At 47.6% G+C, this 70374-nt stretch overlaps 3 protein-coding genes across 3 annotated transcripts in view; 1 reads left to right on the top strand and 2 right to left on the bottom strand.

The window, feature by feature from the left end:
• Nucleotides 1–1206, top strand: part of Tex101 (testis expressed 101) — a 2151-nt gene extending 945 nt beyond the window's left edge. Inside the window, exons 4-5 of the mRNA XM_076837509.2 lie at nt 703–816; nt 977–1206. Of these exons, the coding sequence (XP_076693624.2) occupies nt 703–816; nt 977–1206 (344 nt within the window). The remainder of the gene's footprint in view (nt 1–702; nt 817–976) is intronic.
• A 39162-nt stretch (nt 1207–40368) lies between these two features.
• Lypd3 (LY6/PLAUR domain containing 3) lies at nt 40369–43813 on the bottom strand. The gene is made up of 5 exons (XM_076839455.2): nt 43729–43813; nt 43094–43225; nt 42169–42339; nt 41690–41851; nt 40369–40874 (listed from the first exon to the last, which is right to left on the bottom strand). The coding sequence occupies exons 1-5, from the start codon at nt 43811–43813 to the stop codon at nt 40369–40371; spliced, it is 1056 nt and encodes a 351-aa protein (XP_076695570.1).
• A 6022-nt stretch (nt 43814–49835) lies between these two features.
• Nucleotides 49836–70172, bottom strand: Phldb3 (pleckstrin homology like domain family B member 3). The gene is made up of 15 exons (XM_076838718.2): nt 69814–70172; nt 68751–68933; nt 68430–68564; nt 65176–65304; nt 64857–65018; nt 63877–63987; nt 63658–63741; nt 62273–62386; nt 56502–56601; nt 56266–56356; nt 56093–56180; nt 55319–55375; nt 52382–52601; nt 51636–51721; nt 49836–50264 (listed from the first exon to the last, which is right to left on the bottom strand). Exons 1-15 carry the CDS (start codon nt 70045–70047, stop codon nt 50130–50132), a joined length of 1929 nt encoding a protein of 642 aa, XP_076694833.2. The 5' UTR covers nt 70048–70172; the 3' UTR covers nt 49836–50129.
• Between the last annotated feature and the right edge of the window lie 202 nt (nt 70173–70374).

The following is a 70374-nucleotide window of genomic DNA, read 5'->3' as shown; positions in this document are numbered from 1 at the left end:
CCTCAAAGCTTATAATAATCTGACCCTGTCTATCTTCTCACTTCATTTCCCTCTTTCATTTATTGTGTTCTATTTGGGGCTAATATTCAGTCCTCAACAATGGAGGTGGTACTGGCCATTAAAAAGAAAAAAAAAAAAAACAGTTCAGCTATACTTGTGCCTACCTACTGAGTATTATCCCTGAAGTTTCTCAGTTTTTCAAATCCACCAAGCTGGTTCACATCTTTTGAACTTTGTCCTTGCTGTCTTTTTTGTTACCCCCACCAAAACTCCATTTTTACATAGCTAACGTCTGTTCATTCTTCCTCTTAAATCAAGTTTCAGCTCTTTGAAAATATTTACCTAATTTTTTTAGGTAGTTAGGTCTTCCTCCATTCCTTTGCCATTATACCTTGAACATAATACCTACTGAGTTGCAGTTAATTACATGTCTCTCTCCCTATAAACAATGATGCTAGAATTGTATCCTTCTCATCTATCTTTAAACCTAAGCACAAAATTTGGAAGTAATGTGGATGGGGTTCTGACACAAAATCAGCTGGGGAAGGATGGGGAGGCTTTAGTAATGGGCTTGATTAGAGTGGCATAGTCAGGAAAGGCTTTGGGAAAGGAAGGCAGCAAGGAGAGAATCCTTCAGAGGTGGGTGAGATATGTCCCTTAACTGTCCTTCTCTTCCCCCTCTAGAGACCACCAGTACGACAGCAACCCTCCATTGCCCAACCTGTATAGCTTTGGGGACCTGTTTAAATGCTCCTTCTCTGCCTTGCCCCAATGGTACAAATCGATGCTATCGAGGAAAAGTTGAGCTCAGTGGAGGTAAAGTGAAATGAACATCTGATGGTGTCAGAAGCTGGAAAACCAGACATCTGAGTAGATCCTGAGAGGGGCTGGCACTCAGAATTTCAAAGATGAGGGAGGATTGGCTTCTCCTCTGCTTTCCTAAAATATTCCTGTCTCCCCATCCTTTGTTCCATAGGAAGCATGGAATCATCTGTGGAGGTCAAAGGCTGTACAAGCATAATTGGTTGCAGGCTGATGGCCAGAATCTCATCAATCGGACCCATGGCAGTGAAGGAAGTGTGTCCTCATCAGTCTGTCTATCAATCCCGAAAGACTGAAAGTGGAGCCACTTGGCTTCTCGTTTCAGTTTGGTGTTTAGCGTTATTGCTCCCAACACTGCTGCAATCACTTATCCATTTTTCCTGAGAAGGCATTCCTATTCCTGAGTCTCAGGAAACTTTTGACCGTGAGGCTTCTGACTGCTGGTCATCAGTTGAAGGTAGAGATTTGAAGGGGAACAGAGAGAGAGGCTGTGGATATATTTGACATGTCTAATAAAATTTCCATTGTGATTTGTGAATACCTCAAGACTAGAAATGGAATTTTAGTGCTGAAATAAAATTTGTCTTCAACTCATACATTTTCCAAACAGGAAATATGAGACCTAGAAAACTTAGAACTGAGGGGTTTTTTTGCTTGTTTGTTTTTGTTTGTATTTACAGAGCTATGGAGAGAGTCAAGACATGAACTTAGATATTTTGACCTGAAGTCTGACTTTCCTTTTACTCTAATATGCTAACTTCTCTTGCTAGCTGGACTGTGACTAGCCTCCTCCAGAATCCTTCTAGCACAATCTTACAACCAAAGTTAATGGCTTTATGGTTCTAATATATTCCTAGGAGGGAAGGCAGAAGAGAAAAGTCAAGACTCTAAATTCCCTGATTATAATGAGCCCATCTCCTTATGTCCTGTCTGTCTCTGGCCTGCTCTGAAGCATTTTCTCCTTTCTCTGTGGTTTACTTAATGATTCTTCAATAGACAGACAGAACTTGGGAAGAAATTAGGGTTTGGCAGACTATGATGAATGGGGTCCTGGGATTTAGGAGGAAGATATTATTTGGAAAATTCTCGTTTGCTTATTTACTTATTACTAAAAAATACATAAAATCTTTTTTGGGGGGTACTGGGGGTTGAACTCAGGGGCACTCAACCACTGAGCCACATCCCCAGCCCTATTTTAGTATTTTATTTAGAGAGAGGGTCTCACTGAGCTGCTTAACACCTCACTTTTTGCTGAGACTGCCTTTGAATTCAAGATTCTCCTGCTTCAGCCTCCTGAATAACTAGGATTATAGGCATGCACCACCATGCTTGACTAAAAATACATAAAGTCTTAACTATAGAAGACTCAAATCATACAGGAGGTGTCCAGAGAAAGTAAAATGTGGGATGGGGGTGGGGACAAAAACACAAAAACTACTAGATAGTTCATAGAGGAAAATGGTTTTCTTTTTTAAAGGTAAACTCAGAATGACATTTAATATGCCAATAAGTGTTAATAAAAACAAGTCAAAAAAAACAAAGTGCAAACATGTTTTAGATCAAATTTAATGTGAAAACAAATGAGAATTTTTTGTCATCTATTAGCCAGTGTTACTAGTTAAATGGTAATCACAGACAAAACATATTTTGTGAAAAGCTTGGAAGAGTGTCTAGTCATTCTGGCATTTCAGACAGCTATGTACAGTATTATCAAGTTCAGTTTATATATGCAAATGTTGAAGAGAAATAAGGCAAAACATTTTAAATCAGACTAACCATACAATCAAGTGCAAAACTTGGGAGCAGGAAGAAGACATTATTGAAAAAAGCCAGGGAAGGACATTATCAGAAAGAAGTACAAAACCAGTAATTATTTCACATTAATATAGCATTCTAAAGGAGGAAGGTGCATTTTTTCAATGAATTAACTTCAGAGTTTAAAGAGGAAAAAAAAGACAAATAGTCATTTTTCATCAAGAGCTGCTATATTAGTGAATGCAGAAAGCACACAGATTTTTCAAAATTTCAGTCTATGAATTGTTTAGTTTTTTAAAAATATATCTATCATAGTCCAAAGAAGTTTTTACAGTTTATACAAATATTCAGGTCACAAACTCAAGGGCACAAACTTTTTTTTATTTTTTGTATTGGGAGCTGAACTCAGAAGCACTTTACCACTGAGCCACATCTCCAGCCCCCTCCCTTTTTTTTTTTTTTTGAGAATGCGTCACTAATTTGCTTAGGGCCTCAACAAGTAGCTGAGGCTGGCCACAAATTTGCAATCCTCTTGAGTTGCGGGGATTTCAGGTGTGCTCCACCGTGCCCAGCCATAACTTTTTAAAACATATAAAATATTTTAATACAGTGTTTATTTTTAAATAATTTTTATCACAATCCCACATTCTACCAGATGGAAGATAGAGACTTCATCATTTGAATAAACCCAGTCACAACAGGGTATTATTCTCAGTTAATTCAGATTTAAGTTCAGTTAATTCAGGGCTTTCCTTCCAGTGACTTCATTCATAGTTTTTTGTTACAGTCCTGATAGGAAGGAGGTGACTGTGTTAGTCTGTTCTTTGTCACCATAACCAAAACACCTGATATAAACAACCTAAAGGAGGAAATATTTATTTTGGCTTACAGTTTCAGAGGTTTTGGTCCATGATGGCCAGGCTTCAAGGCTGAGGGATCATGGCAGAGGAAAGCTGTTCAGCTCACAATATCCAGGAACTGGGGGTGGGGGTTGGGGACCAGGGACATGATATAGGCCCCAGTGACCTACTCCTCCAACCAAGTCCCACATGCCTATAGTTTTTACTACTTCCTAGTAGTCCATCCAGCTATCAGTCCACTAAAGATCAGAACCTTCATGATCCAATTTCTTCCCAAAAGCCCCACCTCTGAACATTTTTGTACTGGGGACCAAGCCTTCAACACGTGAATCTTTAGAGGACTTCATATCCAAACCATAACGGCAGCGGTCTAGGTTTGTTTCTTCGTGCTCTTTTCATTACTCATGTCCAAGGTCTTACTGAAGCGTGGTACTTGGCTTCTATTCCTGCTGATATGGAATCTGCGGACCTTGACTAGGCATCCATGAGAATCTACATGGGCCCTTTAAGTTCTGCCATCCCTCTCAGGCACTTTCAGAAGACACTCTCTTTCAACTGCTCTCAAGTCCCTTCAGGGAACTTCAGGAATCTGAAGCTGCCGTGACATCTCCATGTAGGTGATGAAAATTCTCCTAAAGGTCTAGAGAAAAGAGAACTTCATAGGAACTTGTTTCCTCTCAAGGAACTAAGTAAGAGGTAGGGCCTAGATCCCAGAATTTTGTACATACCACTATTGCATTTCTTAAATCTATTGTTTGTGGCAATAGTCACCTTGTATTTCATTCATAGAGTGAAACTCAAAAATCCCATTTCTTGCAAATCAAAAGTTGGGTCTTTAGAACTATCATCTCTGCCTGCTTTGAACTTCAAGGCTGAATTTTAAGATATTTCTCTCTTTGAACTCCTATGGTAATAGCCCTAGAACTTGAGTCATCTCCTCTTACGAGCTGGCGCCTGCCCCCTGACCAGAGAGCATTCCAGAAAGCGTTTTAAGGTTAATGAAAACACAAAATATCAGATGTTGTGAGATGCTTCAAGGGTAGTACCCAGGGAAATGTAGATCACTGAATAACTATGTTAGCAAAGAAGTAACTTATCAAATTAATGACCAACTTCCATATGTAAAAAAAAAATAGAAAAAGGTGAGCAGATCAAACATAAACTGAAGAAATGAAAATTTAAAAATCCAAGAGCTGATTAAGAAACCAGAATGAGGAAAAGATAGTATTTTCTAAAAATAGTGCTGCAAGAGCATAAGGTAAGACCCTGATCTCACACCATACACAAAAATTAACTAAAAATGGAAAATAGACCTAAACACAAAAAAAACTATATACCTGTTAGAAGACAACATAAAAGAAAATCTTCATGAACTTCAGGTAGGCAAAGGGTTCTAATATATCACAATCCCAAAAGTACAATCTACAAATTGACAAACTAGACCTCAAAATTAAAGACTCTTGTTCTGTGAAAGATCCCTTAAAAGGACGAGAAAACAAGGTACAGGTTGGGAGAAAATATTTGCTAATCTCCTATCTGACAAGTATTCATATCTAGAATACAAGAAATCTCAAAAGTCTACATATTCAAAAAATTCCAGTTAGAAAATTAGCAAAAGTTATGAAAAGGCATTTCTCTGAAAAAGCTATACATATGCCAAATAAAAACATGGAAAGGCTTCACCATCCCTAGCCATTAAGATCATGATGAAATAGCACTGCATACCTAAATAGCATTGCATAACTAAAATTAAAAAGTTACTCTACCAAATTCTGGGGAGGAATTAAGAAAATGGACCTCTCCCTCTGATGTGGGAATGTAAAAATGGCACAGCCACGGTGGAAAATAGTTTGGCCATTAATTTTAAAACTAAACATACACTTACCTTACTCCCCAGGACTCACACTGCTGGGCATTTATCCCAGACAAATGAAACCATATGCAAATTCTGTACACGATTGTTCAAACCATCATTATCTGTCATATCCCCAAACTGGAATCATCCAAAATGTCTTACCACAGGGGAATGTTAAACAAACTCCACAAAAGAAACGAATTACTGATACAAACAAAAACTTGGATGAATCTCAAAAGCATTATGCTGAATGAAAGAAGTCAGTCTCAAAGATCACACACGTATGAATCCATTCATATACCATTCTTTTTTTTTAATATTTATTTTTTAGTTATTGGCGGATACAACATCTTTTGTTTGCATGTGGTGCTGAGGATCGAACCCGGGCCGCACACATGCCAGGCAACGCGCTACCGCTTGAGCCACATCCCCAGCCTCATATACCATTCTTTTTTTCCCCAAAATATGTATTCTTTAGTTGTAGGTGGACACAATATCTTTATTTTTATTTGTTGCTGAGAATCAAACCCAGTGCCTTCCGCATGCTAGGCAAGCGTTCTTCCTCTGAGCCACAATCCCAGCCCTCATATACCATTCTTGAAATGCAAAATGATAGATTATATTATTTAACTGCACATATCCAAAACATTACCAATTCTACATGTAATCAAAGCAAACATTTTAATGAGCTATTTTACTTTCTTTTTATGTTAAGCATTCAAAATGTGGTGTGTGTTTTACACTCATGGTATATCTTAATTTGGATTTCACATTTTAGGAGCTCAATATCCTTATGTAAATATTACACTTAATGGCTACTATACTGAACAGCAAAGGCCTAAATAATATGAAACATGTAGCTGGGCATGGTGGTGCACCCCTGTAATCCCTGAGGCTCAGAAGGCTGAAGCAGGAGGATCCTGAGTTCAAAGCCAGCCTCAGCAAAAAACGAGGCACTAAGCAGTTCAGTGAGACCCTGTCTCTAATTAAAATACAAAATAGGGCTAGGGATGTGGCTCAATGGTTGAGTGCCCCTGAGTTCAATCCCTGGTACCTCCCCAAATATGAAACATGTATTCAAATATATTGTTCATTTTTAATTGCGGCATTAAATTTTGATTATTTTTCATATATTCCAGATGCAAATTATTTTCCAGGTATGTTATTGAAAATTATTTCTTTTACTTTTTATCTTGTCCTTTTATTCTCTTAGTAGTGTCTTTCATAGAGCAGATGTTTTAAATTTAATAAAGTTCAATTTATCAACTTTATGGATCATATTTTCAGTATTGTAAAAAATCTTTGCCCAAGCCAAGGTCACATTGACATATTTGTTTATTTTTAAGCCAATAATATCTCATGACTGTAGTTTCATGCTAAGTCTTAAGAGCAGGTATTGGGGTAGGCACAGTGGCACTCACAGCTTGGGAGACTGAGGCAGGAGGATCACAAATTTAAGGCTAATTTGGGCAACATAGTAAGACTTTGTCTCAAAAAATTATTTTTTAACTTTTAGAAAGCAGATACTTTTGGTTTTCCAACTTTGTTCTTGTTTTGTAAAGTATTCTTACTATTCCAGTTCCTGTGTGTTTCAAATGAATTTTTAGGATCATTTAGTCTCCCTGCTGGAATTTTGATTGGCATTGCATTGCATCTGTGGGTAATTTGAGGAGAATTGACACTTTAACAGCCCCGGATCTTCTTACCCTTGAACACAGTATATTCCCATATTTATTTAAATTGTCTTTCAATTTGTTTCAGCATTGCTCTGTAGTTTTCAGTACGCAGTGTTGGCAGGAATATGGAAAAGTTGAACTCATACATAATGGGTGGGATATAAGATGATGTAACCACCTTAGGACATAGTTTAGCAGTTTTGTAAAAAAATTTTAAAGAACATGTTTTTTACCATATGGCCCAGTATCCATTCAACTCCTAGGTATCCCCCAAGAGAAATGAAAACAGATTGCATTATGAACATTTTTGTACAAATGTTGTTAACAACTTTATTCATAATAGCCCCAAACTGTATATGACCCAAATGTTCATCAAGACCTGTATTTAAAAGGAATAAACATTATTTTCCAGGGTCTCTCCTCATGTTTGCATGTTAGGCAAGAACACTCTACTGATCCACACCCCACCCTCATTTTCATTTTTAAAATTTTAATGGAGACCAACATGGCTCCACCTCCTCTGTAAAGGATCACTTTTTCCTATTCCTTTTTTTTTTTTTTCTTTTGCAGAGTTGGGGATCAAACCCAGGGCCTTGTACATGCTTGGCAAATGCTCTACCAGTGAACTCCATCACCTACTCCCAAATTGGACATTTTAGATAATATATTGTAATCACCCTGGATTATTTATTTGTTTTTATGTGGTGCTAAGAATTGAACCCAGGGCTTCACTAATGCTAGGGAAGCACTTTACCACTGAGCTATAACCCCAGCCCAATCACCCTTGATTTTTACCTCCAACCCAAACCCAGAATTGCTTATGTTGATATTTGTTTGGCCACTTGACTGAATCAATTTTCTGGAGCCTACTCTTCTGTAGTACGTGGCTGCTGATATCTGAACTCAGTTGTTCCTTTAAGAATTCTTGTTTTTCTTTTAAACCTGGCTTCAGGAATCCCCTCTGGTTTAGTACAGCTTAGTGGAGAGACAACCGTTGGTTGGTCAGAAGTTGTATTTAAATATCATGAGTCAGTAAAGTTTCCACCATTTGCTTATGGATCTTTGATACGGGAATGGTGTAAGATTATATGTCACTCATTCATCTGTGAATTGGAGAAGGTGGGAATTGTAGGCAGATTGGGCATGGTTGGAGGAGGTAGACCTCTGGGAACATGCCCTTGGGGACTGTATCTTGTCATTGGCCGCCTCCTCCTCCTCCTCCTTTCTCTCTCTCCACTCCCTGGCTGTGGTGAGCTGAGCAACTTTCCTACACCACACTCTTCTGCCATGATGTTCTGCCTCACTTCAGGCCCAAAGCAATGGAGCCAACTGATCATGGACCGAAAGATCTGGAAACGTGAGCCAAAATAAACGTTTCCTTCTGTAAGTTGTTTATGTTTATGTCAGGTATTTAGGCCACAGCAACAAAAAGTAAGAGGAATTTTTTTTTGAATACCTGCACTCACTCCCATAGCCTGGAGCAACGCTCAAGTCAGCAAGAGAGGTGGACACTGAATTTTTTCTCTTCTAGGGAATGGAACATTCCTGATACTAATCAAAAAGTCTGAGACATCTCCCTAGGGATTAACCTGTACCCATATCACCCCCTATACTGACCTCATGAATTTTCTTGATTGGGTTTCTGTCTACCAAAGAGGGATTACCCAGAGTAGAAAGGTATCTTTTGATGCTTCCAAATGCAAGCTTCCCAAAGAGCCCGTATGTGGTACAGATGTTTCAGGCTAATGTGATTTGTGTGGAGAAGATTATTAGCCCTACTGTGTGCAGTGACAGACCACATGCATGATGTTCGTACCATAAGATCATAATGGAACTGAAAACTCTGGTTGCCTATGACATTGTAGCTGTCATAATGTCAGAGCACAATGCATTACTCATGCGTTTATAATGATGCTGGTATAAACAAACCTATCATGCCACCAGTTGTATAAAAGGGTTACACAAGAAATATTTATAGTACATCATACTTGACAATGAGAATAGATGACTGTATTGATATTTTTCTTATACTTCATACTGTCAGGGTGTACTCTTGTAGGTATTTAATTTTTTTTAACCCTATAACAGCGTGGTGGACAGGCACTGTGGTGCATGACTGTAATCCTAGCAATTTGGGGAAGCTGAAGCAAGAGGATCCTAAGTTCCAGTCCACCCTCAGTAGATTAGCCAGACCTTGTATTAAAATAAAAACTAAAAAGGGCTGAGGATGTAGTTCAGTGGTAGAGCACCCCTGGGCTCAATCCCCAATACTGAAAAATAGAAAAAGAAAGCAGCCTGCTGCATTCTGCTGGCAGCGGCCTGGTGCCTTGGGCGCTCACTGCCTCCCTTGATTGCATTATGTTCTGTTCAGCTGGATCAGTCTGTGTTTTGTTGTCATGGCCTCAGGAACAACAGGCTATACCATATATATCACTACGGTTTGGATCCTGAATGTCCACTAGAAGTTCACCTGTTGAAGGCCTGGTCCCCAAGGTGAAGCTCCTGGGAGGTGGTGGAACTTTTTAGAGGTGGAACCTCATAGGAGGTCCTTAGGTCACTGGGGGAGTGCCCTCAAAGAGAACTGTGGAACCCTGTCCCCTTCCTGCTATCTAACCTCTTTGCTTCCTGGCTATGAGGTGAGCAGTCTACCCTGCCATGTAGCCCTGCCGTTGCCAACTGGCACCCTCACCAGAGGCTTAAAGCAATGGGTCTTCCGGATCATGGATTGGAAGTTCTCAAACTTTGGACAAAAATAAGCCTTTTCTCTTTAGAAGTTAATATCTCAGGATTTTTGTTTTCTACAGGGACAGAAAGCTGATCATACCACCCACCACAACACACACACACACACACACACACACACACACACACACCCCATGTAACTTTAGGTGTGTAGCAGGCTTCACCATCTAGGCTAGTGTAAGTATACACTATGATGTTCCCACAGTAAGAAAATCCCCTAATGGCATATTTCTATGAAGTTATCCCTGTCATTAAGTGACATATGACTGGATATAAATTCATTGAGGTCTATACTTCAGTTTGTGTTGCTACACCTCAATACTAAAAAGATAAGTTGCGATGTTGTCTTGTGTGTTGGTACTCTGAAGATACCCCCAACACTGGAATGCAGGTCTGGCTTGGTGGAACTTACAGGGACTGAACTGGGCACAGGTGCTCAGATCCCTTCTCTCACCACCAGGTGGCTCTCTCCCCACCCTCAGCTCTCCACAGCCAAGTCCTCTGGGAAAACCAGCAGCAAGGAGCAGGACCCATTCAGAAATGTCCCTGAAAGAGGAGGGTTGTATGGTTGGGAAATAGAGAGCATGGGGGCCTGGGTGAGAACACTGTGTGATAATGCGGGACTCCCTTTGGAACACTGTAACCCTTAAGGACAAAGGGTTCACATCCCATCTCTTCCATTTATTTCCTGGCTGTGTGGTCTTACGAATGTTTCTTCACCTCTCTGTGTCACAGTGGAAATAATAATAGTACAAACCTTGTAGGGTTGTTGTTGTTGTTGTGAGTGTTAAATAGGTCAGTCTTAGAACATAGCCTGGGTGTTAGCTTTCCGTTTCTGTGACAAAATGCCTGAGATAGCCAGGCATGGTGGTACATGCCTGTAATCCCTGCTACTTGGGAGGATGAGGCAGGAGGATCACAAGCTTGAGACAAGCTTGAGCAATTTAGTGAGATTCTATCTCAAAATAAAATTAAAAGAGCAGGAGATGTAACTCAGCGATAGAATACTTGCCTAAGCATATGCAAGGCCTTGAGTTCAATTTTCAATACAAAAAAGGAAAGAAAGAAAACCTGATGGGTTAGGCCTGTGCATCATGGTAAGTACATCATGGTGGGACCACATGTCAGGGGACGCCTGCTCACCTCACAGCAACCACAAAGCAAGAGAGAGAAAGGAAGAGACAGTGTCCCAACCCTTTCATGGGCCACCCCCAATTACCCAGCTTCCTTCACTGGGCCCCACCTCCTAATGCTCTGCCACCTCCTATAGCCCCAGGGGCTGGTGACCTCCAAGCTCATGATGTAGTGGGGGACTAACCCAGGCCCGAATACTAAAATAAACTAAGGACACTCTCTGCGAAAATTAATGCTTTGGAAAGCTAGGGTCCCCCCACCCCAAGCTGGTTTTCAAGGAACCTAATTAGCACCATTCACTCTTACCTTTTGGATGGTAAAGGACTTTCCCTAGGATCTAACTACTTTCCTTTGAAGTGTAAAAGCCCCTATGAAGGCTCCTGGCCAGTTTCCCTTATCGCACTTCCTGCTTGAAAACTCTTTCACACAATCATATATCGTGTTTTTTTTTTTTTTTTTGAAAGCTTGTGCACAACCATGTATTGTTTTAGACTAGAAAATTTATGACACTAGTTAGCCTATAAAGGTTGTGAAAACTAGTGAGGGGTGCTCAGAATCTGGAGTGCTGATCTCCACTGGGCCCACCAGTGGGAATTAAAATTTGGCTTCTCCCGCTCTTTGAGTTCCATTTGCCAATTCTTGCCTGATTCCACAACGACACGGGTGTGTTTGGTTGGTGAGGATTCATTGCTGTGTACACACCCTTTTCTACATGTTATGTTTTAATAATCTTTTTTTTTTCATTCTACAAATACAAAAAGGCCATGAAAATTCCCCTTCCCTTTGCTGTAGGAATTCCAAGAGGCAATCACAACCAACGGCTTCTGAAATCCATCAAGTGAACATACACACAACACACATATATTCAAGGACACATGTGCACACACATCCACGCATCACACATATCAATTACACACATGTGAATGAACAACCATACATGCAAACATGGGTGGCCATGAACACACATCTGTTTATGCACATTCACACAGGTGATGCGCATACATGATCACAGGCACACATTCTTTCATTCCTGTTTTTACACTGATGGTTTACACTTTGCTTTATCACTTTCCATTACAACAGTGGAAATCATTTTGCATTAAGCCCCAGAGTGCCTCCTCTTCTCAGAGCTGCAAAATGTTTCATTGTGTCAATGGCCCAATTCCAGCTGGGCTCCTCTAACCTGGTGGGTGCTGTGGACAGACTGTGGGGAGCAAGTCAGCCTTGATAGGCTATGTGGTCTTAGACCGGCTACATAATCCCTGTGCCCCAGGTTCTTCTTCTTTTTTTTTTTTTTTTAGAGAGAGAGAATTTTCCAATATCCATTTTTTGTTTGTTTGTTTTTTGTTTTTTAGTTTTCAGCGGACACAACATCTTTATTTGTATGTGGTGCTGAGGATCGAATCCAGCGCTGTGCGCATGCCAGCGAGCGTGCCATCGCCCCAGCCATATCCCCAGCCCCCAGGTTCTTCATTTTTAAAAATGAGACTTAATCCTGGTTAACGTGAGGATTAATAATTTTATCTGTTTTTTTTTTTTTTTTTTTTTTTGGTACCAAGGATTGAACTCAGAGATACTGGTCTACTGAGCCACATTCCCAGACCTATTTTGCATTTTATTTAGAGAGAGGATCTCACTGAGTTGCTTAGTGCCTCGCTGTTGTTGAGGCTGGCTTTGAAGTCGTGATCCTTCTGCCTCAGCCTCCCAAACCGCTGAGATTACAGGCATGAGCCACCAGGCCTGGCTATGAATTGTTATTTAAGTTTACATTCAAATTTTAAATACTGACCAAATGGTCAATTATACTAACAAATTATTATCTATTTTTTCCAGTCTGATAATGATATTGTGGTTATTTTCTTTTAAGAATTCTCATCATTTAGAGACACATACTACAAGTTCTTGTTCTTCAGAATGTAGACGCTCTGTTTGGGGTTGATTAATTGGAAAAATAGATAAGAGTGGCTGGGTGATTGGTCCACGGGGTTCTGTCGTACTCTTCTCCCTACTTTTGTGAAGTTTGAAATTTTCTATAATAAAAAGAGAAGAAAAAAAGAAACACTGTTCTCACCCCCACCCCTCCACACCACCCCTCCACCTCTTGAGCTTGGGAGTCCTCTGGGATCTCCTTCAAGAACCTATGACTCAAATTCCTCCCCAGACAGGCTCTGGGTTCCTCAGAGGGGTGTTGGCCTGAAAATAAAGAAAAACAGCACAGAGTAGGATTCAGGGGGTTCTGACACCAGGGGAGACACACAGCTCCCTGAAAGGGCACCGTCCCTCCTCTTAAGAGCCCAGGAACCACCCTTGCAAATGGCCATAACAGTAGGAGCCCATATGTGCTGGATACTCACATGTGTCCCCTCGTCGTATGCCCCTATTCACCCTGAGAGCTCCTCCACGTATAGTAATGCTTGTAGTGACCCCACTTTTACAATGAGGGGAATGAGGCTCAGAGAGTCTGAGGCCAGGGATGCTCACTAGTGTGGAGGGAATACTTGGAACCAAACCATCTGGCTCCACTCTGAGAGCAGGAGATAAGCAGCTCAGACAGCAAGGAGTGGGGTGTACCTGCAAGTGACAGGCTTGCTCCCCTCATGGCTGGGAAACAGGGACCCCTCAAGACCCAAGCTGTAAGAGGCCCATTGCCTCTTACCAGAAGCACCAAGCCCTGGCAGGAGGTGGGTGGGCCCAGGTGGCTGCCCAGCCCTGTGCCAGGGCATGGGCTGATGATGTTCTTTCTAGCCCCAAGATGGTGACAGGATATTTGTTTCAGATCTGATGGTCAGTGCTGGGGACATCCACAGGGATCCAGTGATGAGCAAGATGGACCCTCAGTATTGCAAAAGCCCAATATTTGCGCCAGGGTCTTTACTCTGGGGCAGAACAACATCACCAAATGATTGGGAAATACCAGTCTCTCTCACAGTTCAGAGACCAAGAACCAAAAAAATTGAGCTCTGATTGGTAAAATGCAGAGAAGTTAATTACCAATCCAGTGCGTCTTGAAGAATGATAAATCTTCCAGCCACGGTCTCCACAGGGGGAAATCCAAAGGTCCTCAGTGACAAGTCAGAGGGAGGGTTGAAAGACACACATCTGCCACTTTGGATTCGTCACAGTAGCTGTGGAAGCATGGGTGTTATTATAGACTTAGCCTCTCAAAGCCCGTGAACCTGGAGGGCAGGGAGGTCACTCTGGGAGACCAGGAACCAGGGGAAATCCCACACCCAAATTTACTGTAAGATGACAGCCGCAGCCTAGCCCAGCCCCCAGTTCTACGGAGGTACGGGTGTGGGAGAGATGGGAGTTGGCTGGTCTCTGCCTCAGGTCCCCGTGCCAAGTCAGCTGTGTCTAATCCGTTGATGACAGCCCAGCTAGTTCACTCTTCTCAGGGAAGTTCTAGAACCATCTGTTCTGATGATTTTTTACAAGCAGCCAACCTTCTGGGAAACTGGTTTGTGCAAATCACTAGAATCTCCCTCCTCTATAAAATGGAGATAATCACAGTCCCAGCTTCACGGAGCTGTTGGGATGTTTTGGTGGCTTCTGTGCACGAGATGCGTGTGACCAGGAGGGAACCCAGGTTTGTGAGGCCTGAGGTCTATACAAGAATCACCAGAAGAAATTTTGAAATGAGCTCAAAAGGTCTTGGGAGGGTGTCCTCATCTCTATCTTTATTTAAAAACTAATGCTTCATTGAGATAAAGGCCCCAAATTAAGAAAAGCATAAATAGATAAAGAGCTGTGTAATTAAAAAAAAAGAAGAAACCCAAAACATGGCCAGTACTATGGTGCAGGCCGATAATCCCAGAGACTCGGGAGGCTGAGTCGGGAGGGTCACAAGTTGGATAGCAATCAGTGATAGAGCCGCCCTGGGTTGAATCTCCAGTATCACAAGAAAGGGAGAAAGAAGGAAGGAGGGAGGGAGGGAAGAAAGGAAAGGAAGAGGAGGGAAGGCAAGGGCCAGGCTGAAACGGGTAAGACAGTGCGTAAGAACAAATAGCATTCACCCTCACCAACCGCAAATGTGACACCTTCAGAGCTTCCTGCCAACTTCCTCTGGAGAACCAGCCACACCCAAACGAGAACTGCAGACCAACAGCTTTTTCCTGAGCCACCCTCTCCTACTTGTTCCCTTTCCACACAAGCCCCATCCATCCTGACCTGGGAGTGTCCTTCAAAGAAGTTGCAAGTTGCAAGCACAAGGCCCATAATCCCAGAGACTCAGGAGACCGAGCCATCTGCCGTCCTCTCCCAAAGCACCTGTGACGCTCCTGCCTGGGAGCAAAGCCCAGACTGTGAGCTGAAGGGAAGCAGAGCAGAGGGTCTTGCTGGCCCTGATTCTTCACTCCTTCCTGGACCCATCTCCATCTCCAGTGATTCTAGGCTGGCCGTGTGACCAACAGAATGTGATAGAAGGGACAGTGTGCCCATTTTAAGCCTGGGCACAACTTGAGAGGCCTTCTCCATTTGTACCTCTATAAGAACAAGCCCAAAACAGCTTATCAGAAGATGGAGTACAACCAAAGTTGTGCCAGGGATCACAGCCAAGACCACCTAGGTTAGCTAACAGCTGACCCCCCAGACGTGTGAGCAAGCACAGGGGAGCCCAGAAGAATCATGCAGCCAAGGCCAGTCTAAATCGCCCACCCACAAATTTATGAGCTAAACACATGCACCCGAGTGCTGGTCTGTTTGTTCCACAGCATAATCGTAGCTAACTGGTACAGAAAGCCTGTAGCTCCCCAGTCCAATCCTGAAGCCAGACTGCTTGGATTTGAAACCCTTCTCGACTCTGTGGGCTGAGCGACTTCACCTACCTGTGTCTTAGATTCCTCGTCTGTGGACTGGAATAACAGCACTTCTGACCTGTGGAAGCTTTCAATGTCAACATGGAGTCACTATGTCAAACCCTACCAAAACACAGCAAGGAGGCCATGACAAAGGAGCCCTCACACCCTCACCCTGGAACAGGACTTGCCACAAGAAAGTCACACACGTACCCCCAGGAGGACAACTATTCCGCAGACTCCAAAACCACAAAAACTCCAGGTGAGTCACTTCTGTGAGGACATTGCCCTGGCAACAGCCACGGCTCCAGGTAAGCCCCTGACCCAAGACACTCGCCCAGCAGTGGCCGTCCCCACCAACAGGCCAACAGCAACTTCTGCAGTAAGCTGCTGCAGAAGGGCCGTGCCAAAGCAGCTCATGTGGCCTTTGTTTATTTTTGTTTTTGTTTTTTTTTTAAAGCATGCCCTTGCCCCAGCCTCTCCTGATGTCCCTGTGACTCACATATCTTGGATTGCAATTCCCTGCTAGTTCTGCATCAACTCTTTCATATTCTTTCTTTCTTTTTTTTCTAAATGAGATTAAACTCATGAGTACTTTACACTGAGCTGCTTCCCCCAATCCTTTTTATTTTTTATTTTGAGATAAGGTCTAGCTGAGTTGCTGAGGCTGGCCTCAAACTTGTGATCCTCCTATCTCAGCTTCCCTAGTTGCTGGGATTACAGGTGTGCACCACCATGCCTGGCCCTGAATAATACACACTTTCTTTGGGGAGTGTCTCCCCCTCGTCTCTCTCTCCCATTATTTTAGCTTGACAAACCCAACAGGATTTATGTTTATGTTAAATAAATGTTTATGGGGCTACTATTGCTCTGTGTGAGGAGGAAGCCAAAGTTCCAGATGCCAAGAGATCTATGATGTGACGTCAGGTAGTGACTAGTGTTCCAGAGGGACTAAAGGGAGGAAGGGCTGGGGACATGCTGTCTTCACAAGTTGGCCCTCCGAGGGATGATATGAAGAGGGGGCAGATGGACAGGGAGAACTCTCCCCACTGAGGTGACGGCAGGTGCAAAGGCCCCGACATGGGCGTGAGGTTGGAGTGTATGAGGAGGGCAGAGGGGGAGGAAAAGTAGGCGGGGACAGTGGCAGGAGGAGGCATGTGAGGCTGGCGCTCTCTGGAGTTTGGGTCTATTGTGACAGTTCAGTGAGCTCAAATGTGGAGAGCGCTGCAGAGAGTGCGTGGGCCCCAGGGACTGCCTGGTGTCAGTCTTGTCTTTACTGTTGAAATACTGCATCTCCCTGCTCCAGGGCCACGGGTGGGAAATGCTCATGAATGGAAGAGGAGACCCAGGAATCTTGAAAAGAGAAACAATCCCTTTTTTTAAAAAAATATTTTTTTCAGTTGTCATTGGACACAATATCTTTCCTTTATTTATTTCTTTTTATGTGGTGCTGATGTTCGAACTCAGGGCCTCACACATGCTAGGTAAGTGCTCTACCGTTGAGTCACAACCCCAGCCCAACATTCACTTTTATTCTACTTGAGTCATTATCGTTGGAATTTCTATAGCAGGATTGAGTCCAAGTACTATTTCTGTGATTTAAAAAAAAAAAAAAATGCAGTTGGGATCAGTGGTGCATGCCTATAATCCCAGCAGCTCAGGAGGCTGAAGCAGGAGATTGCCAGTTCAAAGCCAGCCTCAGCAATTTAGTGAGGCCCTAAGCAACTCAGCAAGACCCAGTCTTTAAATGAAATACAAAAAAGGGGTGGGGTGTGGCTCAGTGCTTAAGTGCCCATAGGTTCATTTATCCCTGGTACAAAAAATATATATATATGCAGAGCTATCCAAAAGCCCATCACTATCAAATGGACAAACAAAATGTGGTGTATCCAGAGAGTGGACATACTGCATCAGGTAGTGACAAGTGTTCCAGAGGGACTAAAGGGAGTCCCTTTAGTAAGAAGAAAAGAAACAAGGCAAAGCTTAATATATGTTAGTTGTAGATAAATGTTGCCAAGCACTCCTGTAATCCCAGAGGCTTGGGAGGCTGAGGCAGGAGGATTGTAAGTTCGAGGCCAACCTCAGCAACTTAGCAAGGCTCTCAGCAATTTAGCGAGACCCTGTCTCAAAAAATTAAAAGGATGTAGCTCGGTGGTAAAGCACCCCTGGGTTCAATCCCCTGTACTGAAAGAAAGAAGAAAGAAGTGGTTAGTGTTGAAGGTTCAGGCTGGGGATTGTTTAAATAGGATGGCCTGGGAAGACCACAGGGAGAGGTCACTGAAGGGAGGGAGAAAGAGATTAATCAAGTTAATATCTATAAGTTGCTTCGAACCATCCTGGTACAAAGTGCGCCGTACCTGTTAGTTCCACACTTGTGGATAACTGGGGGTCGGACATCGTAGATAGAGGGAATGGCCCTGTGGTCCAGGGGGAAGGTCACTGGGCTGCCGAGCTACAGGCGAGGGGCAGCGCCAGGAGGTGAAATCAGAGAGGTAGCAGGGGCCAGACCCTGTGGCTGGGGGTCCTGTGAGGGAGTGACGTTCCCCTAAATGAGAAGGAAGCCGCTGGCGGGTTTGAGAAGTGAGCCCTGGTCACCATGGGGCCTGCTGCCGACCACCCTCCTCCCTGCCCTTCTTCAGCTTGAGTCCTCCTGTCCCCCAGGGCCGTGCGTGGCCCACCTTACCTCCTCCCCTCACAACCTAGGACTTACAAACTCTTTCATTGGATATCTCAGTAGGAGGCGTGTGGTATTCTAGGAAATGGTAGCTTTCAGGTAAAGAGGGCCGAGTAGCTGGACTCACTTAGTTCTGAATTCTGATAACTGTTCCCTGAAAGATGAGCCTGATAGAAACCTGCTGTCACACAAGTCACCCCTTGGTAGAATTCCCCCGAGTCCATGTAATGCCATTGGAAAGAAGGAAACAGAAGTAAGCACAGACTTAGAAAAAAATAAGAAATCCTACAAAAAGGTCAAACAGTGGAGGAAAGTGGTTAGACCTCAGGCTTGTCTGCCAGGATTCACATCCTGACTTTGTACCTGGCCCACTGTGGGCTCTGGGAAAGTTTTATTCTCTTCTCCTTGGCTTGCTGACTGGAAGGAGGCAGCCAAGTGGATCTGAGAAGGTGTAGAAGTGTGTGTCCCACATTTGTGTGATGTTTTTCCAGAACTGGATATTTCTATTGTAGGACCCCTTCCCAAGATCCCCATCATGTATGACATAACCATTTTTAATTGGTTGTTTTGTTTGGTTTGGGTACTGGGGGTTGAACCCAGGGGTGCTCTACCACTGAGCTACAGCAGCCCTTTTTATTTTCTTATTTTGAGACAGGATCTCCCTAAGTTGCCCAGGCTGGCCTTGAACTTGTGATCCTCCTGCCTCAGCCTCCTCAGTAAGTGGGATTCCAGGTGTGCACTACACCTAGCTAGGACAGAACCATTTTTAAAGATGACATTGTTAATGATAACATAAAGACTGGGACTTTCAACTCTCTTTCCAGCTAGCTCCAAAGTCATCCACAACTCCACCCACTTGACCTCATTCCCAGTAGCTCTTCCTGTCCCTTCGATACTCCAGCAATTAACTTTAACTTCATGCATTCCTTCTATTAGGGACTTTTTATGACTCTAGACTCTGAGAGGGTCCCAGATACTGCCAAGGACTAACTCACTGAAGGTGTTCATTAAAAGCCTTTAGAATGAATGAAAATGTTTGTTTGTTTTTAAGTGTATACTATTGAATAAAAAGTTGACAATCTGAATATCTAATCCTCCAATTCTCTTTGAAACTTGCCGGTTCACAGGTTCACAAGTTCCAAACTGTGTTACAGGACAAAGTCCCAGTGGCAAAGTTCTCTCCAGAACGGGTCCTGCCCTATTTCCCCAAACTTTTTTCCCTAATCCCTCCCACCCAGTTCCCTGTTTTCTTAGGTTTCTGCACGTGCTACCTGACTTTTAAGACCCTGTTCCTGCATCGCTTCTTCAAAAAGACGTCCTGCAAACCCAAGTAGAGCCATCTGTCAGTGTCTCTGCAGCAGGATTTAGCTGCAAAGGCTCAGCTGACAATGCTCCTCCAAGCCACCAGAGGGAGCTCTCTAAACACCAACCAGGCTTGGTGACTCCCCAGACTCCCAGTCGCTTTTAGGATTAACAGTTAAGACAAGGACTGGGTGGGACCCTTGTCCCTTCAGAAACTTGGCACTGGCACTGTGGCCTCTCCAGGGCTCTGTTTCTGCGCAGGACACTCAGGTAGATTAAGGAGATTCTGTCCCACAAAGCACTGGAACAGCTTAGGAAGTTGTCAGACCCTGTTAGCTGCTGTGACACTCGGGCTCTCAGCAGGAAACAGACAGCCAACAGAAACTGAGTAATTGGGAGAGTTTTAATAGACTATTTATCAGGGCGGAGGCCATGGGTAGGGAACCCACAAAGGGTGGTGTGGCAGCACCAAGGCCAGAAGGGCGACCATTACCAGAACCCAGGTGTGTGAGGACAGGATCTCCCTGTGGCCTTCTGTGGGAAGACACAGCCAGCCCAAGGCCACCCACTTCAGGGAGGGAGCTGTGGAAATAAGTGCCCACCCTCCAGTCTCTCAACCGAGTTCCCTGGTGGTCAAACCAGACAGGAAACTAGAGGTCAAGAAAGCCCAAATGTAGTGCATATTGATGAGCCTCCCAAGGAACATCACACTCCCAAGAGATGGTGGGGAAAGGAGGAGAGTGAACCCGAAGAAGCAATCAAAAAATAATCAGCCAGGCACGGTGACACACACCAGTCATCACAGCAACTCAGGAGGCTGAGGCAGGAGGATCTCAAGTTCAGGGACTTGAGATTGGCAACTTAGCGAAGCCCTAAGCAACTTTAGTGAGACTCTGCTTCAAAATAAAACATAAAAAGGGCTGGGGATGTAGCTCAGTGGTATAGCATCCCTGGGGTCAATCAATCAAATGTTTGGTGAGGGTGTTGAGTCAGTCAAGAAATTTGGAAAGGATTGGTCAGAAGAGTCAAGAAAAAACGAATTTCTCTGGGGTTTCTCATAGAAACCACAACTACTTCCTTGCAGCCTAGGGCTGCCACGGAGGAATAAATTATGCCAACCGTCAAGTCTCAGTTCTGGAGGAAGCCTGTCAGGAGAAAAGTGCAGAGAGGAGAGGGAAAGACAGCACCCTAGCTTCTCAGAAATCTGTGATAAATAAATCAGTTAACATCTGAACTCATTTGTTATTCATTCAACAGTCACCTGGTGAGATTGTCCTCTGTGACCAGCCCTGAGCTGTGTGCTGCTGCCAACCCAACCCCAGCCCTGTCCTCAGGGACTCAAAGTCCAGTGGCAAAGGCAGGTTCATTCCATAGAAACCCATAATCTCAAGTGGTCAGACCAATTATGGGGCAAACCCCATGGAAGGAAGCTGACCTAGACTGGTACTCAGGGAAGGCTGCCTGATGGAGAGGGTATCCAAGCCAAATTTGGAAGGAGTATGTGTCAACCAGACAGAAGGGGGGGCGGGGAGAACAAGGGAAAAACCTAAGGAACAACAAACCCATGCAAAGCCCTGCAAGTGAGCAGATGCTTACAGTAAACCAAAATATCAGAGCAACTGGAATATAAATGTAAATAAAAGGTAGGGAGAGGCTAAAGATAAGCATAGTCGGCAGAGTGAGGAAAGGACAGGTCCTAGACGGCCTCCTGAACCCTGGTAGAGCATTGGGATCTTATCCTGAGAGGGTTAGGGAGTCATAAAAAGAACACAGGCAGTGGAGGGTTTGACCAGATTTGCTGCTGATTCCAACTGCAGAAAAAGTGAAGGTTAGCATAGGCTGAGTTATGCTGCTATGACAAACAGCTCCAGAATTCAGTGGCTTAAAACATCAAAGGTTTATTCTCTGCTTGTGTGACATTTGCTATGGACCTCTATGGACGGACCCATCCTCTTTTTCTCCCTCCCTCCCTCCCTCTCTCCCTTCCTTCCTTTCTTCCTTTATTTTTTTGTGCTGGGGATGGAACCCAGGGCACGCTAGGTAAGCATCTACTGCTGAGCTACAATCCCAGCCCAAGGACTCTTTTCTACCATGTCCTCACTCTAGGTCCCTGACTAACAAAAGCTCCAGCATTTGGAAAGTTGTCATCATGTCAAAGAGGGCGAGGAACATAAAACATCTCACACACTAGCTCTTAAACGCTTCTACCCAGAAGCAATACTGCCATTCTTACTCATTGGTCATGGCAAGGCACCTGGCCATGCATTTCTTCAAGGCCTGGGAAAGAGGGACCCCTCTCTATGCCCAGAGGTCCAGGAGCACAGGAAACTGCTGAACAGGAGCCACGGCCTCCACAGGATGTGAAGGTGGAAGCAGCCAGAGCAGGGAGCAAACAGGAGAAGGGTGGCCCGGCTCAGGTGGTAGAAATGAATAGGTTTGCAAAACATTTAGGAATCGTACAAAAATCCCTTCAGAGGGTAGGTGTAGATACAGACATGGTAGCTAATTAATCCGTCCTCATGGCAACCCTGTGAAGCAGGGATCAGTATTGCTTGCGTGTTACAGATGAGGAAACCGAGGCAGGGAAAGTGGGACTCACCCAAAGTCATGAGTTTTGGAGGAATCTGCACCCAGCCGACCAGGCTCCCCGCACAGAGAAGAGAGACGGGCTCCTACACAGACTGTGCGCTTTGGTGAGCACGAGGCCAGGGGGTCTGCTATCTGTCCCACCAGAGGCCTCAGTGGAGAGAAAGCTCGTGAGAATGCTGAGGGAGAACCCCACGGCTGTTTCCAAGTAAGAGGGTGTGGCTGGGAATGAAGAGATGTGGGCAGATCCTGTCTCCAAGGAGCTGGAAAAATCCCCTTGCACATCGGGCTGCAGACTCCAGTGCTTCAGGCTCTCTTATTGCATTTATTTCTGTTTGTTTACAGCACTAGGTATGGAACCCAGGGGTGCTCTACCTTTATTTTTTTGAGACAGGGTCTCACTAAGTTGCCCAGGCTGACCTTGAACTTTCAATCCTCCTGCCTCAGCCTCCCGTGTCGCTGGGATGACAGGCGTGGGTCACCCTGACCAGTGTTATCTTTGTGTGAAGCAGAAAGTTGGAGCAAGCTCCGGGTGATGTCCCAGACCACCAGGGGGTGTGTAGGAGGCCCTCTCCAACAGGCGTCTTCAGTGTTCTCCTCCGGAAGGAGAGCAGCCTCTCATTTAGTGACCCTCCTTTCCAAATGGGGAAGCTGAGGTTCAGAGAAGACACGTGACCTGGCCAAGACTGCACAGAGAAGAAGGGTGGGAGATATTCATCAGAAGGGGACTGGACATTCGGACAGTGGCCCCTCCATCCCATGGTCACTTAATTTCTTTTCCAGAGGCAAAGGTGTTTATTACCTAGTGGATATTTATTGATATTTTAAGGCACATACAGCATTTATACAAAGATCATCTTTTTGCATAAGGGTAGCAGACTATTTTGCATATATTTTAAAAACAGGCTTCAAGATCTTTCCAGATTAACACAGAGATGTGTCCTTTTTTTTGGCGGGGAGGGGAGTACTGGGAATTGAACTCAGGGGCACTCGACCACTGAGCCACATCCCAGCCCTATTTTGCATTTTACTTAGAGACAGGGTCTCACTGAGTTGCTGAGAGCCTCACTTTTGCTGAGGCTGGTTTTGAACTCTCAATCCTCCTGCCTCAGCCTTCTGAGCCGCTGGGATTGCAGGCATGCGTCACTGCGCCTGGCTGTGTCTTTTTATTTATTTGTTTTTATGCTCATAAAGCAACACACTTATCTAAATGTACCATCTTTAAATTATCCAGTCAGTTTCTGATGAATGTCTAGCTTCTAGTTTTGTCGGGGGAGGTTGTTTTTGTTTTGGTGCTTGGGGATTGAAAGGGTCCTAGGTTTGCTTCTTCCTTTAATCCAATGTAAAGAAAAATGGTTTGTGCATTATAATGGGATTCCTAGGTCACCCCTTGGCACAAAGACAGAGGATGGAGGGACTTCTTCTCCTTCTCCTTCTCCCCTCCCCCTCCCTCTCCCCCTCCCCCTCCTCCTCCTCCTTCTTCTTCCTGAATGAAAAGAGAGAGTATGATCGCTCTAAATGTCACTCCAGCATCTAAGGCGCAGAGAAAATGGCTATCGTTAGTGAATGTGCCACACAGAGAAAATTTGAATCCGAATTTATTTAATTGCTATAATTGCTTGCAAAGATAAAGGGGGGAAATAGGGGTAAACAGGACCAAAATGCTATTTGGAGAATGTAGAGATCTGCGGGTCACAAGGATGACACATCCCTGCGAGCTGCCAGCTTCACAGTTGAAAATAATTGAACGTCCCTTAAAATAATCGCAGGAAAAAAGTGATCGACATCTGTCATTTCAAAAGACATTTCCAAATTTCCCCCTGTGTAACAGGTGGATGGCCCAATCGCAAAAAGGACCTTTTGTTCTCTGTATTTTTAAAATTGTTTCACAGCAAGAAGATATTTGTATACCACTTATATAAATAAAATATAGCCAGGCATGGTGGGGCACGCCTGTGATCCCAGTGACACGGGAGGCTGAGGCAGGAGGGTCACAAGTTCAAGGATAGCCTCAGAGCCTTAGTAAGACCCTGTCTCAAAATAAAAATAAAAAGGGCTGGGATGTGGCTCGGCGGTGGAGTGCTTGCCTAGCATGAGTGAGGTCCTGGGTTCCATCCCCAGGACTTCAAAAAATAAAATAAGATAGAGTCCTTCATTAAAAGCACACAGCTGGGAAGAACAGAAACCAGGAAGGCTCGTTTAAGCAAACTCACTCTGTCATTGTCCCCAGCAAGCCCTGCCTGATGTTAAAATCTATTTCTCACATGTGGACTGCAAAGCCAAAACCTTGGGGGAAAATCAAACCCTGGGCAGAGATCTTGTCATTTTCCGCATGGTGGCTTTTCACCTGACTATTCTCCTGCTCTTTGCTTCCTTCCCCTCTCTCTCTTCCTCTTCTTTCTCTAGCCTCTGTTTTGGCAATCCCGAGGTTGAACGCTAGGAAAAGTTGGAGCTGGCTTAGGGTTTTAGCCTGACCTCATAGCACCCCTACAAAGGGAATGTTATTGCTCCCCATTTGACAGATTGGGAAACTGAGGCTCAAGGAAAATAAATGGCAGATACCAAAAAGCACAGACTAGTTCCCAAGAACAGTCTTGCCTTGTCGTCCTGGAGAAATGGTATCAGTGCGTGGATCCCAAATCGGAAACCACCATTTGTTCATGGAACCCAGTTATGAGAGGGTGCACTCCCGTTTTACCAATGTGTAGCTGTCCATCAAAACGGCACCATTCACCTGGTGCGGGGGTGCACGCCTGTAATCCCAGAGGCTCAGGAGGCTGAGGCAGGAGGATCATGAGTTCAAAACCAGTCTCAGTAAAATTGAGACGCTAAACAACTCAGTGAGACCCTTTCTGTAAATAAAATACAAAATAGGGCTGGGGATGTGGCTCAGTGATCTAGTGTTCAATCTCTTGTACAAAAAAAGAAAAACCCAACTGCAAAGTTTAATGTGGTGGCCACAAGCCATGGGTGGCTCTTTAAGTTTATTGATATTGAATGAAATTAAAACCTCAGTGTCCCACATCGATCCACTTCAAGTGCTCAACACCTGCATGTTGCCTGGCCCACGTTGTACAGCACAGACTGCCAGACACTCGCATCATGGCGCAGATTTCTACCACAGAGCTCAAGCTGAAGGTTGCTTTTCAAAGACCCAGAAATTATTCTTTCCAAAGGAAGGGCTGTCAAAAGATCCTTTCCAAAGATCGAAACTAGAATAAGCAAGGTATCCATCAGAAGGGGACTGGATAATTTAATGATGGTACATTCATGAGGGCCTCACTTTTGCTGAGGCTGGCTTTGAACTCATGATCCTCCTGCCTCAGCCTCCTGAGCTGCTGGGATTACAAGAGTGCTTCACCACATCCGCCACATGCCTCTTATTCTTTCTTGGACTCTCTGCCTCCGACCTATCATTAGCATAAATCCAGGTGTCAGTCGGCTGTGATCCTAATGGCCTTGATGCTTGTCATTTTAAATATCTCAGTGGGCGGAGTCAGCGTGGTGTTTAGACTGGGATCAGTGTCTCTCCTTGGCTTGCCTTAGAACAGGTGAGTCCCAGGAAGAAGCCAGATGTGTTGCTTGGGGTGGGACAGGTCCACATTCATCGTCTATACTTATTACCTGTGTAGATTGGGCAGGTGCCTTCACGTGGGAGTCCAGGTGTCTCATCTGTGCCATCACACATGGGTAATGTGAAAGTGAGATGCTTTACGAGCATGAAAAAAAAAAAAAAAAGACATGTATCTATTAATCTAGAGAGATCTTGAGGATAATGCTGTTTAAAAAGGTAATATGCAGAATGGTATGTTCCCATTATGTGAAAAGCCCCAGGTCTCTCCGATTGGTTAACTACTCTATCCACTGTTTTTTTGTTTTTTTTTTTTTAACTTGTTCTGGTTAGTTATACATGACAGCAGAGTGCATTTTGGTTCACATACACAATGGCAGCACGACTTCATTTCTCAGGTTGTATACGATGTAAGTCACACCACATATGCAGTCATACGCCCACTGGGTTTTTAAATGATCTTTGTCATGTTTCTCACATAGCTCACTCATCATTAAGGGAAAAATCCCTTTAGCACAGACCCCCGCTGGAGTTTGGGTCCTTGGTCCCCATGTTGTAAACTCGGTAGCTTGAACCCCAGATCTTGCTTCTGTGTGAACCACATGATACAACAGGTGCGTTATGAGTGGGGAAAGCAGAAGACACAGGGTTCAGAAATAGCCACAGCTACGGATTACTAAATGCCCTGCCCAGCCAGGGTGTGAAGGCCCAACCTCCACCAGCCTCCTGCTACCCCTAGGAACCCCGTGGGATGGCACAGATGAGACACCTGGCTCACACAAGTGAAGGCACCTGCCCAGTCCACACAGGTAATAAGTATAGACGATGAACGTGGACCTGTCCCACCCCAAATGACACGTTTGCCTTCTTCCTGGGATTTACCTGTTCTAAGGCAAGCCAAGGCAAGTCACTGATCCCAGCTGACTCTGCCCACTGGGATGTTTAAAATGACGTTCATCAAAGCCATTAGGATCACAGTGAACTGACACCTGGATTTATGCCAATGATAGGTCAGAGGCAGAGAGTCCAGGAAAGAATAAGAGGCATGTGACCAGGCACAGTGGTGCACTCCTGTAATCCCAGCAGCTCAGGAGGCTGAGGCAGGAGGATCATGAGTTCAAAGCCAGCTTCAGCAAAAGTGAGGCCATAGGCAACTCAAGTGAGGCCCTGTCTGTAAATAAAATACAAAATGGGGCTGGGCATGTGGCTCAGTTGTTGAGTGCCCCCAGGTTCAATCCCTGATACCCTTCCCCTCCCCCATCAAAAAAAAAAAAAACGATGGAAAATAACATGCAACTTTTATAAGAGTTCAGAGTTTCCGGTGATATGGGTACAATGTCTGCGTAGTCCCTGGCATGTACAAACAACGACTGTTTTTAAAAAATGGAATGAGGGGCTGGGGTTGTTGCTCAGTGGTAAAGCGGCTGTCTCGCACCTGTGAGGCACTGGGTTTGATCCTAAGCACCACGTAAAAATAAATAAATAAAAGTTCTGTGTCCACTGACAACTAAAAAAAATTTTTTTAATGGAAGGAGCATTTTGTAGGCAAATATCTACCCTCTATAAGTTGCAGAAGACACAAAGACGAATAACACTTGTCCAGTGCAAGTGCCTGAAAATCCAGCTACTCAGGAAGATGACTTGAGCCCAGGAGGTCAAGGCCATTCTAGACAACGTAGCAAGAGCCTGTCCCCTAAAAAAATAATAAATCAGCACTTATTGAGCACTTCCAAGATGCCAAGTTGTCCTGTTTTATATGTAAATATTCTCATTTTAATCCTCACAACTACTCTAAGAGGTAGGTATGTTACCACTATTTATTTTTGGTAAATTATCATCATGTGTTCTTTCTTTTAAATTTTTTCTTCTTTTTCTGTTACTGGGGATTGAACCCATGGTCATTTAACCACTGAGTCACTCCCCATCCCTTTTTTGTAATTAATTTTTTAAATTTATATGTGACAGTGGGATGCGTCACAATTCTTATTACACATATAGAGCACAATTTTTCATATCTCGGGTTGTATACAATGTATATTCACACCAATTCGTGCCTTCATACATGTACTTTGGATAATAATGTCCATCACATTCCACCATCCTTTCTAACCCCATGCCCCCAATCCCTTTTTTATGTTTTATTTTGAGACAGGATCTCACTAAGTCTTTAGGGCCTCACCAAATTGCTGAGGTTGGCCTGGAACTTGGAATCCTCCTGCCTTGGCCTCCCAAGTTGCTGGGATTACAGGCATGCACCATTGCAGAGCTCTGTCGTTCTTTGTGTTTGATGACATTGATTTTTTTTTTTTTTTTTTTTTTGTACCCAGGATTGAACCCAGGGGCACTTAACCACTGAGACACATCCATTTTTTATTTGGACACAGGGTCTTGTTAAGTTGCTTAGGGCCTCGAACTTACAGCCTCCTGCCTGGGCCTTCTGAGTCACTGGGATTACAGGCATGTGCCATCACCCCAGCAACATTGATGTTTTTGAGAGCAGAGATCAGTTATTTTGCAGATTGCCCCTCAGCTGGGGCTTGTCTGATGTTTCCGCATGATTAGATTCAGGTTGTGCATGTTTTGCCAAATACCACGGAAGTGAGGCTGTGGCCTTGCTCAGTGCCGCCCATCAGGAGGCACATGATGTCTGTTTGTCCTGTGACTCGTGATGTTAGCTTTGATCACTTGGTTAAAGTGGTATCTGCCAGATTTTTCCTTTTATGTCACTATTTCCCTCTGAGGAATTAATTAGTATCTTGTGGAGAGAGAAACCGAGGACATATCCTACGCCTCCTCAGGTTTGCACCCACTGATCTTAGCATCTGTTACTGATTCTTAACTGAATCGGTGGTTGTTATGAGGAGATGCCCAGCATGTTCTGATTCCGTCTTTCCTTCTACTTTCATTAGTGGACTTTTGACCACAAGGAAAAACTTTTCTTCTTTCTTGTTTATTTGTATCAATGTGAACTCATATTTAGCCATATGGATTCCCGTTTATTTCAGTATGAACTCATGTTTATCAATAAGGGTCATTATTTATTCAATGGGTTATAATCTTTTTAAAATTTTCTTCCTTTTTTTTTAAACACAATACCTTTATTTTTATGTGGTGCTGAGGATCGAACCCAGGCCCCACCCATGCTAGGCGAGTGCTCTACCGCTGAGCCACAATCCCAGCCCAATAATCCTTTACTATTATGGCTTAATTTAATTCTCAACTTGTCCCAGATTTGGTCACAGGCAGCCTCTTCAAGATGAGCTCCTGCCTTGCCTGGTGGCCCGTGCCTATAATCCCAGCCAGTCGGGAGGCTGAGGCAGGAGGATCACAAGTTTGAGGCCAACCTTAGCCATTTAGTAAGACACTGTCTCAAACTAAAAAGAAAAGAATAAGAAGGAATGAGAATAGTGAGAATGTAGCACAATGGTCTGGTGCTTGCCTGGCATGTGTAAAACCCTGGTTTCTAATCCCCAGTACTGGAAAAAAAAAAAAAAAGCTTTGAACAAATGAATGAACCATCTGTCAAATCTCTCAGATCCTAACTTTCCTCCTTTCCAACCTTAAATTCCACTCACTCATAATCTCTCTTTTGAATATACTCTCAACTTCCCAACTTTGTTTAGATGATCTGGCAATATCCAACATCTTACTCAGTCATTGCCTGTCCCCAAATAAGTGACCAAAGCGGAAAAAAAAAAAAAAAATTACACAACTCTACTGTCTTTTTGTTGCTGTGATTAAAAGACCTGACAAGAACAATTTTGGGGGAGGAAAAGTTTATTTAGGGGCTCACATTTTCAGAGGTCTCAATCCATAGACAGCTGACTCTGTTCTTGGGAGCTGGATGTGAGGCAGATCATGGTGGAAGAATGTGGCCGAGGGAAGCAATTCACATGAAGATCAGGAAGCAGAGAGACTAAGCTCCACTCACCAAATGTATACCCCAATGACCCACCCTCCTCCAGCCACACTGGGGATTAGTTAATTTATTAATCCCCTGATGGGTAAAGGTTCTCTTACCCCAGTCATTTCACCTCTGAGTGTTCTTGCGTTGTCTCACACGAGTTTTGGAGGGGACGCATCACACTCAAACCATAACACCTGCTGAAAAGTCTTACTTTAAGTTCATGATTTTAAGTAGGTGAAATCCATAACCTCTACGGGGCCCCTAATGCTGCCTAGGAATCAGCCTAAACTTTGAGTCCACTCGCCTGCTCATCTTCCCCTTCCAAACCGTCTCCACTCTCCCCAAATCTCCTCCCATTATCCCTTTGGAGAGGGGTGGAGAACGGGCGGGAGCACCCCTGGGTACCCGGCACCTGTGGAGAACAGGTGTGCACCATGCCACTGCGCCCGACAGAGGATAAGGTTTCAAAAGTAAAACATGCCAGAGTGGTTCTGGCAATAAAGAAGTGGCTTCTATTGAATCTACCTTCCCCTAGGAAGCAACTAGGACCTCTGCAGAATATATTAAAAATAAAAATGTGATTGCACTGGAGAGTGACCCAAAATAATGGAAGCTGGAATAGTTTCTATATTTGGAAGAATGGAAAAGCACTGAGTTTTCAGGTTTGTTTGTTTTGTTTTATTTTGTTTTGTCTATTAGACTGAGGGGAGGATTCAGTTGGTGCCATAGATAAAAATCTTGTAGTCTTGCTGGCGTGGTGGCACACACCTATAATCCTAGAGACTTGGGAAGCTGAGGCAGGAGGATCACAGGTTCAAAGCCAGCCTCAGCAACTTAGCAAGGCCCTAAGCATCTCAGTGAGACTCTGTCTCTAAATAAAATATAAAAAAGGGTTGGAGATGAGGTTCAGTGGTTGAGCACCCTGGGTTCAATCCCCGGTACAAAAAAAAAAAAAAAAAAATCTTGCAGTCTCAATAATTTGTAAAATCAAAGGACAGAGTTTGGATGACGAAAACAGCTGTAAGGTATCAGGAGAAACCCCAGAAAGAAAAGATGCAGAAAGGAAGAACCCAAAATCCTTCTGATAAATGCTGCCCACATTTCCACCTGACCCCCGAACCATGCATGTGCAGGGCAGACTGTAGCCAACCCGGCTAATGCCGCAAAAGTCAAAGAATTTCAGGGACCGTACCACTGAGGAAATCCGCCAAGTTGGAAGGAATGTCAGGGGGACACCAGAACCCTCTCAGTGGCCAAAGCGGGAACAACTTGAGCCACAAAGTACATAAAATAGTCCTGGATTATAATTCCAAGTATGAAGTGAAAACCTAGGATTCCATGTGGGTCGATAACAATATAAACAGAGAACAGAAGAATCTCTTATGCAGAAAAATTACAATAATAATAATAAAATAATAATAATAATACTGTAGACACTGCCCTGAAGGAGAGGAGCATAACTCCCCAGTTTGTAAGTGTGGGCTGTGTGGAGCAACTTGCTTCCAAAAGTACAACACGGGAAATTGTAGAGATGGAAATGTCCTAAGTGGAAAGACCCGGAAGCTCCTCCCCAGCCAGGTCAAGGCCAGCATCTACAGTGGAACGTCCTGTAGACAGTGTCCCCTCTGGTGTGAGAGAAGAAGGAAGAACCACTACTGTGTACCACGTCTCGGGGAGTGAATGAAGTGATTCTACAAAGTTCTAAAGATTTAGATAATGTGCCCTATCCCCTACCCCTTTAGTTTTGTCAAAGATGTTTCAAAGGGGTCCAGATTGGAAAGCATTTCCATCCAATGGTGGTGGAATGATTGAATATCTGAATGGAAAGAAAGATGAATCTCCACCTCTTCATCACATCATGAATTAATTTAAATGAATCATAGACCTCAATATAAAAGCTGAAAATATAAAGGTTCTAGAAAAAAAACTTAGGTGAGTAGCTTCATGATGTGGGAGTAAGCAAATTTTTCTCCTTTTTAGCATATCATCAAATGATTTAATATGTCATTCATTTAAACCTCACAGCAACCCTAGGGTCAAGGTGGGGTTATGTGCAATAGTGACGTATTGTATGGAGAACAGGAGGACCCAGCAGGTTGCTTCCTTCTCTCTGTGAACCTCTCAGGATGCGAAATTAAGACACCATTAAGGATTCACAACTGGTTGATTATTGACTAATCTTTATTTATTTATTTGTACTGGGGATTGAACCCAGGGGTACTTAACCACTGAGCCACATCCCAAACCCTTTTATTTAGAGACAGGGTCTCACTAAGTTGCTTAGGTCTTTCCTAAATTGCTGAGGCTGGTTTTGAACTTTCAATCCTCCTGCTTCAGCCTCCCAAGTGGCTGAGATTACAGGTGTGCCCCACCCCATCTGGCGGTTACCAGCTAATTCTAAACCTAGGACATGAAGTGATAACTGTGTGTCCAGAAAGTTGCTCTGGAACTATAGCACGAAGCCGAGTGTTCCTAGCCAGGACAGGAAAGCCATCACCATTTATGAAAGACGTGACAATCATGTGTCATCAAAATTCAGATTTCTGCTCCTCAAAAGACACAATTACATAAATTAATAGGCTCAGCCAGGTGCAATGGCACATGCTGTAATCTCATTAATCCAGGAGGCTGAGGCAGGAGGATTACAAATTCAAAGCCAGCCAGGGCGATTTAGTGAGACTCGGCCTCAAAGGAAAAAAAAAATTTTAAAGGGCTGGGGGCGTAACTCAGTGTTAAACCACACCTGGGTTCAATATTTAGTACCACACACACACACACACACACACACACACACAACACAGTAAAAAAGAAAAGGAAAAGACTCACCATAGATTGGGAGAAAATATGTAGCCAGGTACAGTGGTGCACACCTGTAATCCCAGCGGCTCAGGAGGCTGAGGCAGGAGGATGGCGAGTTCAAAGCCAGCCGGGCCCTGAGCAACTCAGCAAGTCCCTGTCTTTAAGTAAAATACAAAACAGGGCTGGGGGTCTGGACTGTAGCTCAGCGGTGGAGCACTTTCCTAGAACGAAGCCTAGGAATGAAGCCCTGGGTTCCATCCTCAGCACCACATAAAAATAATAAATAAAATAAAGGTAATATGTCCATTTACAACTAAAAATATTTATTTTTTAAAGGGCTGGGGATGTGGCTCAGCAGTTAAGTGCCCCAGGTTCAATCACCAGTACAAAAAAAAACAAAAACAAAAGCAATATATATGTATACACACACACACACACACGTATGTGTATGTGCAATACACAGTTTTTGTAAAGATCAGTATCAAGAATACAATGCTTTAAAAATGCATTCTACATCTCCTACAATTTATAAATAAAAATACAAACTATCCAATAAAAAGGGTAAAAAAAAACAACCCAGTGGCAAATACCTGTAATCTCAGTGATCCAAGAGACTGAGGCAGGAGGATTCCAAGTTTGAGGCCAGCCTGGACAACTTAGGGAGATCCTGTCTCAAAGTTAAAAAAAAAAAAAAATGAGGATTTAGCTTAGTGGTAAAGCACCTGTTTTCAATCCTCAGTACCCCCAAAATGGTCAAAAGAGAACAAATATGCCATAAAGTAAGCATGCAAATATGCAATACAAATTGAAAAACTCCTATTTTTTTCTAGTATGAAAATTCATACTAGAACCACAATTAGATAGCACAGAATCTAATCTAAACACACCCACCAGAATAGAGACGACTTCAAAGACCTCCTGACGTCTTATTGACAAGAACATGGCCAACAGCAAGTTTTTGTTTCCTGGAAGTGTCAAATAGTAGAAACGACTCTACAAAGAACCTGGTAGTTTCTTACTACACTAAATATACACCAACCCTGAACACAGCAATTCCACTCCTAAGTATTTGTGCAACAGAAATAAAAGCAATGTCTGGATAAATAAGTTTACAGGAATAGTGCTAGAAACTTTATTCATAATATCCCCCCACCAACAGGAAACAGCACAGATGTCCATTGGTAGACAGATGCACTAATTATTGTTTACCACATGATAACGGAGTAAAAGAAGCCTCATACAAAAGAGAATACACTGGATATTTCCATTTATACAAAGTTCTAAAGCTTTAGGTAATATGTGCTTGAAATGTGGCCTTGTGCAAATTGAAATGTAATATAAGCATAAAATATAGACAGGGGCTGGGAATGTATCCCAGTGGAAGAGCACTTGCCCAGCATGCATAAGGGCCTGGATTCAATCTCCAGTGTCATAAATAAATAAATAGAAAAATAAATAAATAAAAATACCTATGGGATTCCAAAGAGTCACCCCCTGGAAAATAATCTCATTAATAATGTTGTTATATGGATTACTTTCTTTAAAAGGGTAATATTTCGTAGAGCTGGGGTTAAAGTTCATTTTAAAAATTTAAAAATTGCATCCTTTTGTATTTTAATGTAAGTACTAGAATAATCTTAGTTCTAGCCTGTGACCCTCGCTGGCTTCATGAAAGAAGGTTTGTGGGCTTCTCCTAGCTCCAGCCTCCAGCCACCTAATGTGGTATTGAGGTTTACTGAAGAAGGGAGGGGAGGGAGAGGGAGAGGGAGAGGGGAGAGAGAGAGAGAGAGAGAGAGAGAGAGAGAGAGAGAGAGAGAGAGAGAGAGAGAGAACATGCCAGGGAACAAGAAATTCTGGGGAAAATCCCATCCAATGAAGATTAAGGGAGGCAGCATCCCAAGGTCAGGGGCGACGACTGGGTCTTTGGGGCAGTGACCAGACACGCCTCTGCATGGACAAGCCCTTGGACCTGGAGAAAGGTGGGGAAAGCTCTGACACAGCTGTGTCTAAGCGCCTCTCACCTAGCCAGGGAAGTAACTGAAATCACGTGTGAGGATAGCCTCCCACACTTAGTTACATATCTGTCTTGCAATATAAGTTGTGCAGCGCTGGTCTAAACTCTGGAAAGAAGACAAAAGGGGAAGTTCAGGTCCTCCAAGATCACCCCGGAGCCCAGTCCAACAGGCTTACTCTGAGGCCGGATTATTATTCTCAGGGGCAAGGATCCTCTGTTAGTCATACTGATTAGACACTATAACATTTAGATCCTAATTATAGATGATTGATAAGTTGCAAAATGATTTTTGTATCTTATTTCTGGTGCAGTGATTTCTTCCCAATAGAAAAATATAACCAGAAATGATGATTTCATTGCCTTCAATGTAACCGTGCTTGGAGAGTCCTCTCTCCTCTGCCCCTCATTGAACAATGTTCTACCTCGTTGCACATCAGAAATAGTTTTGCATCTAACTCTGCAATCTCATTTCATGAGTCTTCCTTTCACTGATTAAATATATTTCAACACTATTGTTCAGCTGGTTCTGAATATTTGGAGCTCTTTCTATAAGCCAGGCACTGTACTTGACTTATCAAGTTTAAGTCTCACAGAGTTCTATAGGTAGGAACTTTTGCTATCTTCCTTTATCAGACAAAGAAATTGAGGCTTAGAATTTCACAGTTCAGTTTCACCCAGAGTGATACAGTAGTAATAGACCCGGCTACAGAGTAGCTACGGAGCTGGGATTCACACTTGGATCATCTGACAGAAGCCTGGGATCTGGACGCCTATCCTACACCATGTCTATATTGTGGGGAGAATTGTGTCCTCTGCCTCCGCCTGTCTCAACCCCCAGAACCTGTGATTCTGACCTTTTTTGGAAAGAGGGTCTTATAAAGAATACCTGTGAAGAAAGCTGTGAGGAGACAAACGGAAGGATAGACACACATACACAGGAACACGCAGACAGACAAAGGTGGAGTGGAGGAAAGATGTGAAATGAAGAAGGTCTGCTCCTCCATCTTGCCGAGTTTATTAAAAGTCCCATAGCGCGTCACCATGACTACATTCCAATTAGAATTTCTTCAATCGAGAGTGCTAGCTGAGATAAGGTCCAGGTGAGTCCAAACACAAGGCTCCTAGGAAACGAGATGGTGCACCTGCATAGTCACCTTGACAGCCTCAAAGGGGGACTGCTGGGCATCCGAGGGCTGGGAACAGGGTCAACTTGTGAAGGACATTGCCATGGCAGCCGAGCATCCTGTGCTTTTACACAGGGGTTTCTCAGTAGCCAGGTGTTTCCTAGCAGCCGGGCATTCTGTGTCTGCACAGAAACTTCCTAGTCACCCAGCATGTCACAATCACGAAGCTTGTCGACCCCAATCCCAAACACAGAACTCCTTTAGTCAAGCCTGAAGATGAAAGACAGCTCTAGCAGAGTGAGAGGGGACCTGATAGAGGTTGTCCTGGAAATAGGGTCTTTGAAGACTTAAACATGAGGTCACTGGGGCGGGTGATCCGTAAGCCAGAAGGACTGTGTTTTCTTTTTCTTTCTTTCTTTTTTTTTTTTTTTTTTTTTTGGTGCTGGGGTTTGAACCCAGGGGCACTTAACCACTGAGCCACATCCCCAGCCCTTTTAAAATATATTTTATTTAGAGATAGGGTCTCACTAAGTTGTTTAGCGCCTCCCTAAGTTGCTGAGGCTGGCTTTGAACTCATGATTCTTCTGCCCCATCCTCCGACTGTGTGTTCTTATAAGAGAGAAATCAGGACAAGAGACACAGGAGAATGTCATTGAAAGACAGAAGCAGAGACTGGAGTGATGCATATACCAGGAACGCTGCCAGAGGAGCCGGGAGGAAGGATCCTCCCCTAGATCCTTCAGAGGGAGTGGGCCCTACCAATATCTGATTTCCAATCTTTCGCTTTCCAAACGGTGAGGCAATGAATTTCTGCTGTTTTAAGTCACTCAGTTTGTGGCACTTTATTTGGCAGCCCTAGGAAAATGGACAACATCTGGCAGTTGCTTAGCTATGGAGGTGAGAGACCGGCAGGGGGTCCGTGACTCCCAGCAACCTTGGTGCCTTCAATATGGCAATGATGCTTGGAGGGTCATCTCTCTTGTGTCCCTCATCTGTGCTTGAAATGTTCTACCTCACTACACATCAGGACATGCTTGGTCTGGGGCTCCCGGACCACATCACGGGCTCCTGGGGTTGAAAGACTTTGTAATGGGGGGAAGGGCCACTGAGTGTCGGGGGGCAGCATGCCCTTTCTGAGACATCTCTTTTACATTGCCTTAACTACAACAGAAGTGGAAAAGATCCTCGTCCGACAGAATATAATCAATGATTTCCCCGTGGATTCTGACCAGTTTTGCATCCACTTATAAATTTATTGCGGCATTCCTGATGGCCTAGAAGCATGTGTGTGGGATGCCACCTGTAAAGCTACTTGAGTGGTCTTATACTTGATACCCAGCCTTGGGGGACTTAGGTCTCCCCCTGGGAAAGATCCCAGCATTCCCGTGTGCAGACTGCCCAAGGCGTGAGGTCTGTGCCCCTGCACTCAGTGGGACAGCCCTTGTAGCTCCGGAGTTGGGCGTAACCCATTGGGAACTGGACAGCCCACCCCCTACCTTATTTGGCAAAGAACATTCCATGGAAAACCTTTGATGTTTCCCCCATATAAATAAAGCAAGTGAGGGCTCTCGCTCTCTCTTTCCAGTGTGGAGTTTCATCCCTAAGATCAGAGAGCCGCCCCCACCCTTTCTAAAATTACTTTCTGTGTCCTGTGGTTTCTTTTCCTTTTCTCTTTCTTAGCTTTTATTCCGCAGCCAACCTGCTACACGCAGAGGAAACTCAAATTCCCCCACTCACCCGGATGGACACGGGTGAGATGTGTTCTTTGAAATGTCCTTTGAAGCTGGACAAAGTGGCACTCAGCTGTAATCCCAGCTGCTCCATTGGAGGCTGAGAAAGGGAGGATCCCTAGTTCCAGGGCAACCTGTGCAACTTAGCTGGACCAAGTCTCAGAATAAAAACTTAAAAGGGCTGGGGATGTGGCTCAGTGGTAGAGCACCCCTGGGTTCAACCCCCAGTGCCCCCCAAAGAAGCAGCCTGAAATGTTCTTTGAACCATGGTAATATTTTCCTGATTTCCTCATTAATCAATGAGCTACATGATATGTTTGACCCGTGTTCATATTTGTGTGAGAATTTAAAAAATATTATCCTTTAGCATCTGCTTCAGCTCTCAGACTGTGGCCTCACCCGACCCAGGCCCCAGCAGAACACAGAGTCAGGACGCACTCAGAAAGGGAGACAGGGGCCTCCATATCAGAGGCCCAGGCTGAGCTAAGCTGAGGGGACAATCTGGAATCTTTTATTTTTTTCTTGTGGTGCTGGGGGTGGAACCTAAAGCCCCATGAGTGACAGCAAGTTCTTTGACCCTGAGCTCCACCAGCCAAGGGGGAATTCTAAAGTCCTTCCCCACTCTGGAACTCCCCTACAAAGGGAATTTTTCAAAAAAACCACCCATGGAGTCAAGGTGAGGTAAGAAGGATTTCCAGCCTCAACACTCTCAGAAAGCCAGGTACCCTGCACTGTGGAAGTGACAAAAATAAGCGGAGTGACCAAACTCTCAAGATCTCCGTGTGAGCCCAAATAACGTGCTGGTTAGTAGTTTGAGGGGGTCAAAGCAAAACTTGCACCTGACTCATGTTAAACAGGTAAGGAAGACCTGGTTCAAGAGTGTCACAAGAGGAGGGAGAGGCCAGAACTTAGGCTGAACTCGACTCTACTGAAATCAGAGGTTTCTAAGGTCATCGTCTTTGCTAATTGGCTTTGCCCAAAGGAAAAGGGAGCTCTCTTTATTTTATTTTATTTTTTTCAGTACTGAGGATTGAACCCAGAATCTCACACATGTGCACAAGCACTCTACCTGAGCTACACCTGCAGCCCTTTTTATTCTATTTTGAGACAGGGTCTTGCTAAGTTGCCCAGGCTGGCCTCAAACTTTCGATCCTCTTGCCTCAGCCTCCTGAGTAGCTGGGATTATAGGCATGCACCATCACACCCTCTGAAAAGGGTGTCCTCATGACAAAGGGGCCTACTAAACACCCACCAAAGATAGGCTCTTGCACCACTATGGAAACTGGTAGATATGAGTGCCCTCTCCTGTGATGGGGACATTTCAGATATGGTTCCTAGGTCTTTGAGAAAGCATGTCCTTGGATATAAACTAGCAAGAGCTTGAGATCCATATACATCTCAAACATGCAGACAAAGAAATTGACAATATCTTATTGGAAGTAAATGTTCTGAGAAAAGGAAGTCAGGAACCTCTGTGGTTAGGCCATCTGGATTCTAAGACGGGCTCAGAGGGAGGTCAAGGGCCCACAGGCAGGAAGAAGTATGTCTAAAGTTAAGTAAAAAATAAAGTTTAGTCAAGCTGTGCACAGGTGTTAATACCCTTAGGACAGCCTGGCATCTGGCAAGGTTTTCTTTAATTGCTGAATTCTTGTAACTCTAGTAACTATTTTTAAAATATTTTTTTAGATATAGGTGGACACAATACCTTCATCCTTTTTTTAATTTTTAGGTGGTGTTGAGCATTGAACCCAGGGCCTCACACGTGCTAGGCAAGCCCTCTACCACTGAGCCACAACCTCAGCCCCCAGTAGAACTATTTCTGATGTTATCATTTGTCAATGTAATGCATATATTATAGTTCATGTGTTAACAATGACCACTCAAGCTCTTATTCTCTTACCATAACCATTATTTACTACTGTTTTTAACCTATGATGAATAGTAAATGTTGGTAATATTACTATTATGTCACTATTCCCCACATCTGGTGTCCCCCACATCAAGCAGTCCCAACCCCTAACGGGACCTCTTTTTCCCCCTCTGGGGTCAGGCTTCATCTTATTGGGAGGACAGAGGTTGGACTCAGTTCCCAAGTCCCCAACATGAAGTAAAAATGGACAGTAGCACCCTTGGCCCCTTTGGACCAGGTGGGACCAGGTGGGTGAGTCCACTGAATGATCCTTCATAAACCAGATGGATGGCAAGGAGCTGGCCCCTCTGGAGGTTGCATTAACCCAGTACTTGAAGCTTCTCTCGGCTCCTAGCTTGCTGGAGGACCCGTTCACCCCTCCATACTGCTTAATGGTTTCTACCGACCTCCCCCTCACCAACAGGATCACCTACAAGCTGGTTCAACCCCGTGAGATAAAAGGAGTTCCAACCACAACCCCCCACCCCAGGACCATAGCTCTAGATCTCAGCTTCTCTACTTGCAAAAGGTCTTGGTATGCCTGCCCTAGCTCAGCTTCAAGGTTATTGTGAAAAATAAATAAAATGGAAATGACTCCTTTAAAGCACTGTACAAAGTATTAAATCTTTATTTGAAGCCTTTCAGTGCCCAAAACTGGCCAAACAGAGTTGTAGGCACAGTCCCTGCCCTGGAGGAGCTCACAGTCTAGTGTGGAAGGCTGCAGGAGCCTGCGACCGTGCTCAGGGGCAGAAGCCATGACCCCTGGCACTCAGAGTGCAGCTGGGCCGTGGGAAAATGGACAAGAAGTTTGTCATCCACTCCACCAACCCTCCCTGGGACAGCAGGCTTCTCTCACTCTGTCCTAGGCACCAGGAGGGGATACAGTTGCTGCTTGGAAAAGCCAGAACACCCCAGCAGCTTATATAGTTAAATAGTTACAAGGGTAACTATTTCCCCAAGCCGCAAACCAGTGCAGCTGAAGCTGGAGGAACCCAGGGCATCTAAAGAACCCCGGCTGGGCCAGCCCAGTCCAGAGGTGGGAAACGGAAGTAAGGCAGATTTGGCACCCGGAGCCAGGAAAGTCAGGTGAGAGGGAAGTTTCCAGGTGGAAAAGTTTATACTAGGGCCCCAGCAGTCACAGCCAATAGAAGAGCTGCCAGCCCGGCCCCCAAGGTTGTAGTGCCTTTGTTAGAGGTGTGCTGGCTGTCACCTTTGGAGGGATACTGTACCGAATTACTGCGATCCTGGTGGCCAGCAGCACCTCCAGCCAATCGTGACCCCTCTTCCCGGGAGACCTCAGGCTGTACTTCCTGGGGAGTTGTCTGGCTGGTTGGGGCTGGGGTGGGTTTGGTGGTAGAGGTGGCGACAGTTGGGGCTTGCGTGGAAGTGGGGACAGAGGTACTTGGGATATGAGTGGTTGGAGCCGGAGTGGTTGGAGGGGGCAGCAGGACAAGGGGTGGGATTCGAGGAGAGAAGTAGGTCTTGTTGCGGAGGTCCGAGTTACAGCGGGAACCCTGGCAGCAGGAGCCGCTGAGGGTGAACCCTGGGCCTGTCACCCCATCCCGGGTGCAGGACTCATCCTGGACACAGCCCCGTACAGGCAAGGACACAGTCACGTTAGCTGCAGGAGGGAGACACAGATAGTCAGTGGGTGGAGGGAGAGAGGTTGGTACAGTCCAAATAAAAATTAAGGGCACCTGGAGCAAGACAAGACAGACAACAGAAAAGGCTCTGCACCCTTTAATCCCCAAATCTCATCGCTGGTCACTCCCTGCCAAACACTGTCCCATTGACTTTGGCACATGGTGGGCCCCATTCCTACACAGAGCTTTGAGAGAAAGAGCTTGCAGCCTGAACTAGGAGTCTGCCTTGAAATAAAGGCTCCGACTGGGGGATTCAACATCTTTCCTATGACCAAAGATCAGAAGGAGCTTCCATTATGTTCCTCTCACCACTCACCCACCTCCATCCCCACCAAAATGTAATCTTACAATTGGAATTACGTCTCCCATAGAACACCTGGTGCCAGATGGTGTTGAAGAATTTTATCTCCCACGGTTCCCCCAGGTGGGGGGCGAGAGGCTGAACCACTTATCTCCTAAAACTCTGAACAGGTAGGATCCCTGAGTTTTAAAGACATGGAACTAGATTCCCTGCACTACCTGGCAGAAGCTTAGAGGCTTAAATATATTTTCCATTGCATGTCCTCATATTTTGTACTTGGAAGCCTTCTATGGAAACATATCCTCTCCCCAACCCCCTAAAAATGCGTTAGGACAAAAAACGTCCCTATCCTCAAGAACTGCATTTCCCAGAATGCTCTAGGACAAGACAAGCACTTAGGCACAAGGACAGTCTCCAGAAACCCTTTTTTGGCAAAAAGCCCCCGTGCCCCAGGAAAGCTACCCAACTGTTAACAACTGCAGGTTCACTCACCTGCGGTCAAGGTGACGTTGCCATCGAAGCAGCCCTTGTAGACGCGGTCGCTGGCATTGTAGCAGCTCACGACCGGCGGCGCTGTACCCTGGCACTTGTCGTGGCTCAGCCCCACGCAGCTGTAGCACTCGGAGCCGTTTGGTTCATACGCACTCTCATTGCCTGCAAGGAAACCCGGCGAAAGAAAGGATGGAGGGGGCTCGGGGAGCACGGCTCGGTCCCCCAGACACACCCCTGCAAACACGTTTCCATAGAGGGCGTGGCCCCGGTCCACCGGTGACCCTCCCGCCATCAGGCTTGGCTCAGCTCCCGGCATCAACCAGTCTCTGCCTACGGTGAAGCCCCGCCGGCTGTCCGCTGAAGCATGACCCAACCCCCGTCCAGGGGGAGTACCCGCCGTCGCGGCCTCGGTTAGCGGACGCCCCCGCTCCCGGGACTGCTGAGATCCGGCCCCGGGCCTTCGGCCCGCCCCCACCGACCTGCCGGGTTGAGCCCGCGCGAGGTGAGGTTGAGCTTGGCGTTGCAGCGGTCCTCAGCGCACTGTTGCAGCTGGATGAAAGCCAGGAGCCCGTGGAGGTCCAGTCCGCGGTCATTCTTGCCCGGGAGTCCGGAACCGCAGCCCCGCACTGCCACCGAGAATTGCCCGTGGACTGCGAAAGGGGAGGGGCGAGAGACAGAAAGGCGGGGCCTCAGCGGGGCGTGGTCTATGGGGGCGGGGCCTCGAAAAGAACCCTAGAAGATAGACAAGCCAGGATCAGGCGGCCAGGGCGCACCGAGCCCAGAGCAGGGCCAGCGGAAGGGGGGAGGAGTCGTGGGGGCGGAGCTTCAAAGAGCAGAGTCGGAGAGGACCCCCTGGGTGACAGAAAGGGACATAATCGAGGAGGGAGGACCAAAAGTAAAGCTAGGACCCGCAGGGTCAAAGAGAGGCGGAGCCGCAGAAAGTAACCTCGGAAGGAACCGAGAGACTGACAATAAAGGTGTAGGATCAGAGGGGGAGGGCCCTGGGGGCGTGGTCGCGGAGAGAGGGTCCGTACAAAGCACTGAGCCCAGAACTAGGGGCTTCCGCAGAGGGTGAGCAGGGAGGCGGATCCTCGGACTGGGAACACTGAGGCTGGGACGGGGAAATTTCCCGCAGGAACGGAATGAGCAGGGAGGTCTCAGCGGTGGAGAGGAAAGGGTGGGTCGGATAGTCCCCTGTCCTGGGCTCAGGTTCTCCCAGTCCGTCCCACCCAGTTCGCAGCTCCCAACTCCCGACCCTCGTAAGCCCCCGGAAGGAGGGGTGAAGCTGTGCTGAAAGGGAGGAATGGACAGCGTTGAAGGTCATGGCCTGGGTCAGGTGAGTCTGTAAGGAGGCGGGCGGGCTGGAGCACCCTGAAGGGGCGTGGACCACGCGGGGGCACTCACTGGTCTCCACCGCCCCCACGGCCTCGGTGCAGACATCCACGCCCGGCGCGCACTTCACGGTCTTCATCTTCTGTGGAGAGCATCCGTCGTCCGCCTTCTGCACGCAGCTGTAGCACTCCAGGGCCTGCGCTCCTGGGGGTGCGAGACCGAATAGAACCGAGCGGTCCTGCCACGCCTCCTACCGCACAGGAAAAAGAGGCCTTCCCACGCTCTGTCCCCGGGACGAGAAAATCCCACTGCACAGACTTTTCCAGGGTAGCACTAATCCGGGGGCACTGGATACTCTGGGCCCTTTCCCCTCTAAACCCCGGTGGGAGCATCCTTCCCACGGCTCCGAATGTCCAAGGTGGGGTATTCCTGCTGTGAGGCCCCTGGTCCCAGGATGGGGGATACCCTCCCGCAGTTCTCTGCTCGAGATGGGAGAACTTTTCCTACAGCTGATGCCTTCCCCCAGTTCCGTCCGGGAAGGACTGGGGCCCTTCAACAGCCTGCCTTTACCAGGATCGAGAACTTTCCCCACAGGCCTCTCTGCTCATGGTGGGAGATCCTCCCCAGAGCCCTCTCTGGAGGGGGCAAGGCCCTCCTCCGCAGACGCCCCCTCTCCACCTCCTCAGGTCTTCCAGCCGCAGACCCACCTTCGGGAAGCAGCAGCGGCAGCAAGAACAGCCAGGCTGTGCTCCAGAGCGCTGCCCGGGCATCTGCTTTCCCGGCGGGGCCCATGCTCTGTCCTGCTCTCTCGGCGTCCCCCTGGGTGTGCCGCCTCCCAGCCCGGGTCCTCTTACCTGAGCCCAGGATGAGTAACCTACCCCGGGGCACCCCTGGCCTTGCCCAACCGGGCCAAGTCAGCGTCCGCTGCGGGGCGGGTGGCCCGCCCCTAGGTGCGTCACGCTTAGGGAGAGCGGGCCCCTGCCCTGTGCAGATGCCAAGGAGGGAAAGGGCGGGAGTGGAGGTTCCCCGACATTCCCTGGGAGAAAGTCTGTGTGTGTTTGGAGTGCGGAGGGAAGAAGGCAGGGGCTACTCAACATTCAGCGTTCAATAGCCATGTAACCGGCATGTACGGTGTGCCCTACTTTGGTGTGGGTGGTGCTAGAGAATAACACAGAACCAGCACCTGTCCTCCAAGAGCTCCCAGTCTGACGGGGGAGACAGATGTCAATCAAACAATCATTGCAAACTGTTATGCACAATGGAGATGAGGATGATGGAGAGACAGTGTAGGGAGCTACCAGGAAGGATGGAGTCTAGGAGTGGGACTGGTTTTCTCTGAGGAGGTCGTCTGAGATGTGACTTCAGACACAGGGATTTAGCCAGGTGGAACATGGTGGGGGAGGGGCACCTGAGAAAGCCCAGCGGTGGGAAGCAGCACTATCCATTCACAGAGGAAAGCTAAGGATCTGGAGCTCAGAGGGCCCAGCACAGAAGGGGGAAACTGAGGCAGAAGAGTCAGGCAGGGGTAAGCCCAGGGAAGGGATTTGGATGAATTGTGAGACAGGTGGGGAACCTTTGAAAGGGTCTAAATCAATTGGGGGACATGGTTAGATTTGCTTTTCGATATGATCAATCCAGGAGGTAGTGCAAACATCTGCCAAGAAATAAATGGGGACTGGGGAGGTAGTTCAGTGATGGGGTGCTTGCCTGACATGCCTGAGGCCCTGGGTTCCATCCCCAGCACCACCACCAAAAAAAAAAAAAAAAAAAGTGAATGGAAAATAAAGAGTGGTTCATTCACCCAATGGGCTTCTATCCAGGAATGGAAAGATCCAGCAAGAGGTGTTTGCAGCCACATGGATACATCTTTATGCACTTTGCTGAAGGAAAGTTATCTTCAGTGAAAGCAAGGGAAAGGGGCCACTGTGGCCTCCATGTAAAGATAAAATAAAATAAAAGGAAAAGGAGTCTAGAAGAAGCAAGAGAAGACCAGAGGACAGATGAGGCAGCTGAACATGGGTGGTTTCCCAGGTAAAAGGAGAGAAACAGCCCGTAAGAGCTGGGAGTTGGCCTGGCACTCACAGAGAGGTGGAGGGATCTATTGCACATAAAATCATCTCACAAACACCAGCGTTAGCCAAGGTCATGCTGTGACTGTGAAAGATGCAGACAAAATCAAGACCACTCCATACCCATGTCTGAACCCAGAAACAAATAAGATCATTATGCAAACCACAAAATGACTAAGCATCCTCATATCCTGCCTAATACAAGTGACTGTTTATATTACTAATATTAATATAAGCTATGACTTTAACTTTGCTTTGTCTTTCCTGTCTCATAAATAAGATTAATAAAAATACCCAATCATAGCATTACCCCTTCTTGGTGACAGTATCCAATCCAGAGCAAACTCAACTTCCTGGGACCGTCCTCAAAATCACTACCCATGAGTCCAAATCCTAAAATGAGTCTTTTCTAATATCCTGTTACTGGTACGCCTCTCGGATCTCCCATGAGGTGCATTCTCCCTCATTGCAGGGAGCAATAAACTCAGCTTGTTCCACCCACGGTGTGTTCCTGGTGGAGAACGTGGGCAGAGGCGAGGGATGGTGCACCTTGGCCTGAAGTGCTAGCAAAGGAAACAGGTGGGAGATCCTCCTTCTAAACGGGGCACACAATGTCACATTTAATCCTCACTTTAAGTATGGCTTTTAAATGATCATTTACTGAACACCTACTCTGTGCAGAGTACTCTCTACGAATCCTCCTGCCATAACAGCTCTGCAAAGAGAGGACTGAGCCCCATTTCACAGTTGAGGAAACTGAGGGTGAGAAGTGGAGGTTGGAAGTGGAGAACTTGGCTTTGACTCCAGGGCTGTGCTCAAAGGTCTCTGTTGCTGCTTGTTAGGGTTGATCCTAAGATCATATTTTGCAATGGCTCTTAGTTTTGGAGCTGGTCAGATTTGGATCTGAGTCCCAAATTCTGATTTGCTGTGTGACCTTGGGCAAGTGGTCCCAATGCCTTGATGTTCAGGGACTTCCTGTATAAACAGAAATAATGACAAAAACACACCTAGTCAGCTTTTTCTATGTGTTCGACACTGTTTTACACTCTACCTGCTTTTGCAGTCCTATGAGAATTTTTAAAGATAGTCAGCTTACAAATGGGGAAATTGAGGCAGAGAGAGGGTAACCAACTTGCCCAGGGTCACACAGCTAGGAAATAAGAGGCACGGCAGTCAGACTCAGGCAGTCTGGCTTGAGGAATAACACATAGGTGTGCGGGCACTCTGGTTACCAACTGTGAAGCTGGCCTCTGTGTGCCCCAGTGTCCTTCTCTGTGAAATGAAGACCTTAACAGCACCTGCCTTATGGCTGCTGTGGAGACTGATGTCAGATGTGTAAAGTGCCTAGTTCTAGGTGCTACAGAAGCATTAGGCACAGCCAAGTGCAGCGGCACACGCCTAAAATTCCAGTGAATTAGGGAGCTGAGGCAGGAGTTTTGCAATTTCGAAGGAACTTAGTGAGACATTGTCTCAAAATAAAAAATAAAAAGGGCTGGGGAGGTAGCTCAGTGGTAAAATGCCCCTGGGTTCATCCCAGTATAAAAAAATTAACTATTATTAGTACTATAAATAGATTGCTGTTGTTGTTATTATTAGTTACCAACAGCCCCTCTTATTGAACTCCCATGTGTGCCAAGCAGGGAGCTCGTTGTTTTAAAGCAACCTCTTCATGAATTCTTAACTAAACGGTGGAGTAAAGTGTCCATTTCACAGAGGAAAAAACCAAGACCCAGAGAGGTTCAGGTTCACCCAGCAAGGGAAGCAGCAGACTCGGCTCCATCTGGGTGGCTTGCTGTCTGATAGCAAGGAAAATAGCGGCTATATCCATTAAGGTATCTGTTCTCCAGACCCTGTCAGGTACCCCGGTTCCCGGCAATGACAAGCACCCTTGTCATATAGGTGGGGTCACTTGGCATCCTCCTGAAGCTCAGAGAGAGAAAGTGAATGATTTCTTATGAGGTCATTCAGCACTGGCTCTGGCCTTCCTGTTCCTAGCCTCAGAATCCCAGCCCCACATCTGGTTTGCTGTGTGACACTTCACCTCTCTGAAGCTCCAAGGTATCCTTTTTATAAGAAAGGAAAAGATGTCTTTTATGGTGGAATGAGGCATTGTGCAAAGTATAAAGTCTAAAATTGAATAGACTGAAATTTTCATCCTGCCTTCTTGCTGTGTGATCCCAAACAATTCAATCTCCCTCTCTGAACTTCAGCTCCTTCCTTTGCTGAATGTGTATTAAAACTCTCCCTCCTGAGGGATGGAGCGAGGACCGATGGGCGGCAGGTAGAGTGATAATACTATTATTGTGTACTTGGGAGCAGGAGGCCCCAGCAGCGTGGGAGAGTTTCAGGGAGGAACCCCAACTGGCCCAACCAGAAGAACTAGCGTCTTGGGAGGGAGTGGGACCCAGGGTGGGGAGTCTTCTCTTGCTCAGGCCTGCCTAGATTCTGGGCCGCTGACCTACACCTGGCCCAGGACCAGAGATCAGAGACCAGAGACCAGAGGGAATTTTGAATTCACCACCTCCATGTTCTCCTGGGCTCCTTCTCCTCTCCACAGTCGGAATTCCCTGCAAAGACTGTGTAGAATCTGGTTCAAGTAGATATATAGAGGGGTCAAGGTAGAAGCAGCCCCAGCAGCTAGAGGTCACCCAGGGCCTCAGAAGCCTGGGGCCATATCCATGATGGGGTTCGTGACCCTTGGGGCAGGGCAGGCTCTGAGTCTCAGATCTACTCCCTGTGGAACATACTTTATGGGACTTAAAAGGGAAGGGATGGGCAGGGCCAGTCAGTTGCTTTTTTTTGTGTGGGGGGGTGCTGAACTCAGGGATGATCTACCATTGAGCTACACTCCCAGCTCTTTTTTTCTCAGTTTGAGACCGAGTTTCAAGTTGCCCAGGTTAGTCTTGAACTTTCATCCTCCTGCCTCAGTTGCTGGGACTCCAGGCATGCACCACCACACCAACTCAGCTGCATTAATTTTTGAGGCCCAGTGCAAAATGGAAATGTGGCATAGGGATACTTGAGGGGCCAGCATGGACCCTCACAGGGGCTACCTGATTGCTGGGTTCCCCTCCTCACCAGGGGCCACCGCCATGCTTCACCCCAAGATGCCATGAGACACAAGTACCCACCCGAATCTTGCTGAGGCAGGATTGAGTTCAAAGCCAGCCTCTGCAACTTAGTGAGGCCCTAAGCAACTCAGCGAGGCCCCGTCTCTAATAAAATATAAATAAGGGCTGGGGATGTGGCCCAGGGGATAAGTGCCCTGTTACCAAAACCAAACAACAAATAAACAAAAAACTCCATTGTTCCACCAAACTTCATTACCAAACACACATTCAAAGATAAAATTATTATTAAGAATTTTCAGATGATGATCACAGAACACAAACTTTAAGAGCAGGGCTCTTCTGTTGACTAGATTGGTCACATGCCCGTGAAGCTGGCTCCGTTCTGGGGGCTGGGTGATGAACTGATCCAAGAATTCAGAAGTCTCACAGCTGGAGGTGGGGTCACCTGGGGTCCTGGAGGACCTGGGGATTTGTACTCCCAGGACTCAGGAACACTAGATGGAGATCCAGGATCCTCAAGGGGGCTGTCTGAGGGGAAGAAAGAGCTGTTTCCAGAGAGACAGCCTAGAGTGCTGGTGGGGGAGAGGGGGAGGACTTTGGCAGCCCGGGCACTTGACCCAGCCTCAGGACCAAGGAGAGCTTCTCCTAGGAGGGGATGTGCCAGGTAAGATCTAAAGGTGAAGCCAGCCCAGGAGCCGGCTGCCTTGTTCACAACTCTCCTGGTCCTTAGCATCTATCCTTAACTCATTTATTCAACCATAAGACATTCCTTCAACACCTAGTGTGCAGCACCTGAGCCCTTTGGTGTGCGACTGGGACTCAGTAGTGATCCATACAGCCCCAGTCCCTGCCTCCTGGCGCTCCTAGACCAGAGGGAGAGACCGATTCATCAGCAAGGAAGGCCTAGGGCAGTCAAGGCCACAATGGGATAAGCACCAGGCAGAGTGAGCAGGTTGTGCTGGGAGGCGGAGTGGTCAGGACTGTCGTGGGAATCCCTGAGGAAACCTCTGATTCTGTCAGGGCAATCAGGGAGGACTTCCTGGAGAAGGAAACACAGGTGCTCCTGCCTAAATGAGAAGGTGGGTGGAGTGTGGAGATGCCTAGACAAATAAATAGAATGGACAAAAAGACCCAGAGGGGACAGGGACACATTCTTCTCGTTTTCATGGAATGCTGTTTGCCCGACTGGGGACACAGAGGTCACCAGAACAGCCCTGGCTCTGTCCTCATGGAGTTCCCGGTCCATAAAGAGCACGGGTCATCACGGTGACAAGCCAGTGCTCAGGGATAGGATGGGAACTCAAGAGGAGGCGCCTGACCCGCCAAGGGGGCCAGTGAGGACTTCCTGAAGGAGGGAACATGAACTGGACTTGGAAAATGACGAGCTGGTTAAGGAAGAGCAGGCAGAGGGGAGAGGGGGTCCGGGAATTCCAGAAACTGCCGACAGCTGTGGGTCAAACCGGAAGCAGAGAAACCCACAAACTAAAACAACAACATTGCAAAAGGCTGAGGACGGGCCTCCCAACCCCCTGCTCCCGGCCATGCCAGCAGGGCGAAGGTCTCCATTCCTAAAGCGAGAAACAGCGGGACGCTTGGCCCCAGAGGTGCCCTAACTCCGAGGTCCTGCCTAGGGGCTGGCCCCGGTCGCCGGGCTGGACACCACAGCAGCGACCCTGTTTTTCCGCCGTGTTTAATTCGGTTTCACAGGAGCACCAATAAATAATTTCCTCCCACCCTGCAATCTTCCTCCTGCCCCAGGCAGGGCCCCGGGACTGGCGATCCCGTCGTCGCGGGGCCACCCCCGCAGCACGGAGAGCCGCGACTCAGGCCAGCTGAGCAGCAGCCACCGCAGGGTTCCCGGGAGAGTTCAGAAGGGGCGGGCCCCGTTTCCGGAGTGGGCGGGGCCTTGGAGCACTACTGCGTGAGGGGCGGAGCATCGCCAGGACGTCCCCGGGTGGGCGGGGCCGCTCAGGGGGCGTGGTTCTCATCCGCCGCGGTGACGATGACGTCCATCCAGATGCGCATAGCTTCGGGGCTCGGGGCCACCATGTAGAAAAGGCGTTCGTAGGTTTTGACACAGAACGTCAGGCGAGGGCTGGGGCTCTGGAACAGGCAGGGTACAGGGTGGTTAGGACAGCTGACTCGGGCCACCGCCTAGCCCCCCCTCCAAATCTCGGTCCTCCTGGTTGGTTTGTGGGAAGTTAGTGCCCATTTATGAAGAAACTACTCCCAAACCCAAGCTGGGTAAATCCCCTGCATCCATTCTGTTTTAAACCCTGAGGGCATGGGTTGAAGCCTGCCCAGTTTGCAGATGAGAAAACTAGGCTGGAGAAGGGACCTCACTTTTCTGATGTCATACAGCTGGGGTTCTAACTTAAGGAAAGCCAGGGTTGGCTCCTCTCCACAGAGGATTCTAAACACTGCATCAGTTACCAACATTTATATTTTGAAAGAAAATAAGTCTGACACCATCGGGCTCATTCCAATTTGGTAACTATGGGCAGAAGCCAAGTAATGGCTGTATGATGTCCACGCTCTCAGTGGGCCTCAGTCCTACTCTGCCCTCTTCCTTCATTTATTCCCAGCTTGGCATGAGTTTCCAAGTGTGTGTGTGTGTATGTATGCTCACAATGTGTCATTGAGATACATCCTTAGACCTTTTTTTTACTTTGAGACAAAGTCTCACTAAAGTTTCCAAGGCTGGCCTGGAACTTGGAATTCTCCTGCCTCATCCTCCTGAGGAGCTGGGATTGATTACTGGCATGCACCATGGAACCTGGATTTTTGCTTGAAAACTTTTAACTTTTGTCCAAGAAAATTAACAGTGGCTGAGAGCCAGAGTCTAAGGTGTTTTTTTTTTGTTGTTTGGTTTTTTTTTTGTTTTTTTCCTGTACTGGGGATTGAATCTAGGGCATTTTACCACTGAGCTACAATCCCAGCACTTTTAAAAAAAAATGTTGGTGAGGTACCAGTGATTGAACTCAGGGACACTTGACCACTGGGCCACATTATCCCAGCCCCATTTTGTATTTTATTTAGAGCAGGGTCTCACTGAGTTGCTTAGTGCCTTGATTTTGCTAAAGCTGGCTTTGAACTCCCGATCCTCCTGCCTCAGCCTCTCCAGCTGCTGGTATCACAGGGGTGCACCACTGCACCCAGCCTAAAAAAATTTTTTTGAGACAGGGTCTTGCTAAATTGCTGAGGGCCTTACTAAATGGCTGAGGCTGGCCTAGAACTTGACAGTCCTCCTTTCTCAGACTCACAAATTGCCAGTATTATAGGCATTTGCCACCATGCCCGGCTAGAGTCTCAGCTTTTAACTTTTGTTCTCTGCAGTGCCATGAACTGCTGGTCTCTTATGCTGGACCCTGGATATCCTGACAGTAGCAGCTGTGGGTGGCTTTGCCCAGAATAAGCTAGAGACAGGGTAAGGCTCTGACTGAGAGGGCAGGGTGGCACTGAATGGGATTTCACCTTGAAGGCACAGCGTAAGTGGTCATAGTAGACTTCCTCAATGGCCTGGAAGTAGATGACACCCTTGAGCTTGGTCTCTTCCTTGTCTGGTGGAGGAAGAAGAGGGAGAAATAGAACTAGTGAGAGGCATGCGTCAGGCCCGGGTCACTGGGGCAAGTCTGAGACAGGTGAGAGTCTGAAGGTCCAGGAAGAGCCATGGCTGGGGAGTGAGTGGGTGCTGATGCTAGATGAGAGATTGGGAGTCTCCGAGACTGGACAATACTGCAGGCATCCTAGGTCCTCGAGAAGGGAAGGAACTCAAGGAAAGCTTGGGACCACCTAAAGACAAAGAGTCCCACTCCTGGAGCTGGGGTAGGGGAGGGCACTGATACTGCAGGTTCACACTCTTGGGCACGTTAGGAAAATGGGGTCTGGAACCCAAAACTATTCTAAACTGTCGATCTTTGATACTGAGGAGGCCGATGTGTGTGGATTCTAGGTCACTTAAGGGGAAAGGGACTGATCTGGACTCCTGGGCCCTGGACAAAAGAGGTGATTCCTGGGTATAGAAGAGGAAGGAACCAAGGGCCCCAAGTCTTCCACTTTCAGGGAGGGGGCAAGTGGGGGCCTGCACTTCGGAGCCCTGATGGAAGGGGCAGAGGCGACTCCCAGATGCCTGGGGTGGAGGAGGCCATCTGGGATACAGGGTAAGGCTCTGACCGACAGCTTCCAAAGTCCTGGGCCCCAGAGCTCCAGGCCGGGCTCACCTGCATAGTAGGCCAGGCGACGTGCCTGGCGGTCGAAGCAGAACCAGCGCTTCCTCCAGGTCTTGATGCGGCCACCCATCTTCACCAGGGGTCCTCGGCAGCAGCCACACGACACCCGCACATGAGGACAGCTTTCTGGGTTGTGGCCCCAACGTTCCAGGTGCTGCCGGAGATCCAGGACTCGGGGGCCTGGCGGGCGGGGTGGGGGCGCGGGTGGGGCCTGCAGAGTGCAGAGAAAAGGCCCAGGTGGTGGGACTCAGGAGTGGCTGAGGTGCTGCAGCCTGGAGCCCGGGAGGAAGCCAGGCCTGCTACAGCCTTTGGACAGTGATTTAACAACCACAATCATGAAAATGACCCCAACGGCTACATTTATTAACACTCTGCCTAGGGTTTGTGGGCATCAACTATGCCCACCCCTGTACCCCAGCTAAACCCCAGGGCACTCTACCGCTAAGCTATATCTTCAGTCCTTTTTAAATTTTTTTGGGATAGGATCTCAAGTTGGCTGGCCTCCAACTTGCTATCCTCCTGTCTCAGCCTCCCAAGTAGCTGGGATTACAAAGTAGCTGGGATCACAGGTGCACGTTACTGCACCGACTCTACCTCTGCGGTTGTGATGGGGCTCCTAGGAGCCCTGTTTTACAGATGAACAAATTGTGGCATACAGACATGAAATAATCCACTGGATGGCACACACAGCTTCTAGGTGACACAGAGCTTCTCCATGAAAGCGGAACCCCAGCAGTTTTGTTTTTTGTTTTTTTAATGCAGACTCTGGGCCATTCCAGAATAGGGGTCTGGGTGGAGGTGAGGCTCTGCATATCCCACGAACTGCCAGGACACTGATACTGCTGATCCACCAACTGCACTTGGACCATTGGGGGTTAGAAAACTCAAGTCAGGACAGAGGAAGAAGGCCTGAAGAGCAGAGAGGAGACACACTGGTTAGAGATAAGGGAGAGGGGACAGAGGGGACAAGGTGGGGGATGACCTGCTGCAAAGGAAGGAAAGACTAGGTGTAAGGAACCCCCACTAAAGCCGGCATGGTGGTGCATGTCTGTAATCCCAGTGGCTCAGGAAGCAACTTAGTGAGACCCTGTCTCAAAAAATAAAAGGGGCTGGAGATGTGGCTCAGTGGTTAAGCGTCCCTGAGTTCAATCCCCCGTACAAAACAAACACACGCCCATCAAGGCCTGGAATCTTCTCTGCATCATCTTACCAAACCCACACAGTAACTCTAAGGATCACCATACAGGACGGAAGCTCCCACCATGTGTTGGGCACTGTGCCAAGAGATCACAGTGATTATCTTGTTTCCTCTCCAGAGCAACCTATTAGCGTCCCCAGTTGACACATGGGGAAAATGAGGCTTCCAGAAAGGAAGTGGCTCCCCAAAGCCACCCATCCAGTTGGACATGGCAGAGCTGCGTTCCAATCCAGGTTAGCAGAGATGGGCTTAGGGCTCTCAACTCCCCCCACCCCCTGGCTGTGTCACCTCCACAGAGTCCCTGTCTTTCTGGGAGCCTCCAGGTCTCCCAGGTCCCTCTTCCTGGGACTGTTTGGAAGATGAGCTAGCTGCAGCCCAGACATTTCCTTCTGGGCACCAATCCCAAGAGACACTTGCTCCTCTGCACCAAAGAGCGTGGGCGCACGTGTAAGGACAATACATAGAACAGGGACTGTTTAATAAATGATGTGACTCCAAGGCGGGGCAAACTGCTTCAAAGTCGGAGCCCTCCATTTTTAATGAGGTTCAGCTTGTGCCTAAGAACCCAGAAGCCTCCACCACCCTGCTGGCTGCGTGGGGCCACCTGGCGCTGACTGGCATCTGACATGTTATCTGTTTGACTCATGGATGCTGCTTTTTGTTTATCATCCCCAATACACATCACCTTCCTGGAAGGCAGGGATTTTTATATAGGTCACTGCTGTCACCCAGGGCCTAGCACATAGTAGGCAGCTGATACATCTCGGGTGGAATGAATAATGGAGGGATAAATGGTTGAGAAAACAAAAAGCAGGTTGGGAATGACGTGCTCAATTATGGGACAAATAAATTCACAAAGTTTTGATCAGTAGATACGAGTGGAAAAGTATAAAAAGACTCAAAAGACATCTCAACAATAAAAAACAAACAACACCTGTGCAGAAGCAAGATCAGAGAGGGGGAAGGTGACCTTACTTTCTCAATACTGTATGATTCTTTATAACAAAAATATGTTCAGGCTAGATAAAATATATATATATTTACTCCATCACAATGGCATATGCCCATAATCCCAGCAACTTGGGAGGCCAAGGCAGGAGGATCACAAGTTCAAGTCCAGCCTAGGCAACTTAGCAAGACCCTATTTCAAAATAATAATAATAATCATAATAAAAACACTGGGAATATAGCTCTGTGGTAAAGCACCCATTACCACCAAAATAAGTAAATAAATAATTAGAAGTTTAATAAAGTAGATGTCAGCAAAATTCAGAATGTGAAAAAACCCACAGGATAAATGGCTCAAATTTTTTTCATGAATAAATGGCATTTAAAAAAAAAGAGAGGAGGAGAACAGTTAGAGACATTTTAGCCAAATGCTTGATTTGCTTCTGGATTCAAATAAACCTCCAAAAACATTTGAGACAATTAGAGAAATATGCATATGGAATTATATGACTGTATTATAGAATAATTAATAATCTCATGAGGTATATCCAAGAACAAGAATAAGAATTAAAATAAGAATATGGAGCAAGGTACCCGTGGGCGGGCCCCTGACACAGATGGCTGAACTGGGAAAAGAAATGGGGTCCTTTGGACTCCCCTTCCCTTATCAAGCCCAGGGCCCTTTTTCTGTCACATTGCAGGGAAACACAGAGTGAAATGCAAGACAGGACCAAAGCCAGGGGGAGGACCTGAGCAGGGAGGGTAGGAGAGGCAGGACTGACCATGATGGCAGGAAGAGCTGGGCCTGAGGAACTTTCTCTGCTCTTTTTCATTCCTTCCTGTAGATTTGAAATGAAAGAATCAATGAGAATGCCAACCAGGAAAATGTACTGGACCCCCGGGTCTGAGGGAGGAGGCTGGGCCTGGACCCCCGGGTCTGAGGGAGGAGGCTGGGCCTGGACCCCAGGGTCTGAGGGAGGAGGCTGGGCCTGGACCCCGGGGTCTGAGGGAGGAGGCTGGGCCTGGACCCCCGGGTCTGAGGGAGGAGGCTGGGCCTGGACCCCGGGGTCTGAGGGAGGAGGCTGGGCCTAGACCCCGGGGTCTGAGGGAGGAGGCTGGGCCTGGACCCCGGGGTCTGAGGGAGGAGGCTGGGCCTGGACCCCGGGGTCTGAGGGAGGAGGCTGGGCCTGGACCCCGGGGTCTGAGGGAGGAGGCTGGGCCTGGACCCCGGGGTCTGAGGGAGGAGGCTGGGCCTGGACCCCGGGGTCTGAGGGAGGAGGCTGGGCCTGGACCCCCGGGTCTGAGGGAGGAGGCTGGGCCTGGACCCCGGGGTCTGAGGGAGGAGGCTGGGCCTGGACCCCGGGGTCTGAGGGAGGAGGCTGGGCCTGGACCCCGGGGTCTGAGGGAGGAGGCTGGGCCTGGACCCCGGGGTCTGAGGGAGGAGGCTGGGCCTGGACCCCTGGGTCTGAGGGAGGAGGGCTGGGCTGGACCCCTGGGTCTGAGGGAAGAGGACTTGAAGTAGGGTTTCCTGTTCCTAAAGAAGAGCGAGGTCTCACCCTGGCCTTGATCAGTCGCTCCCTCTCTGCGATCGCCTGATGCAGAAGCTTCTCCATGTGAGCGATGTCTGGGTGGAGGGCCCTGCAGCTGGAACCAGGGAACAGAGATTGGCGGGTTACCAGGCCTGGGCCTCTTCCTCCCATCTCCCCACCCCTTCTCCCTGATGTCTCACCTGTTCCCAGGGCCACAGTTTAGCAGCTGATAGAGCGGGTGTCTCTCAGAGGCCTCCACTGCTGGTGTGAGAGTCGATGCCTCAAGGGGTCCTGAGGGAGAGGGGACCAGATGAGGAGACCAGGACACTCCCAGGCCCAAGTCCCTCTGCTCCTCCCTGCCCTGTCTCCATAGTCTGCAGCAGGATGGGAGGAGATGGGGGCAGGAGAGTAGGTGGGAAATGGGAGAGGCCCTCACCGGTACAATGGAGGGACAGAGGCCGTGGGGATCCTCTCTGGCTCGCTCTCTCTCCTCTTCTCCGGGGCAGGCTTCCAGTCCTCTGGAGGCCAAAGGAGCCCTGAAAACATGCAAGGCCCAAGCACTCAGGAAGAGGTGTTCCATCTCAGCAGAAAGTTAGAGAACTGCCAAGTAAAACTACCACCTAATGGGCACAGATCAGAAATCTTTTTTTTGTTGTTGTTGTTTGGCACCGGAGATTGAACTCAGGGGCACTCCACCACTGAGTCACATCCCAGCCCTATTTTGTATTTTATTTAGAGACAGGGTCTCACTGAGTTGCTTAGTGCCTCGCTGTTGCTGAGGCTGGCTTTAAACCTGCTGGATTTACAGGCATACGCCAATGTGTCCAGCAAAAATCCGTATTTCCCCACCCACCCACAGTGCTGAGGATGAAACCCAAGCGCTCGAACAAGCCAGGCAAGCACTTGACTACTGAGTTACATCTGCCACCCTCAAACATCCTACTGTCAACATGAGTCAAAGCAGCCAACTGCAAAGGCCCACACTTTATATAAATGGTGTCTATGGCACCATTTATATAGTGTCCAGAGTAAATTAATATAGAGCAAGTAAATACAGAGGCAGGAAGTAGACTAGTGATCACCAGGGACTGGGAGAGATGGGCAAATTGAGGAGTGGTGGCTCTGGGGTGCAGGGTTTCTTTATTTTTTTTGGCAGTGCTGGGGATTGAACCCAGGGCCTGGTGCATGCCAGGCAAGCACTCTACCAACTGAGTTATATCCCAGCTCTTTGGGGGTTAATGAAAGCATTCTGAAGTTGAGCTACACATGGTGGTGCACATCCGTAACCCCAACTAGGGAGGCTGAGGCAGGAGGATCACAGGTCCAGGCCAGCCTGGGCACCTTTGCAAGACTCTGTCTCAAATGAAAAACAAGGGGCTGGGACTCAGCGGTGGAGCACTTGCCTAGCATATGTGAGGCCCTGGGTTCCATCCTCAGCACCATATAAAAATAAATAAATAAAAAATAAAGGTCTTGTGTCCATCTACAACTAAAAAAGTATATACATTAAAATTTTTCTTTAAAAGTGAAAAATAAAAAGGGCTTGGGATATAGCTCAGTTTTTAATAAATTTCCAGTACAGCAATAAATAAATAAACATCCACATACATGTGGATGTGTATGTGTGTGTATATATACATACACATATATAAATGCATAAATAATATATCCATATATATATAATAAGGTGAGAAGTGCACAGACTTACACACGTGCATCTGGGTACAATGTACATATATTTACACTTGCATACCAGCCACCCACATGGAGACACAGAACAGGCCCATCACTCCAAAGGCTTCCTTGTCCCTCTTCCTGGCCAGTGACACATCTGTCAAGGGACCATTCTTCTGACTTACGAAACCACAGATACATAGTTCCACCTGTTCTGGACTTCATAAAGAAGAATTACAAGTTGGCCGGGAGGTACTATCTCGTAACACAAGTGGCACTTACCAGAATGTTCCGTATGATAATTCAGCTGTGCATTTGTTTGATGTGATTTTCCACACTTGTCTCGTTTCAATTTTAAGTTCTTTTTTTTTTTTTTAATGGCTGGCATTTATCAAGAGCTCATTATCTGTCTCCAGCATACAGCTTTCCCTCCTTATCTGTGGGTTCTGCATCTTTGGATTCAATATGATGCAGGCCAAAAATATTTGCGAGAAAGGAAAACTGTATCTGTCCTCAACATGTACAAACTTTGTTTCTTGTCCTTATTCACTTAACAACGCAGTACAATAACCATTTCCATTTCCATCATGTGTAAGTGTTATAAGTTATATTGAGTGTTTTATGGAATACAGGAGGATGTGTCCAGGTTAACTACAAGTACTCCAACATTTTATATAAGGACTAGAGTCTCCTGAGATATAGGTCTCCTTGGGGGTCCTGGAGACAATCCTTTACAGTCCCAAGGGACCTGGCACTCTGCAGGCCCACTTAAGCTCCTAAAAGCCCTGTGAGACCAGGTGTGGTGGTGGCACCTGTAGTCCGAGCTATTTGGGAGGCTAAGGTCAGGGGATCATATGAGTCTGTGAGTTCAAGGCCAGCCCTAGCCAGGTAGGGAGACTCCTATCTCAACAAAACAAAACAAAACCCCCTGAGTTGGGAAATGTTCGCTCTACTTCACAGAGAGGAAACTGAGACTCAAGTCCCTGGGCTTTCCTTCAGCCACATTCCCAGCACTTCCTGGCTAGGAGCTCTTGGATAATTGGCAAATGGGACTGGGCAATGCAGATCCCAGATTTGTCTGCATGGTGCTTCCATTCTAAGGAACTGAGTGAGCCATCCTACAAATGAACCCATCATCAGAAATTACTGTGTGACAAGAGAACAGAATACTATCAAAAAGGATCATCTTCTAATTAGAAAACCATGAACAGCCTTCTGAACACCAACTCCCAGCCCCAAAGGATGAGTTGTTCAGGGGAAACTGGGGGGAATGGTGCTTCAAGTGGAAGGATCAAAGTACAAAGTAAGTACAAAGGCCCTGAGGCAGAAAAAAGTATAGAATGTTGGTGGATCAATGCTGAGCACAGTGAATAGGGAGGAGTTATTCAGGGAAAACTGGGGGAATGGTGCTTCAAGTGGAAGGATCAGTAAATACAAAGGCCTTGAGGCAGAAAAAAGTATATAACATTGGTGGATCAATGCTGAGCACAGTGAATAGGGAGGAGTGGTGAGACATGCGGGCGCCATATCAGCACTTGCAGCTCATGGTGAGGAAGCCTGGGAAGCCACTGACGGCCTTGGGAACAGAGGAATTAAAGCAGGAAGGATGAGGATCACTCTGGCTGTTGTGTGAAGAATGAATTATTATTGGGCTTGGTGTGGTGGTGCACACCTACGATCCCAGCAACTCAGGAGGCTAAGGCAGGAGGATCGCAAGTTTGACGCCAGTTTTAGCACTTAGCAAGATCCTGCTTCAAAAAATAACAAGAAGGATGGGGATATAGCTCAGTTGGTAGAGTACTTGCTCGCATGCACAAGGCCCTGGATTCAATCCCCAGCAACACACACACACACACACACACACACACACACACACACAATAATAATAATAATAACAAAAATAAAAAGAGCTGTGGATGTAGCTCAAGTGGTAGAGCACTTGCCTAGGACATGCAAGGCCCTGGATTCAAATGCTAGCACACAGAAAAAGAATAAATTATTGGGAAAAAATAATTAAAATGGGAACATTAGTGAGAGGCTGATACAGTTACAAAAAATAAAAAAAAATAAATAGATGAGGGTGAGGTGAATAGATCAAGGATGAAAATAATTATAATAATACTAATAAGTAGAGAAAGAGCAGCTCTCACTGAGCATCTGCTGTGCTCTGGCCACACTGTCTAGCAACATAGCTGACACTCCAGCTTCTCAGATTTCCATAAGAACCAGCTAGAAAGTTAAATCTATTAACCGTCACCCAAATAATAACAGGTCCTGCTCTTGGGGGCTCTTCTGAGAAAGATATGAAATTCTGTATCTTAGGCTGAACCACGTGAAATTGCCAGGAGTTGTTTCTCAGCTCCACATAATAATAATCCCACGAGGCACAAAGGGAGAGAATGGTTTTGAACAGACCCTGGCCTATCCTAAATGCTAAAAATGGAATATTGTTATTAATGATCATTAATAAATATTAAGTAATAAACATTTTTAAAGTAATTTTAAATATTAATTCATGAATATGAAATATAAATTATGTATAATAATATGATAATACAATAATTATATGCTTATATTGAATATAATAGTATTTGGTTATATAATAGTAATTAACATTGTTTGCATAAATGTTATTTTTTGCATAAATGCATACCCATGCACACACACACAAGTATTCTTCACAACACTGCTTAAACTGCAAAACCTTCCATCATTTCCTACAGAGGAGGGCAGCTCAATGCCCCACAATAGAATTGTGTGCCACACGGAAGCCAGAACATTGTCATGGCTGGGACTGAGGTTCTGTGGCAGAGCACTTGTCTAGCATGCAAGAGACACTGGGTTCCATCCCCATCACCACCTAAAATACAATAAAAAAGAACACAGGCTCTGCAAACAGAATGCTTGGGTTCAAATCCTAGCTTTGGCACATGGCACCTAGCTAAGTAACTTAACCTCTCTGCCTCAGTTTCTTCACCAATAAAATGGAGATAATCTGCTTGTAGAATTGTTGCAAAAATTGAGTGGGTAAGCCAGGCGCGGTGGCGCACACCTGTAATCCCAGTAGCTTGGGGGGCTGAGGCAGGAGGACTGTGAGTTTAAAGCCAGCCTCAGGAACTGCGAGGAGCTAAGCAACTCCATAGGACCCTGTCTCTAAGTAAAATACAAAATAGGTCTGGAGATGTGGCTCAGTGGTTGAGTACCCCGGAGTTCAATTCCCAGTATCTGTCCCCCTAAAAAATTAAGTGGGTGGGAAAAAAGTTAAGTGGGTGAATCTATATGAAGCATTTCTAAGTATGTCGGGCACTCTCCAAGGACTTGATAAGTAGCTGTTATTACTATTGTTACTGTTTATATTATTATTACAGCCATTAAAAATGATGAGGCTGGGGTTGGGGTTATGGCTCAGCAGTAGAGTGCTCACTTAGCATGTGCAAGGCCCTGGGTTCGATCCTCAGCACCACATATAAATAAACAAACAAATAAATAAATAAAATTGTTAAAAAAAAAGACAAAACCAGAGTCTCCCAAAAGAACTCAATGTTTAAAAAAAAAATGATGAGGCAGCTCTAAATGTATCAACAGAGAACAGTTTCCATAATGGAGAACGATAATAAAAAATTAAAAACAACAAAGGAAAGACAGTGGAATGAATCTGACATCATTTTCCCTGTACCCATACGAAAACAAAGCAGTGAATCCCACCATCAAGAATCCGTAAGAATGGGATCCTAACTAGAGAAAGATATTCCATGTGTGGATAATTATATCAAGCTGGATTCTGCTGTCATATATAACTTAAAAAAAAACCCACAACAACAATAACAACAACAACAACAACAAAAACCCCCAAACAATTAGCTAGTACATACATTTTGGGGTAAAAGAAGTTTACATGATATAATAAGAGCTAAGTGCTTACAGAAATAAGACTTTTTTTCGTGTAATATTTACCCTTACTTCATTCATAGCACTTGGATATTTTCTGCTCCATTTCTTTAAAAAAAATAAATAATAGCACCAAGCCATTGAATAAATGTTTAAGCCATTAAGAAAATGGAGCTCCCGGTTTTGGGGGTTGTTTGTGTTGTGGTGCTTGGGATCAAACTGGGGCCCTCATGCAGAAAAGCAAATGCTGTGCCACTGAGCTACACCCACAGCTCAAGGGGCCCCCTTTTTACAGAGTTCTGGAAGGATCAAGAACCAAGCAGCTGCCCTACTTCTGGAGAGAGGGCCTAGGGGCCTTCAGGGACACAGAGACCTTCTTACCCATACACCCTGTTTGGTCACTTTTAAAATTTACTTCTGGGTTGCACATGCTCTTATTTCTTCAGGGAAGAGGTGGGGTGTTAGGCAGAAGGAAGAAAATAAATAAATAAAACTGGAATCATCAAATACCCCTTGGTCAAGCTTCCCTATCTCCCTCGCCCCCACACAGAGCCCCAGTGGAAGTTCTGGACTTGGGCTCTGCTTTTAGGCCCTCCCTCCCAACTGACCAAACAGGCGCATGGGCAAAGGAAGCAGGGGAGGCACCTGCAGGGAGCTGTGGACAGAGAAGAGGCAGGAAGAGGTAGAGGTGGCAGCAGAGTGGCTGGCGGGGTCCTGAAGCACTAGCAGCTGCCGGTCTGTCTTCTGGGTGAACAGCAGCTGGGGAGAGGATGCAAAGATTAAGGGGAGATGAAGAGAACACAGAGGCACCCCCAGTTCTCAGATGGAAAAACAAAGGCTCAGTCACAAGAGGAGCTAGAATGTGGTCCTTAGTGTCTAGTCTCCCAACAAAAGCAAGGGCTGTGGGCACCCTGCACTGCTGATCCCTGAGGAGGAAGGACTGGGGCCTGAGCTTCTGAGTCCTAGGATAAAAAGAAATGGGGTGGGGAATTCTGGATCCCAATAGAGGAAGGCTGGGGCCTGGACCCCCATGTCTGAGGGAGGAGCACTGGGTCTGAATCCCTGGATCTGAGGGAGGAGGGCTGGGCCTGGATCCTTGGGTCTGAGGGAGGAGGGCTGGGCCTGGATCCCTGGGTCTGAGGGAGGAGGACTGAGGCCTAGATCCTCATGTCTGAAGGAGGAGGACTGGGCCTGGATCCCCATGTCTGAAGGAGGAGGACTGGGCCTGAATCCCTGAGTCTGAGGGAGGAGGACTGGGCCTGGATCCCTGGGTCTGAGGGAGGAGCACTGGGCCTGGATCCCTGGGTCTGAGGGAGGAGGGCTAGGCCTGGATCCCCATGTCTGAGGGAGGAGGGCTGAGGCCTGGATCCCCATGTCTGAAGGAGGAGGACTAGGCCTGAATCCCTGGGTCTGAGGGAGGAGGACTGGGCCTGGATCCCTGGGTCTGAGGGAGGAAGACTGGGCCTGGATCCTTGGGTCTGAGGGAGGAGGACTGGGTCTGGATCCCCAGGTCTGAGGGAGGAGGGCTGAGTCTGGATCCCCAGGTCTGAGGGAGGAGGGCTGGGCCTGGATCCTTGGGTCTGAGGGAGGAGTGCTGGGCCTGGACCCCCATGTCTGAGGGAGGAGGAATGAGGCCTGGATCCCCATGTCTGAAGGAGGAGGACTGGGCCTGGATCCCCATGTCTGAAGGAGGAGGACTAGGCCTGAATCCCCGGGTCTGAGAGGAGGACTGGGCCTGGATCCCTGGGTCTGAGGGAGGAGGGCTGGGCCTGGATCCTTGGGTCTGAGGGAGGAGGGCTGAGGCCTGGATCCCCATGTCTGAGGAAGGAGGGCTAAGGCCTGGATCCTTGGGTCTGAGAGAGGAGGGCTGAGGCCTGATCCTTGGGTCTGAGGGAGGAGGACTAGGCCTGGATCCCCAGATCTGAGGGAGGAGGGCTGGGCCTGGATCCCCAGGTCTGAGGGAGGAGGGCTGAGGCCTGGATTCCTAGATCTGAGGTGGGGAGCCTGACAGGCATGTAAAACCGCCATACCTTTGTGAGAGCTTGGTTGGGCTCAGAGAAGTCCCCACCAGGTGTTTCCTGAAGGCGGTTAAGCTCGAGGAATCGGTTCTGTTCCTAGGGAGGACATCACGGCTTACCACATGGTGAAGCCAAAGTGGGCCATCCCCATAGCCAGGAGGCATGATCCAGGGAGATGGTGGGATACCTGAGGGAAGTAAGTACCTGGGACAGGTCTCCAGGGAAACTCACCTGGGCCAGGGCCCGACGGGTCTCCTCCTTCTCCTGGCTGAGCCCCCGGCTCTCAGCCACCATCTGCTCCCCCAGAGACTTGAGCTGCTCCTCCAAGACCTGGATCCGGCGCTGCAGGGCCACCCCCCCGCCACCCCGGTTACTCAGCTGCTCCAGGGGCTCCAGCCCACCCTCCCAGAGAATCACGTCCTCCCTGTGAGTCCAGAGAAGGTGAGACCTGAATGTTCAGGGAGGGGCCTGCGAGTTTCTTTTCCCATTTGGGGTTCTAGGAGAGATCCGAGGTGGGTGGGAGGGGAAGGAGGGAGGAACTGAGATATAGGCAGAGGCCTAGGGAGATAGCAACCCCAGAGCGTCACACAGAACAGAGACAAAGGGACAGACAGGGGGGACAAACCAGAATAGATCCAAAGAATGGCAACCAGGACAGACCTCGAAGACAGAAATGTAGAGAAAATGCAGAGAAAGAAGACAAGATAGAAACAGGAGACAGAAAGAAGGACAGTCCTGACCGAAGACGGGAAGAGAGAGGGACAAGAAGATCCAGAAGCAGAGGTGGGAGGAGGAGACCCCTCCTCAGAACTTTCTAGTCCAGAAAGTGGGAAACTGTGTGAAGTACCCACAGAACCTGTCAGACCCTGAACGTGAAGCTTGCAGGTCAGACTAGTGACCACATCTGTTTGGACCAGGGACCGAGAGGCATAGAGCGTGGTGGCCAAGACTGCGAAGGTTCCAATCCCAGCTCTACCTTTTAGAACTAAGTGACTTTGAGAGATAATGTAAGAACTTTGACCTTCTGCTTCTTCATTTAAGATATGGAAAAAATAGAACAGGACTTGTCGTGGCCTGTGTGAGGATTCAACAAGTGAAGACCCTGGGACGCTCAGCTCCGGGTGTGACAACCAACAGTTCAGTCAGCTCAGCGCGCAGTGGGGGAGACAAGCGGAATGGCCTCAGGGGCAGCGTTAGTCACTGACACTCACCCTGTGCTGGGCCACACTGGCCTGAAGTTCCTGGACCTTGGGGTCCGGCAGCTGGAGCCCAGGGCGGTCCCGCTCCTCCTCCTCCTGCCGGCTCTCCCGCTCCAGCTGCTGGAACTCCAGGTCCTCATAAGCGCGCTGGGCCACATCCAGCTGTTCCCTCATCTGTGAGTGGGGACATAGAAAGCCTGGAGGAAAGTTGTGGCTGCAGCCTGGATTGTTGGTCAATGAGGAAAGAGGGCTGAGGGGCTGAGGGAGGAGGCTGGAGTCTGGCCCGTGGGGCCTGGACATCAGGTTCTAGAGAGGGTCCAGAGGGCCTTACCTCCTGTACCCCCTGCAGAAGTCGCTCCCGCTGGTCCTCTGGCTGGGAGTCCAGCTGTCCTTGGGCCTCTTGAAGTCTGTGGCGGAGACCCTCCACGCGGTCCCGCTCCTGCCTTAGTTGCCTCTGTTCCTGAAAAGCGACCAGACTCAGCTTCAGACTGAGCTCAGAGAGGGAAGCAGGCCAGCAAGGGCAAGACCAGCCAGACCTCAGACCCGGCCTGGTGTCAGCTCCCCGGGGGCAGGACTCTGACTGTCTGGTTCGCTCCTGTGCTGTACCCCCCAGAGGAGGCTCCAAGTCAACAGTTGTTTGGGAAATAAATGAAGGAGAAGCCAGGTGCAGTGGCACATACCTATAACCTGTTACTCAGGAGGCTGAGGCAGGAGGATCACTAGTTCGAGACCAGCCTCAGCAACTTAGTGAAATCCTAATTCAAAAACAGAAAAAAAAAAGAAAGAAAGAAAGAGAAAAGGGCTGGGATGTAGCTCCATGGTAGAATGCTTTCCTAGTAGTCACAAGGAACTGAGTTCCATTCTCAGTGTGGCAAAAAAAAAAAGAGAGTGAAAGAGAATAGGAAGGAGGGAAGGGGAAAAGAAAGAAAGAAACAAGGAGTGAACGGGAAACATAGCCACACTAGGTAATGCTGGGTCCCTAACCCAGGCCCTGCCCTCCAGTGGGACACACAGCCATTTACAACTGAGGTCAGAGCAGTGAAAACAGAGATTCGGGAGCCTGGGGTAGCCAAAGCTTCCCAGATATGGGGATTTATTTATTTATTTATTTTTTTGGTGCTGGGGATCGACCCCAGGGCCTGTGCACGTGAGCCAAGCACTCTACCAACTGAGCCATAGCCCAGCCCCTGGGATGGGGATTTTAAAGCCTCAGATCAAGGAGCATTTAGACCTGGGGAGACACAGGGGGCTGGAGGGGCATTTGGGACAGAGGGGCAGCATGACCTAGTACACAAGAATTAAAAGTGCATGAACTTTGCGGGGCAAACCTCAGCCAGGGAGAAGTGGGAAGGGAGGAGGGGCCTGTGGGACACAGCAGCGGGAGGGCTGCCCAGGGAGCTCAGTCAGGTTCAGGCAATGGGGAGCCTTGGAAGGAGTGAAGGGATGGAGCAGGGATGGAGCAGGGCTGGGCACTGGAATCCCTGGGGAGAAGGAATAAGAGGGCAAAGACCAGCTCCTGCAGGAGTCCTCAAAGCAGTGAGTGAGCTGGGCCTGGCAAGGGGGATGGGAAAAAGATGGACCAGAGACACACTGGGAAGCAGAACGTGGTGACTGGTGAGCTTGGGGGTAACAGAAAGGGAGGCATGTAGGACCTGGTGACCAAGGGGCAGAGGGACAATCGATGTGGAGAAGAGTTGCCAAGGACAGCTTTAGAAATGATGAATAAAAAGAAGCAGACTCCTGGCTTCTCCTCAGAGGAGGGCTGAGGCCCGGACCCCTGGGTCTCAGAGAGGAGGGCTGGGCATGGGCCCCTGGGTCTGAGGGAGGAGGCTGGGCATGGGCCCCTGGGTCTGAGGGAGGAGGCTGGACCTGGACCCCTGAGTCTGAGGGAGGAGGGCTGGGCCTGGACCCTGGGTCTGAGGGAGGAGGGCTGGGCCTGGACCCTGGGTCTGAGGGAGGAGGGCTGAGGCCTGGACCCCTGGTCCTGATGTAGGAGGCCTAGGCCTGGATTCCTAGATCTAAGGGAGGAGGGCTGGGCCTGGACCCCTGGATCTGAAGGAGGAGGGCTGGGCCAGAACCTCTGGGCCTGAGGGAGGAGGGCTGGGGCTGGACCCCTGGGCCTGAGGGAGGAGGGCTGGAGGCTTGGACCCCTTCAGTCTGAGGGAAGAGGGCTGAGAGCCTGGCCTCTTGGGTTGGAGAAGAAAAGAATACCTAAAAACCCTTATCCTAAGAAGGCAGGCACATAGATAGACCTCAGGCGAGAAATCAGGGTTGGAGAAATATGAGGTGTTGGATTCTAAATGAGAGCCCTGGACCCAGCTCCGCCAAATGCCAACACACATGCTACTTGCCAAGAGAAAGACTGATAAAATTACAAAATCACATTTTCCAGGCTATAATTATACCGAATCCAAGCAATGATCACTGATGAATGGTAAAAATCCTTAGGTAAAAGATTATTAAAAGAGATCAGGACACCCAAAAATGATGTCCCTGATTCTCGCTCAGAAAGCACAAAGCACATCTAAATCTGATTGAGCCTCTATAGCTAAGCAACCACTTGCTCACGGCAACAGAGGGCCACTGAGGGTCACCACAGGCATGCAATCAGCCACATTCTGCCTATGGAATAGGATACTTGGTTTCTTCAACAGACAGCAAGGAGCAGACACCGTTGGTGAGAACCAGTGGTGCTGAAGTCACATGAGACATCACAACCAAGCTCGGCACTCAGTCTGATTCAAACAAGCCCCCTGTTAACTGATGTTTTTGAGACAATCCAGGGAAAAATGAAAATGGACTAGAAATAAGACAATAATAAAACTTATTGATTATTAAGGTAGGGGCTGGGGAGTAGCTCAGTGGCAGAGCAATTGCCTAGCATGAGTGGGCCCAGGGTTCCATCCCTAGCACCATAAAAAATAAAATAAAAATTGGGGCTGGGGATGTGGCTCAAGCGGTAGCACGCTCGCCTGGCATGCATGCGGCCCTGGTTCGATCCTCAGCACCACATACAAAGAAAGATGTTGTGTCGGCCGAAAACTAAAAAATAAAACATTAAAAAAAATTCTCTGTCTCTCACTTTCTCTTTAAAAAAAAAAAAATTCCTAAGGTGAGATAATAAGATGTCATGGTGATATTTTTAAAAAGGAGATCTTATTTGCAAATGGTACATGCTAAAGTATGTACTAGTTTATGATGTTGGGGATGTGCTTTTAAAATTAGGGAGCAGGAAGCAAACTGCAGGACATGAAAGAAGAAAGGAAGATTTATGATTGTGGAAGTCAGGGAGCACAGGGCATGGAGGCTGTCTGCCTATTTGATTTTTGTGGGTTTGAGATTTTTTCCTAATATGATATTTAAAAAGCAAAAGCAGTGGTAGTCAAGGAAGAAGGTCCAGTGAGTCAGGTCTCCAATCACAGTCAGGGAAGGAGGAGGGAAAATCTGTTCTCAGCGTGTCTGCATCTGGGAAACAGGGACCACCCGGGGACCCAAGTCACCAGAAAAAAACACCACGAATTACCTCCCTCCATGCACACACGCAAGGAAGGAAACCACTGGAAAAGAAATAGTAGGTGAACAAACCTGTTCCCGCTCCTGGCTGCCGGGCTCCTCGACCACCTGCTGCCCTAGCAGCTCCCGGAGCTGCTCCTCCTCCCGCCGCAGCGCCACTCGCTCTCCAGCCAGCTCACCCCGTATCAGGGCCACCTCCACCTCCATCTGCAAGGTCCGTAAGTCCCGGGCTGAGGCTTCTGATGCCTATGAGGGGCCCAGGAGCCTGAACTCCCGGATTCTGAGGGCGGGATTCTGGGCACCCGGTTTGGAGGAAGGATGAAGCGAGGAGGGCTGGGAGCTGGCCTGGCAGATGAGTTGAGGCCAGTCTTCCCAAGGGGGTCCAAGCCTCACCTGGATCCTCAGCTCCTTCTTTTGACGCTGAAGCTCCTTCAGTCTCTGCTCCAACAGGGCAACACGAGTCACTGCCTCCAGCTTCTGGGCTTGGAGCCTCCTCCGGGCGGCTCTCACCCCTTCCCCATAAGGGGTGCAGGTGGAGGGCGTGGCCGGCATCTGTGCCCGAGGCGCGCCCTCGGGCTGAAGTTGGAGAGGGCGGGTCAAATGGAAAAGGTCTAGCCTCCTGGTCACTATAGGTCTGGTCCCAAGCCCACATCCCTCTCTGGGGTTCGAGGTCAGCCTAACTCCACCACCATGCTCATTATCTGTAAGGCCGGTGGGGGAAGGGGCAGACCTGGGGACCTCTGTATCGTCGGGGCTCACGGTTCAGGAAGGGGGTACAAAGCCGATTCATGGAAGGTGATTTTTGTTGTTGTTGTTGTTTGGTTGGTTTTTAAATTTAGGTCCCATTCTCTTTGCGTCCCATGTCCCATTTTTTTCTCCTCACGTCTCTCCAAGTCTCTTCCCCTGTCTCTGAGTTGTCTTCTGTCTCTGAATCACGAGGTCTCTTTCTCCCTGGGAGTTTCTCCCTCTCTCCGGGTTTCTGTGCCCGTATTTCTCTTTTTCTGAGAAATTTCACCCTTTGTTTCCGGGTTGCCCTCTGGGTCTCTAACCATCACTCTGAATCTCTGGGACTCTTCCCTCTCTTCCTCTGTCCTTGCCTCCCTCCTTCATCTCTCAGTCTCTTCTTGGGGTCTTCGTCTCAAGGGTCTCTGTGTCTCTCTCTGGTTTCTATCTCTCAGTAGGTCTGGGGCTATCTAGGTCCAAGTCCAGGTTTGTCTCTCCCTATCTCTGGGTGTCTCTCCCAGTGCCTGTATCTGTGTCTGGTCACCGGTTTGGGTCAGTCTCTATTGGGTCTGCTCGTGGATCTGTCTGGTGCTGTCTCTGTTTCTCTGTCGTCTTTCCCCATCTCTGTGTTTTTCCCTGTCTCCAGGTCTCTGTCCCTCTGGTTTCTCTCCACCGGCCTGTGTCCGGTCACCTGTTTGGATCTCCCAGTGGCTGCCGCCCTAAGGGCCCTCACCTCCTCCCGGCTGCTCTCGGTGCTGCTGCCTTCTCCCACTTCTTCCTCTTCCTCAGTCTGCTGCTCAACTCCTTGGCCGCTAGGAAGCTCCGCCGGGACCCCGGGGGCCTCCTGTTCGCGGGGCTCATCGGGGTGATCATAGGGCTGGGAGGCCCCTTGGGGCTGAACCTCTACGTCGCACTCGGGGACCGGCGGGGACCCGGACCTCTCGTCCGGGCTACTGGGAGTCCCCATGGCCGCTTCGGACTCCTGCGGGGTGGGCGTGGTCCTGGCTCCGGGGCGTGGCCTGGAGCGTGGGGGCGTGGCCCAGGGTCCCCGGCGCCGCACCCGACGGCCTGGCCCAGCGGAGTGCTATGGGAGGCTGGGCCTAGGAGTTCAAAGGACGGCCCTGAGCTCTCCGAGGGCGTGGTCTGAGCTTCCAGGGGCGGGGGAAGAAGTTGGGACGAGGTCGAGGGCTCCAGAGGCAGCACCCCGCTGTAGGCGGGGCCGGAATTTGAGTCGGGGTCCTGGCACGCCCCCTGCCGGACTCTGCGACCCAGAGCCTCCCTGCCACCCAGGTGT

This window comes from Callospermophilus lateralis, chromosome 18, assembly GCF_048772815.1.
Source record: "Callospermophilus lateralis isolate mCalLat2 chromosome 18, mCalLat2.hap1, whole genome shotgun sequence".
Classification (NCBI taxonomy): domain Eukaryota; kingdom Metazoa; phylum Chordata; class Mammalia; order Rodentia; family Sciuridae; genus Callospermophilus; species Callospermophilus lateralis.
This window is presented reverse-complemented; position numbering and strand designations above follow the sequence as displayed.

Coding starts and splice junctions, on each gene's coding strand:
- Lypd3 (XM_076839455.2), bottom strand. CDS start 43,813: ATGGGCCCCGCCGGGAAAGCAGATGCCCGGGCAGCGCTCTGGAGCACA. Junction 42,340..43,093: donor CGTGGGGGCGGTGGAGACCA/GTGAGTGCCCCC, acceptor CCCCTTTCGCAG/TCCACGGGCAATTCTCGGTG. Junction 41,852..42,168: donor GCGCGGGCTCAACCCGGCAG/GTCGGTGGGGGC, acceptor GTTTCCTTGCAG/GCAATGAGAGTGCGTATGAA.
- Phldb3 (XM_076838718.2), bottom strand. CDS start 70,047: ATGGGGACTCCCAGTAGCCCGGACGAGAGGTCCGGGTCCCCGCCGGTC. Junction 62,387..63,657: donor CCAACCAAGCTCTCACAAAG/GTATGGCGGTTT, acceptor TCCTCTCCCCAG/CTGCTGTTCACCCAGAAGAC. Junction 51,722..52,381: donor TCGCCTGGCCTACTATGCAG/GTGAGCCCGGCC, acceptor TTCCTCCACCAG/ACAAGGAAGAGACCAAGCTC.